Genomic DNA, 72,089 nt, shown 5'->3' on the forward strand with positions numbered 1-72,089 from the left:
GAACAGATTGCCTTGAAACAACTGAAGGCCAATAAACACATTTTTATCAAAACCACAGATAAGGGCAGTGCAATGATCATCCAAGAGAGAGACCAATACTGTATGTATGTAAAGCCACGAGACAACTGAGTAATACCAAACACTGCAAAAAATTGGATAAACCTATTTATCTAGACACTATACCTCGGGTACAGGAAATACTAACCAAAATGCACCAGGAAGGATATATTAATGCTAAACAAAAGATATACTTACAAGGGGAATCACAACCAAGGGCCACATTTTTTTATTTTCCTTCCAAAAATCCACAATAATTCCTGAGGATTGGAGAAAACCCTTGAAATACCGAGGGGAAGACGTATAGTTTCCGACTCTAATAGTGAAACTTATAGAACAGCTGAATTTATTGAACACTATGCTAATCCTATCTCATGTAAAGATCCCAGTTTTATTAAGGATACATACGATTTTTGGAAAAATAATTAAAAATATCATCAACCAACAACAAATTCAATGCTGTTTACTATTGATATCCATCCATCCATCCATCCATCCATTTTCTATACCCACTTTATCCTCTGCAGGGTCATTGAAGCTTCTTCTGGGCTAGAATAAATTGTGAATGGCTAAGAAGATATCCAGATCCTAAAAGACCGGATAACCATTTTGTCGAACTACTACAGATAAATCTAACTAGGAACGACTTTCAATTTGATGGTGAATTATACGGCACTTTTACACTAGTACCTATTCAGCCCGACTCGACGTGCCACACCTCGTCTCAACTCAACTTGCCCTTGTTTATTTTCGATACCCATATGAGAAATAGGCGGGATTGGAGCAAAGCTGCTATGACGTATTTGGTTGTGTGATCTACTGTAAGCTTCAAGCGGCAACGCTTTTTTGTTTGTTTGTCTCAGCAATATTGTAAAAGTCAGCTGGGAGCCGCGAGCAGCTATGAAGTGACAGAGCTCCTGGTGGATCTGGTCGTTCCTTATCGCCCGTCTAGATCCCTTTTAAATTCTCTCCTCAGCCACCAGGTTTATGAACATCTGCGCCTCAGAGTTGGATCATAAAACGAGTTTTGCACTGCCATTGGCTGTTGAATAAAATGAAGAAGCCACGAGTCGCTCATTCTATGATTTCCGCCTCCTGACTCAGACGTCTGACTCCAACCCCCCGACCAATCGGTGGCCTGTAGTGTGATGACGTCAGATACAGCCGACTCAGCCGCTTAGAACCTCGGCAGAGTAGATACAGAAAAAGTATCTACCAGGCACGGGTAGACCCCTAGTGGAGAAGCGCAAAACCGAGGCGAGGCAAGTCGAGTCGAGTCGGGCTGAGTAGGTACTAGTGGAAAAGCGTCATTACTTACAAATCTGAGGAACGGCAATGAGTAAAAGATTTGCACCTTCTTATGCCAATATTTTTATGGCTCACTGTGAAGTATCTGCCGTATTATCATGTCCTCTTAAGCCACTCTACTATTACAGGGCTGGGACGAGTCGGCTGCCGCTCGGTCGGCGGGCTCCGTCGTTTACTGTTGATGGATTGTAGATGCGTGGGCTGACGTGTCTGCTGGGCTGGACTGTTGGGCTGGACTGTTGTTCGAGCTTTCGCAAAAGCCGGCATCGGAAAGTGACTAGGTTGCTCAGCATGGCCAGAGAGCTGCGAGCTCGTGCCCGTCGTAGCACTGATCAGTTCTCCCGGTCTCAACTGATCAGCTCTCCCAGTCTCAGCACGATCATCAGGCTCGGATGAAGCCCGACACGCTGAGTCCTGACAACTGATTAATGTAATAACTTAAATAAAGTAACTTAAATAAAGACTACCATTGCTGAGGGTCACTGCAAAATGGACCCTTAGTAAGACTCTAACAAAGAAAAAATACTAGACACTAGATAAAAACACTGGATTATAGATACCCATTTGGATTGAGCGAGTAGCTTGAAATGCCATGGCTGTACCTACAAAGGCCTATGTCCTATGTATTTCATGCCCCACCAGATTTACGGATCTTTACCCATAAAGTCCCAACCCCTAACTCTAATATTAATAATAATAATAATAATAATAATAATAATAATAATAATAATAATGACTTGGATTTATATAGCGCCTTTCTAGGCACCCAGTGCGCTTTACAGAAATCATTATTCATTCATACACATTCTCTCCGGTGGTGGTAAGCTACATTTGTAGCCACAGCTGCCCTGGGGCAGACTGACGGAAGCGTGGCTGCCATATCGCGCCTAACGGCCCCTCCAACCACCACCAACATTCATACACATTCAAACACATTCATACGGGGCAAGGTGGGTAAGGTGTCTTGCCCAAGGACACTACGACAGTAAACTGGGACAGAGCGGGATTCGAACCGCCGACCTTCCGATTGGACGACCCGCTCTACCACCTGAGCTACTGCCACCCCTAACCCTAACCTTTCTCCATCTCGACCTCTCGTCTCCATTCTCCTCACCTTAACCTCTCCTCTTTACTGACTCTAACGTTCCCCACCTTCTCTCCTGACCTGAACCTCTCCTCTCTCCCCCTTTTCTCCTCACCTCAACCTAGAAATGCAATTTTAACACTGTTAAAGGAACCCCCCTATCCCACTTGCACTCCCCTGAAATAAAAACATGAACACACTCAAGGGAACACCATATCCCACTTGCACTCAACTGAAATAGCTCAAGATTAACACGCTCAAGGGACCCCCATATCCCATCTGCACCCACTACATAAACCAGCTCTTTCCTCATCTTGTATTATTTAATCATCTTATGAGCCAGGTCCTGCTCAAGGTTTCTTCCCTCTTAAAGGGGATTTTTCCTTGTCACTGTTTGGCTTAAGGTTTTTCTTTCACTAGGGGAGTTTTTACCTGCCAGTGTTTATGTTATGTTTATGTAATGATTGCTCGGGGATCATGTTTTGGGTTTCTGGAAAGCGCCTAGAGACCACTTATCTTTTAATACACACTGTATAAATAAAACTGAATTGAACTGAATCAAATCTCAACCTCTCATCCTCTCAAAGTGCACGCACTAGCCACAGACAAAGACCTAGGATCCTCTATAATATGATTGCGCTCATAAGGGATGCCCATAGGTTCCAAGACACCACACAGCACATGCCACTCATAACAAAGCCTCTGGAGCTGCCTCCATCAGAATCAGAATCACGTTTATTTGCCCAGGTCAGGTCAGACAAGACATGAAATTTGATTCAGTTGTTATCGCTCACTCTACAGTAAATAGGTAAATAGGTAAGAGACAAATGACAGCTCTTATTAACATATATAAAATTTTTAAAAAGTGAAAGGTGCAGCAGAATGAGGTAGATATGATTATTGGAAGGTGTATTGCATATGATTGTGTTATTAGAATTACTGTTATTATTGTTATTATTATTATTGCACAGTGATTGATTGATTTCTCTGAGACTCTATGAGTGATGAGAGTTCATCAGAGCAACAGCTTGGGGGAAGAAACTGTCTCTGTGTCTGGAGGTTTTGGTGTACAGTGCTCTGTAGCGCCTTCCAGAGGGGAGGAGTTCGAAGGTCTGTGTCCTGGGTGTGAGGGGTCTGCAGAGATGCTACCTGCCCGTTTCCTGGTCCTGGACCCGGTACAGGTCCTGGATAGATGGGAGGTTAGTCCCAATTGTCCTCTCCGCAGACCTAATTGTCCGTTGCAGTCTGTGCCTGTCTAGTTTGGTGGCCGATCAAAACCAGACAGTGATGGAAGTGCAGAGAACAGACTGTATGATGGCAGTGTAGAAGGTGGTCAGCAGCTGCTGTGGCAGGTTAAACCTCCTGAGCTGATGCAGGAAGTACAACCTCTGCTGAGCCTTCTTCCAGACAGAGTTAATGTGGGTGGTCCACTTCAGGTCCCGGGAGATTGTGGATCCCAGAAACCTGAAGGTGTCTGTGGTGGAGACAGTGCTGTTGAGGAGGGTGAAGTCCACTGTCATCTCCACAGTCTTGAGCGGTTTCAGCTCCAGATGGTTCTGACTGCACCAGTGGACCAACTGTTCCACTTCCTGTCTGTACATGGTCACCCTCCCGGATCAGGTCGATGACGGTGGTGTCGTCCGCGGAGCTTTACAGAAGAGTCCCCTGAGGTGCAGTCGTTGGTGTAGAGGAGAAAAGCAGTGGCGAGAGGACGCATCCCTGGCGGGCGCCAGTGCTGATGGTCCGGGTGCTGGATGTGATGCTCCCCAGCCTCACCTGCTGCCTCCTGTCACTCAAGAAGCTGGTGATCCACTGACAGGTGGAGGCAGGCACTGTGATGTTGGGCGCCGCCCATATGCTCATGTGAACTCTGAACTTATAAAATGTATGAACATTTTATGAATGTGTATATTCAACTTTGAAACTGCTCAGCTGAAAATCGGCTGTAATGTGCCTCCAAAAATGGCCGCCTTGCCATGAACTACAACCCCCAGCATGCCTTGCGTGGGGGGGGTGGCGCCTACAAGCGGCGCGCATCCAATCGCAATGAGGCACCGATGACGTCACCGCAGCGCGCGTAGGATCAAAACGCTGCGCTGCTCGTTCATCTCTCTCTTTTTTCCTTCATCAACCGGTGGGCCAGCACGTACTTTTGGCTCCGGGCCAAGGTCCCATCTTCCTTTCTCCCCTCAGCTGGGGGGAAGTGTAAGGCCCCCATCGGATCGGGCCGCTCCGTTGGACCTGCAGCCCGTTGAAGCCGCGGTCCGCGGAGCCGCTCCCATCAACTCTCGGTCTCAACTTTTCATCCGGAGCTCCGACTCCCGCTTCACGTGTCCCCGGTCCCTGGGAGCTGTAAAGGGGGGGGAAGCCGCTTCGAGGCTCGGCCACCGATCTAGGGTGAGACCCCGTTTCCTCTTTCCTAACTTCTCTCTCCGTCTGAGTTTCTCTTGGAAGGATTCTCCGGTCAGCCTGCCCAGATCAGACCGCGATGCATCCCGCCGCCCCGTCCGGGGCCACGCGCTCATCAGCCCGACGGTAACCCGCACGTCCCGGAAGTGGACCGGCCCCGCGCGCACCCGAGACGACGTGATAGCCTCCGGACCGGGGGGGGAGCGCCGGCTGCTGCCACGCTGCACCACCGTCCCCTTGTGATTCCAGAGTCAGGAGGAGGAGCGGGAGAGGCGGGAGAACTCTTGGATCGGACTCCGACCAAAGACCCGGCAGGAACCCCTGATCGGCACCCGGAGACCCGAGGAGGCGTGAGGTTTTGAGACCTGGGTGTATGAGTTTAACTGGGAGTGTTTCAGAGCTAAATCTGTGTTCAGAGCTGAGATTACATCAGCATCATTATCATGACTGTTGTCATTAATTTGTAGTCACTACTTTCTGCTAGTCATTCATGTTTTAAAGCGCTGTTTTCTGCCGTAGTCACGTTTAAAACACCGGGAGTAACATCCGGTCTAGATTTGCACATGGCTTAAAGAGGGTTCCGCCATCTTTAAAATACCACAGGAGCCCCGGCTTCTTTAAACACTGCAGCCACGTTTGAACTGTAGGGGTGCGTCCCAATACTCCCCCTCGCCCTCCTTTTCTTCCCTAACCCTAACTTTTGCGCGTTCCCGTGAAGGTAGTGGTGTCCCAATTCCTCTTTTCACCTAGGGGGAGGGGGCATAACGAGGGCTAGGGGCTGAGAATAGCCCCTTCAAATCGAGGGATTTCAGATGCTGACTTGGCGAGCGAGGGGGTATGAAAAAAAGAGGCTCTGCGTCGATTTGACTCGCCGACCGAAGGCAAACAGGCAGACTGGTCTCAGAGAAATAGAGAGAAATAATCCTGTGACTCGTCAGATTTGTTTTGGATGTTTCTGATATAATAGTCTTCAGAAACCACAAAGTAATCCAGCTGTTATCTGGGTAATTTACACACTTTCAGATAAAGTTGCGGAAGATCACGCCAGAATAAAGGGATTTATGGTTCCGCGTTACACCAACGCAGATCCTACGGCGGAGGTTACGCAACCTACGCCGTAGGCTCTGCGTCGATTTAACGCGGACCCAAGCTCCGGACCCGGCAGACAGAAATCTCTAAATTTCGGAGCAAATTTCTTAACAGGCGTAGCTACAACTGTTAGATTTCATCTATTAAACCAACATATTCCTAAATGATTTATTTCAGCCGGCGTGATTCTCAACAGAGCTGCGTCCCGGGAGAGAGTGTCTCTCCCGGGGCTGACGGAGCAGCCTGACCCGGCAGAGACGTCTCTTCTCGGGCTGTGAGCTGAGGCTGCTCCCCGGGGCCGGCGGCTCTTCTCATCTCCGAAAACATCGGGTCAAATTTCTTAACAGGCGTTATTTGGATAAACTGAGCCCCGGTTGGGGATCTTAAGGTTACCATTATACCTGAAAAAATATTCAAACTTAATAAAGTGCCATATTAACAGCGCTACAGCTGAAATTAAAACAGCTTTTGGCTCTCAGCTTCCTGATCAGGGAAGGGATGAAAACGAGGGGTAGGGGGAGAATTGGGACAGGCACCTGGGCCAAGTGCCCTAGATCTCAAGTGCCCTAAAATCTCCCCCTTCTTTTTTAGCGCTTAGGGAAGAAAAGAAGTGCGAGTGGAGAAAAGAAGGGCGAGTGAAGGAGAATTGGGATTGGGCCTAGATGTTCGTTCCGTATCATCTTTATTATTGCTTTGATTTCTTTTTTTCATTCCATGCATTTAACTTTCATTTCATTTTTATTGATTGTTGTTTTCCAGTTAGTTAATGGTTTTATAATACTTAAGTTCTGCCATCAGGATTTATTGGGTATTTATTTACATCTGCCTTGATACCCGTATGTAAATAAATTCTGATTGATTTTTAATGAGTGGTTTCTGTTATTTCATACAAGATTTGGTCACAGACTGATTGTTTAAGCAGAACCAGTGCTCGGATCTCACGCCTTCAACTGTTATTCTGTAAGTGATAGTAAGATTTGCTGTTCTGCAGGATAATTCAAATCATATGAGACTGATTTTCTGCTGTTAGTAGTTATCATTTTTCCCCAGATTAAGGCCCTGGGGTGGTGCCCCTACGAGAATCATTATCATTTTGGTAATTCAATTTGATAAATAGTCAACTTTATTAATTATTAATAATTCTTTAATAGAATTATCATTAGCCTTCGATAACTGATCAGCTTAGCTACCTGAGTTGCACAACAGTGAGCTGGGTGAGCTTCTGGTGGAGGATTTCAGGAGTGGGGGTAGACAGAGGTAGGGGGGTTGGCTGTGGTGAGGTGTGAATATGTTGGCAGCTGGGGGGGTGGGGGGTGATGGTGGTGTGCTGCTGGCCTGATTGTCAAACCTGCAGTAAAAACTGTTCAGCTGGTTTGCAAGCCTGAGGCTGCTGGCAGGGCATGGAGCTGTTCTTCTGAACTCGGTGATGTTCTGCAGACCTCTCCACACAGAAGAGGGGTCAGGGTTGGGAGATAGGCGACTCTGCAGTCTTTCTCCATACCGCCTCTTTGCTTTCCTGATCTCCCTCGTCAGCGTGTTCCTGGCCTGCTTGAACAGGGCTCGATCACCGCTTCTGTAGGCCTCCTCCTTGGCTCAGCACAGCTTCCTGAGGTTCGGTGTGAACCAGGGCTTGTTGTTATGTATGTGCAGAAGGTCTTAGTCTGCACACACATGTCCTCACAAAAACTGATGTAGGATGTCACAGTGTCCGTAAGTTCATGCAGGTACTAGCTGCAGCTTCAAAAACACTTCAGTCCGTGCAGTCAAAGCAGGCCTGAAGCTTCAGCTTTGACTCTTCTGTCCACTTCTTCACAGTCCTCACTTCAGGCTTAGAGGTTTTTAGTTTCTGCCTGTAGGTTGGGATCAGATGAACCAGACAGTGGTCAGAGTGAAGCTGCGCGGGGAACAGAGCGGTATGCGTCCTTAATTACTGTGTAACAATGGTCCAGAGTCGATGTGTCCCTGCTGGGGCACGTAACGACTTATTTATTATCACAAATAAAAAAATGAATGTGCCTCCTGTGGCAACCTTTTGCTGAATAATACTCGATTTAACATTCAAATAAAATATTTCTCCTTTTGCATGTGGAGAATCCTCACCACAAGTTGAGCCATCCCCACCCCAATCCTCAAATCAGCCCTTAACTCATTCAACAGCTCCAAGATGGAATCGCTAGATAGTCGATATGTTTCAACTATCTGGTTTTCATTCATTCCAAACAAATTTACACGAGTCCGAAAGACTCTCTCTCTGCGTATTTTTTGATTTTGGCGATGTCGCCTCACAATAACAGCAGCCATCGGTGCGTAATGCTGGGCAGATTAGCACCTTCCTTTCGAACGTATTAAATACAGACACAATCACAATCCCCGCAATTACTTTCAGGCTTGGTAAATCTCATTTCGTGTGGTAGATGAACCTATTTGCATTTTCCCCTCCCAGTATTTAGCGCTTTCAGGCGGGTACGCCTCATATTGATTATTCATTAGGGCAAAAGTAGTAAATGAACAGCGTGTGCTATTTTGCTCATTTGAGAGGCGCAGTCCTCTTTGCACGCTGTTAGTAGATCAGCTTGCACATTGGTTTGCAGGTGATGTCAAGTTTGCACACATTTTTACGCACGCAAACCTTTAGTAAATCAGGCCCTATGTGTATTAGTAGAAGAATGGGTAACACTTTACAATAAGGGTCCCTTAATTAACGTTAGTTAATGCATTATTAAGCATTAATTAACAGTTTAATAATAGTTAAATAACCATTATTATGTATTACTTAACATTCATTAGCATATTAGTTAATGCATTAATAAACAGTTAATGAATGCCTACTGCTCAGAGTTAATTAATACATTAGTAAGCATTAATAAACGTTACATGATGTAATTATTTATCCTTATGTATGCATTACTTAGTATTAAGTAATACATTAGTTAATACATAAGTAAAATGTTAATAATGTCCCTAGTAATCATTTACTAATGGTGTTTATTTGGAGTGAATATGCATTAAGTAACAGCTACCTAATACATCTACTAATCATTCGCTAATGGTGTACATGTTACCTGGATGGGCATTATTAAACAACTATTTAGAGTCTTAAGTAATCATTTCCTAATGGTGCTGTGTATGTTATCAGGTAGCTTACCTGACCTTATGAACGGTAACCTGACATAAACCTTAATAAATGTATAGGAGTGGCTCATAACCATTACTTAACCATTAGTAAAGGCTTGCTGGACCCTTATTGTAAAGTGTAACACATTTATCCCTTAGGTAACACATTATTAATGCTTAACTGCCTCATAAGCATTACTTAACCATAATTAACCATTAGTAAAGGCTTGCTGGACCCTTATTGTAAAGTGTAACACATTTATCCCTTAGGTAACACATTATTAATGCTTAACTGCCTCATAAGCATTACTTAACCATAATTAACCATTAGTAAATACTTTTTTGGACCCTTATTGTAAAGTGTAACACATTTATCCCTTAGGTAACACATTATTAATGCTTAATTGCCTCATAAGCATTACTTAACCATAATTAACCATTAGTAAATACTTTTCTGGACCCTTATTGTAAAGTGTAACACATTTATCCCTTAGGTAACACATTATTAATGCTTAACTGCCTCATAAGCATTAATTGACCATAGTTAACCATTAGTAAATTAAGCAATCACATATAAAGAAGTTTACACTTTTTATTTAAAAGAAAATAAAACAGATAACAGATAACAGATAACATTTGTTATACGTATACATCTTATACATATATATATATATATATATATATATATATATATATATATATATATATATATATATATATATATATATATATATATATATATATATACACACACACATCTGTGATAACAGATACGTAACAACAATTCACAGAGGAGAGCTTTGAACAAACATTATTTAGTAACATAATACAATAACACAGTATGATAGGCTGGCATAATTTCATCATCCTTCATTTTATGTATTGTAGCAGAAATGACTTCAGTGGCCTTTATAACCTCCTTGCATCTTTTAGCAAAGTCTGCCACCGTCTCCCCCTTCTCCACCTGATCATATTCTTCTGGAGCAGCTATTGCGAGCTCGGCAATCGCTGCAGTCCTCACAATAGTAAGTCTGTCTACTCCATACTTCTCGAAGGATTTGGCCATATTCTTCCCCGTCTGGAAAATGGCAAGGACTTCCTTGTACCGCTTCACCACATCACCTGGTCCTCCAACTAATATAAACACACAAGAACAAGAAGGAATGTATCATTTGAATCATGAGATTGATGAGAAGAAAAAAACAAATCATTGTATTTTACTGTTAATGTTCAATGTGCCGCGAGACACACTAATCCCATATGTGACACCTCAACACAGTGTAGAAGGATTTTCTGGCACAATCTCACCAAGGTACATGGAAACACCATGACACACACAGGGAATTATCAAGGCTAAATTGGGAGAAAAAGAGGGGAAAATGCTAAATAAAAATGGACACATTTGGGGTGAATCATTTTTGGAAATGAACATTCTTTTGGACCGTACTGGTCCTTCTGGTACATCCCTCTATCAGCGTGCAGGGCTTGAATTTAGCACTCGCCACTTGCCATTTGCGACCCAAATTCCTCAAGACGCGAGACAGATTTTTTTGCCACTTGGCTAGTTAGAAAAATGGAGATTCCCAACTTTTGTGCCATTTATAAATCAAATTGAGATTCCCAATACTGTGCGCACCATTGCACCTTTTTATTTTTTATTCTTGATGTCAACTCCGGGTGAACCGTCTGAGTCTGACTCTGAAGAATGAATAGTAAACACTCTGAAGAACAACTGGAGAAAATGGACCAATGGAATGTCTCAGTTTGACCAGCAGGGGACACACTGTATAGTTCCTTAACTGGTTTAGCTGTTGTCTTGTGGTTGTCTTAAGACAGGCTAGGTTGGTTGTTGTAGTCTTTATAAGACACTTTCGAGCTAATAATAAAAAGGCTGCTTGTTTTTAAATTCACTTGTTCGTTCTCATTTGGACATTTTTATCCAGCCCAGAATAAACACATTATTTATACAATACACCTGCTGCATTATAAAATATACAGACAGGACAGGATCAAAGTACTGCACATCACACAACAATGTCTTATGTCAATGTCTGGAACGCTTTGAAGACAGAAATGGGAGTTTTCAATGGGGAAACCCAGAGTTCTGAGGCGTCATGAACGCAGCATTGGCGCACACCAGAACTCAGGAGTTATCGCGGTGTAACCTGGGTGTAACTGCCTTGTAGGAGGAGCAGAATTTTCTGGCAGGACGGACAGTAATTTTAATAGGATAGCCACTTACCAAGCTGCACGTTTCATTTTAGGAGCACTTTAGTGGGTTTCATTTTAGTGGGTTAAAGTTAGCAAACAAGTTGAGTGAGCTGACAGAAGGCAAAAAAAACACAAACACCTCAAACTAATTGAATGGCTCCAAAAGAAAAAAATACTGAGATGGAAAGTCAAGTGCAACCGGTGCCATCACAAAATGAAGCTGAAGAAAAAGATGGTGGATCTGTGGACCGATTTGAATGGTAGGTAACTTTGGCTAACATTGTGGGATAACTTTTTTGGTCAGTATTATTATTGTTATTATTATTATTATTATTATTATTATTATTATTATTATTATTATTCGCCAGCTTGATTTCATGATGGACAACATTGCTGCATCCTCAAGAACCCTTTCAAGAATGGCAAAGCAACGGGAGGTCTGCGTGACAGCGATGGAGAGGCTGCATCATAGAGAAGGACAGAGAATTGGGGGAAGGAGCATTTCGTGGTGATAGATGAGTCACTTCAGACATAAAAGAAAGGTAACTTTTTATATTAACTGCTACAAATTGTTAGGCTGCTAATTATGTCTTAGTCTTGTGATGCCCAACGTTCAGGTCGAGACTGGACAAAACTTGAATGTCTGGGGAAGTTAGTGCAGGATTTTGTAATAGTGCTACCGCTGGTTGCAACCAGCTTCCTTGAAAAGGTAAAATAGGTAAAAGGGTTAAATAAGGGTTTTCTTTTTCCTGCTCCTTTCTGAACATGGATAAATATGCAACTGTTTGCTATTTCCTTTGGTACAATTTGAATGTTTCCATGGGCAGAACAAGTAAATGAAATTAAATGAAAATCTGTGTTAGTCTTTCATCCTCAACCAATGATTGGTTAGCTCTGCTTTGCACACACCTTACCAGAAACGTCAGCAATGTTAGCAACGAAAGGCCCACCCTAAAAGACTGTTGGTTGGTTTTGCAACACTGTTTTTTTTTTAAACTCACAAAACGTTTCCACCCAGACACCCGCTTATTTTTACAAAATTGAGGTGGAACTTCCCCAGACAATCATTTTGAAATATTAGATTTTGCAAACGAGACTAGTTATAACCACATCACCAATGTGGAAAAATTAATTAGTATATTCAAAGATTCAATATGTAAATTTTGATCAGAATTTTGAGGTAAAACATTACAAAATCGTGTGCAATTATCAGAAATATGTTTAGAAAGAAGAGTTTAAACGTTATGTCAAAGACATACATATGCGGCCTCCAGCAGGGAGCAGGGTGCGGATTTTTATTTTAAAAGTTGTACCAGCGCTCCTGCTCCATCCCGCTCCAATTTAGCTCCAGGGCCACCCATACCTGACCCACAACCAGCTTGTTTTCTAGCTGGATCTGTTTGTTATCGAAAAGTATGTAATTGATTAAATTATTATTCAAACTGTGGGAGGGAAGAGATCTGAAACAGAACTCATACTGGAATCTGACGATGCCAGGTTTGGGTTTAAGTGTACAACGCTGCTTTTTTGGACAGGTCTGTGAGCAAGGAGCAAGAAAATTCTCACCTGCTCTGTTTCCCTCACATGCTCTGGTCCACCATCCTAATGTGGAGATCTATACTGTATTTTTTAGCCTGGTATTTGGCTGTACTTTGTGTGTATAAAAAGAGTTAAAAACTGCAAGAGCGTCGATCAGCTGAGCCAGAGCACAATGGGTGGGGCACTACACAGCTGTAGCAGCATATGTGTATGTTTTATAACATCGGCAAGAAAAAAAAACATTGTTGATTGTCTTCTCAATCGCAGTGAAACGATTGGATTGCCGATCGACAGAAGCCAAGTTGAAACAGCAGCCCATCATTTATAATGTTCATGCTTATAGTGATGAAAAACAGAATGGGACAGAATCATTCCTATAGAAACTCTTAAATTTGGCTATAGTAATCATCCATTCCATGGAAATCTTGCATTTTACTTTGTCTAATCAGATTTGTCAACTTTATTCCTGCTAACATTATAAATGCATCTGACACAGGGTTAATAATCTTGTTTCTTGTTCTGTCATTTTCCCCAAAACACAGTATGGAAGGGGCAGGATGGCTGGGGGCTGGAAGCGGAGGAAGTGGGCGTTCGGGATGCTGGGGGTGCAAAGCACGCGGAGGCGGCCAGGGCGAAGACATCCAGGGAAGCCGGTGCTTCGCTTGGTGGAGAAGAGGGGGAGGAGGGAACTGGTGCCACTCATAGCTCATCATGTCAAAAGGGAGCAGACATTTCCAGGGAGGATAAACAGAGGGTAGCCTATCATACTGTGTTATTGTATTATGTTACTAAATAATGTTTGTTCAAAGATCTCCTCTGTGCGAATTGTTGTTACGTATCTGTTATCACAGATGTGTGTGTATGTATATATATATATATATATATATAAATATATGTATATATATATGTATAAGATGTATACATATAACAAATGTTATCTGTTATCTGTTTTATTTTGTTTTAAATAAAAAGTGTAAACTTTTTTATATGTGATTGCTTAATTTACTAATGGTTAACTATGGTCAAGTAATGCTTATGAGGCAGTTAAGCATTAATAATGTGTTACCTAAGGGATACATGTGTTACACTTTACAATAAGGGTCCAGAAAAGTATTTACTAATGGTTAATTATGGTTAAGTAATGCTTATGAGGCAGTTAAGCATTAATAATGTGTTATCTAAGGGATACATGTGTTACACTTTACAATAAGGGTCCAGAAAAGTATTTACTAATGGTTAATTATGGTTAAGTAATGCTTATGAGGCAGTTAAGCATTAATAATGTGTTACCTAAGGGATAAATGTGTTACACTTTACAATAAGGGTCCAGAAAAGTATTTACTAATGGTTAATTATGGTTAAGTAATGCTTATGAGGCAGTTCAGCATTAATAATGTGTTACCTAAGGGATAAATGTGTTACACTTTACAATAAGGGTCCAGCAAGCCTTTACTAATTGTTAATTATGGTTAAGTAATGCTTATGAGGCAGTTAAGCATTAATAATGTGTTACCTAAGGGATAAATGTGTTACACTTTACAATAAGGGTCCAGAATAGTATTTACTAATGGTTAATTATGGTTAAGTAATGCTTATGAGGCAGTTAAGCATTAATAATGTGTTACCTAAGGGATAAATGTGTTACACTTTACAATAAGGGTCCAGCAAGCCTTTACTAATGGTTAAGTAATGGTTATGAGCCACTCCTATACATTTATTAAGGTTTATGTCAGGTTACCGTTCATAAGGTCAGGTAAGCTACCTGATAACATACACAGCACCATTAGGAAATGATTACTTAAGACTCTAAATAGTTGTTTAATAATGCCCATCCATGTAACATGTACACCATTAGCGAATGATTAGTAGATGTATTAGGTAGCTGTTACTTAATGCATATTCACTCCAAATAAACACCATTAGTAAATGATTACTAGGGACATTATTAACGTTTTACTTATGTATTAACTAATGTATTACTTAATACTAAGTAATGCATACATAAGGATAAATAATTACATCATGTAACGTTTATTAATGCTTACTAATGTATTAATTAACTCTGAGCAGTAGGCATTCATTAACTGTTTATTAATGCATTAACTAATATGCTAATTAATGTTAAGTAATACATAATAATGGTTATTTAACTATTATTACACTGTTAATTAATGCTTAATAATGCATTAACTAACTGTTTATTAATGCATTAACTAATATGCTAATTAATTTTAAGTAATACATAATAATGGTTATTTAACTATTATTTAAACTGTTAATTAATGCTTAATAATGCATTAACTAACGTTAATTAAGGGACCCTTATTGTAAAGTGTTACCGAAGAATGTCTACCCTTAATAAAGCCTGAAACAGTTTCAAACTTTCCCACGATTGGTCTTCATCTCTGGCCTTCTGGTCTTCTCCCTCCCAGGCGATGAACTCAATGGAACGTTATGTTTTCTTCTTCCGGGAGTTTAAGATGTGTTTTAATAATGTTTTTAACTGTATTTTCTGGGTCCTCCTCCTCCTGCTCCCGGATTCCCAAAAAAAACAAGTTGTCTCTCATACTCCAGGCGTGCAGGTCGATGACAGTTTCCTTGATGGTTTTATTGTCTTTTTGGAGACGGTTCACGTCATCCATAAGGGAATTCACCATTCACCATGTTCTCCACTACCAGCTCCTGCACCTGTTGTTGGCTGAATTCCAGAGATTCATGCAGAGCCTGTAACTATTTGTGAATAAGCTCCAGAAGGGACAGACGGGAGTCAAGGCTGGACAAACGACTGTCAATAGACAACAGAATGTCAGCAGAAGTGTTTCCCGGAGGAGAGATGGCTCCAGGTGATTCCTCGTTCCTTTCTAGGTGGGCCCTTTGGTAGCTGCCGGCACAGATTTCCCCCTAACGATCTGCTTGAAACACTCGTCAATGTAATTCGTGAGTGAGTTCAAACTTTTGCTTCGGTCCAGAATGTTACATTTGGAAGGCCTAATGTTTATACATTTCTATGAATTTGATGTTAATTGTTTTAAATCAAGCTTTACTGAAGACAATGAAATGTTTAGTTAGCCATGTTGGATTCTGCCGTAGGTATCAGAATCGGTCTTGCGGTGCTACAGCTTTGCGGTGCTACCAGCCTAACCCTACCCCCAACCCTAACCTCAACCACCTGATTGTAACTCTTGTCCTAACCCCTAACCCTAGTAAAAGGCCACAACTAACTTACTTCCTCAACTCTAAGTGAAGTTCCCATATTTTTACAACCATTCTTTTGTAGTGGATAGTACAGGGCCAGGTAGGAAAGCTGCAGATGACGTGCGTTGGCCGGCGCATTGCCTTTGTTCTCTTTTAACTGCCCAGTCCTCGGATGAGGCAGGGGGTTCAATGAGATATATCTTCATTCACCTAACCCGCTGTGATGGAAAATTCAACCTTGGCTACTTGATAAAACCAAAACTGCTGAGAGCAGCAAAATAATAGCCTTGGCATAGCCAAATGTACAGACCAGGATTCTGCTCAAAAAAAATTAACACTGACCTTATAGATGTTTTTGTTTACTCGAATCGTAAGAATGAATCATCCTTTGTGCCTTAAAATCAGTATGCTTCCTCTGTTTCATTGTCACTCTGCATCGAGGCGCCTGATATATGTTGTGACCCTCTTGCATGCAATTGTTAAATTAAATCTACTGAAATCTGGATCATTTCTCAAGTCTTATTCTTGGTAACATAGACACTCAGTTTCAGTCGACTTATTCACCTAGTTGGAAAGAACACATTAAAGAGCATTTGATGGGTTTTTCTACAACACCCGCTAACCGTAACCCTAACCTAACAAAACTGATTCTTGATCTCTCCTCTTTCCTCTCTCACTCTCCACCTCCCTTTACATTACACCTCACAGCCCACACCTACATAAATTTGATGAAAGCAACACCCACCACTGGGACCCAGAAGGACATGCGCTGGCCCATGTGTTGCTGTTGGCTCTCTATTCCAAACTGTATCGGTCACTGGACTGATGCGGGGAGATGTCATTGAGATATATTTATCATGCTCTGTTCACATTTTCATCCTGGTGCTTCTGAATTTATTTCCTTGCGTGTTCAAAGGCAATTTGTTAGTCTTTGCACTGTCCTCACATCTCCACGGTCAGGTGACACTCTTTGAACATAGTTTACATCTCATTGGTACATTGGGTTGTGCTCATCATCAATCTGTTGTCTGATTTGGTATTTGACACAACCATCATTTATTGAAGCAGCACTCCGAGAAACAGCTGTGGGCCCAGTTTCATCTAAATCTACCAAATCTTTTGCCCTTATAAATCTCACCGAGAAGCTTGCTTGGGTCCATACACTGATTCTTGCAGGAAGTCTAAGCACCCAGGCAGCTACAGCTGCAATTATCATATTTTACGTAATTACTGTTCATCAAATGGTTGTAATATTCAGTAGTATAAAGGAAAGAAAACTTGAAATGATCACCTGCTTCACTTTTACTCAGTCACTTCTCAGATGTTCTCTGCATAGTCCAGTTTAAAGACATGATTGCATGTCACCATATCAGCAAATCAGTTAAATGTATTTCTTTCCCTTCTGAATGCCTCATCTCTTCTTCTCTCATGGAAATGCTGGTTTCTGTCCAACAGACTGTGTGTGTGAGTTAGTGAGAGTGAGAGAAGGAGAGAACCCTGCTGAGGACCATCTGACACACACACACACACACACACACACACACACACACACACACACACACACACACACACACACACACACACACACACACACACACACACACACACACACACACACACACACACACACACACACACACACACACACACTGCTGCAGAGAGAGGTTGTTTCCATGACAACCCATCATGATTAATTTAGCGCTGTTCTCTTCTCCATCCCGTGTCTGCTGCAGGTTTCTGTCTCAGTTTCATGACAACATTGAAAGGTCTCTGTGCTGCTGAAGTATTCATTTCATAAATGTTGTTTCAGATTAACATTTTTATGCTTTTTCATCTTCTTCTCATAGCAGGAATCAAATTCTAATTTTAACTACATTCACATTAAATATCGATCGTATATCCTCCACAGACTTGTTTGTACCTCAGAAATCTTCCTTTCATGAAGCATTTGAACACAGGAAGTGGAAGCTAATTTTAGATTTCATTTTTTTTACATAACCTGTTATCACTTCACTTGGATAAAATGTTACAATTTTTCTTTTAATCCTTCATTTCATGCCATTGTTGATATAGACAAATACAACCTTAAATGAAGAAAATTGAACATTTTTAATCATGCCACTATTTATAAAAAAAAAAATACTTTACAATAAGAATGCAATGGTAGAAGATATAATATGATACAATAATATGGCATTATTTGGTCCCTTACAGGAATCAGTTTGCAGCATAATCATTTACGCTTAAAACGCATAAAAACCAACAAACATGGACATCCACATGACACAACACTTCATATAACAATGAGTTAGAATACAGCAGTAAACCACAGAATAATAAAAAATAAAATCTATACTGGCCAGACCAGCTAATAGTAAAGTAATGATTAAAAGTACATTATGCTTCAGCTATTTAAATATTTGATGGTTAGATGATTAGATAAGATCTATTTTTAGTAAAGAGTTGTGACAGTATATCTGATATATCTTTAATAATCATACAATCACACTATCCACTGTATGTTAAACAATGAATTTTTTGGCTTTAATTTACAAATGCACAGAATGCACACTATGCACAATATGTCAATGTTTTATGTAGTCATAATATGGACAACATTATGTACCAAACCTTTAATAGTTCTCAACACTGAAAGAGAGCACATGATTTTGTTCACTGAAAGGAGTGTTGTGCTGTAAGCTTCTCCATGTTTAGATTACTGTGGTGAACTGTTATGCTAATGGAATACTTGTAAACATCTCCACTCTGCTTAATATTAAATTACATTTTCCACTCGTTGAAATTATGCCCTTCCTTCTGTTCATTTGTTTTAATTGACTCCATTGGCCCTTGTATTGTAGAGATATGCAACACATCCCTTTTAACAGATGTTACCTGTAGCTCCCTTGAGCAAGCTGACATTGAACCCCTTCTGCAACACTTCCATTTGGATCCATCACAGCTTAAGAATTATGGGCCTATTTCCAAACTCTGATTTGTGCCTACACTTTTTTAAGGTGATCTTGTTTTGATAGCAGTGGTCTTCCAGGTTGTGGAACATGTTGCCTGTATATGAATGTTCACTCAAATCTGTTGAATGCCTTAAAAAGCAGCTAAATACCCAGTTATTTAGACAGGCTTTTAAATAGACTAAGAGTTTGTTGTATATTTTCATGTTTGCTTGTTCTATATTATAGTTTGTTTGTGTTTATGAACCTTATTTTTTTTATACATTTTTCCATGTTTTTGTTAAGGCTGTTGTGAAGGAGTTTTGTAGGTTTTAGCCTGTGAAAAGTGCAGTATAAATACATGTTAACTTTTTATTCCATCATGCAGATCACAACCAGACTGACAAAAGAGCAGAGGGGACAGCTGTTATCACATGACAGTTTGTTGGCATTTATTAATGTTTTGTCTTTACTAAAAAAATGAAGCCAAAAAAGAAAAACTCAGGTAATCGATGACTGATCAGCAGCACCTGGGTGCAGCTCAGCCTCTTTGGTTTCAGTTGAATCAATAGGGGTTACTGAATGTTTCATTTTTAATTAAGTCCTACTTTCTTGCCTCAGTAATAGCATAGTGAAAGTTGTGTTTTATTTATCTGAGCTCACATATGTCCTTCAAAGCAAAGACGTTGGATTGTTCAGCTTCATTCAGACACAAACTAAGCCTCCACATCCCCGGACAATCTACATAGCTAAAACAAGACATCATAACATCACAAAAATCTCTAACAAAATCTTTAAGATTTAAATGCTGATTTTTTTTCCTTTTAATCTTCAAATTCAAGGAAACAAGAACACATTTTAATGTATTCAGTTGTGAGCTTGTTCAATCAGAAATTTTTCATGAAGACATTTTCTGCATGAGGTCACATGACTCGCCACACACACACACACACACACACACACACACACACACACACGCACACAAACCTCCTCCTGCTGTTTCACAGATCTGTTCACCAACCAGGCTGTGACATCATCTCTAATACACACCCACACACACACACACACACACCTACACACTGTCAGTGTGAGAGGATCATGTTTTCACTCGGCTGATATTTGGCATTGCATCAGAAATGAAGAACGAGGAAGGAGGCAGAGGAGGAAGATCAGAAAGGGGCTGAGAGGGAGAGACAACAGCAGATAAACAGATACACAGATTAAGGAGCAGATTAATAATCACATAATCAGGTCTATTAGGAATTTTCAGGAGAAAGCGATGGAGTCTGAAGACAATCAGCTGAGCGCGTATCTGCTGCTGCTGCTCATCACCATGGTAATGTAATTCTGCTGCTGTTACCCTTTTTCTTCATCTACTATTTATATCTGTTCATCTCTGTAGAACAGTATTCTGATCCATACTATTGCATATGGCTGTGTTCTGTTAAATATTGGTATGTTCTCTTCTGGTCAGGTCTGTTATGCTGTGATCTATTCTGTTCTGTACTGGTCGGGTCTGTACTGTACTGGTCTGTAATGTTCTGGTCTGTATGGCTCCATGGTGTTCTGGTCTGTACTGGTCAGGACTGTAATGTTCTGGTCTGTATTGCCCCATGGTGTTCTGGTCTGTACTGGTCAGGACTGTAATGTTCTGGTCTGTATTGCCCCATGGTGTTCTGGTCTGTACTGTACTGGTCAGGACTGTAATGTTCTGGTCTGTATTGCCCCATGGTGTTCTGGTCTGTACTGTACTGGTCAGGACTGTAATGTTCTGGTCTGTATTGCCCCATGGTGTTCTGGTCTGTACTGTACTGGTTGGGTATGGACTGTACTGGTATGTATTGCTCCATGGTGTTCTGGTCTGTAGTGTACTGGTTGGGTATGGACTGTACTGGTCTGTATTGCCCCATGGTGTTCTGGTCTGTAGTGTACTGGTTGGGTATGGACTGTACTGGTATGTATTGCTCCATGGTGTTCTGGTCTGTACTGTACTGGTTGGGTATGTACTGTTCTGGTCTGCATTGCACTGTGGTGTTCTGGTCTGTTCTGCACTGGTCAGGTCTGGTCTGTACTGCTCCTAGGTGTCCTGGTATGTTCTAGGTGTTCGGATCTGTACTGTACTGGTTGGGTATGTACTGTTCCGGACTGATATTTTCTGCTCTGTACTGTTCTGTTCTGTACTGGTCAGGTCTGTTATTTTCTGGTATGTTATGTGATGGTCTGTTCTGGTCTGTACTGTATTGATTGGGACTGTACTGTACTGTTCAGGGGCCTCATTTATAAAAGAGTGCGTAGGATCCACACTAAAAGTGCACTTAAACCCAAAAGCCGAAAATGGCTGGCGCAAAAAAAAATCCGGATTTATAAAACCATGCATGCACACTTGCACGCAATGTTCGCTTTATAAATCACAGTCCAGCTGAAAGGTTGCGCAGGTGCATTCGCCTCATATCCCGCCCTCTACACGCCCACTTCATACCATAAATGGGCAATGCAAAGTAGTTCATGACTGTATTTGGATATGAATGAGCCTGCTGAGCATGCGCAGCGGCTTCCTGCAGCCTGTTTCTGCTGCGCGTCAGGATGAATGAGACGTGTCGAGCCAGGCAACCGTGCCACTAAATTTCACTCCTAAAGGGACATGGATTTTTTCATATATATAATGAGTTTTACGTGCGCGCGTGAAACCTTTTAAGGCTGATTTATGGTTCCGCGTTACACCAACGCAGAGCCTACGTCATAGGTGCGCGTCGCCACGTACCCTACGGCGTAGGCGCGTTTCAGCGCTATTTTATTATAAGTCTGATATATGTTGTGATATGTGATGACATTATTAAGAGTATGACATGAATCTGGCTTCATTTCACCACCTCACAGCCTGCGTCGCCAGTTCCCCATGTCTTAAGTAAGTTCCTACGGGAGGGTCGGGGTTGCCGTAGGGATACGCAGATTTTTTGGTTAGTTTTTTCTTTTTAGATCCCAGCCTTTGCGTAGAAGGTGGCTTGCGCATCTTTCAGGCCATTTTTGTGCGCAAGCAAGCTTTATAGATGAGGCCCCTGGTCTGTACTGTACTGGTTAGGTCTGTACTGTATTGGTCGGGTCTTTCCTGCACTGGTATTTAATGTTCTGGGGCCTCATTTATAAAGCTTGCGTTCGCACAAAACAGGGCTGGAAAGATGCGCACGCCACCAAAAGAAAAACTAACGGAAAAATGTGCGTATCTTTACGCAAACTTTGATCCTAGCGGCGCACGGACATTTTGAAGATATGGGGAACTGGTGACGCAGACGGTGAGGTGGTGAAATGAAGCCAGATTCATGTCATACTTTTAATGTCATCACATATCAGATTTATAATATAATAGCGCTGATCGTGTCCCTCTGTGTTTGAAGCACAGCGTCAGTCAGGACTCGGGCCACTTCCAGGTGCGCTTGGATCGCTCTGGTGCTGCTGGTGCTGCAGCCGCGGTGCAGGACACGCCGTGCCAGGAACCTCCTCGTCACCCACCGCGACAACTGGAGAGTGACTGAGGACAGAACAAATAAGTGCCGGGCCACTCTTCTCTTGGCCTCCACCTTCAAATCACACCACTTCTTTTTTATTTCTGCCACAGATCTGTCCGTGGCACTCACAGCGTTTACAGCACAGCAACAACGTTGTTGATGTTAGTGATGCCACTATTGTGACCACCAAATAATGTTGTTTTCCTGGCCTCCACCTCATCCACAACATCTCGATCTCGGTCTCCGTGAAATTTAGTGGCACGGTGGCTCGACACATGTCTCATTCATCCTGACGCACAGCAGAAACAGCGCATGATCAGCAGGCTCTTTATAAGCAAATACAGTCAACAAGTACTTTGCATTCACCATTCATGGTAGAAAGTGGGCGTGTAGAGGGCGGGATATGAGGCGAATTCACGTGCGCAACCTTCCAGGTGGACTGTGATTTATAAAGAGAACATTGCGTGCAGATGTGCGTGCACACGGTTTTATAAATCCAGATTTTTTTGTGCGCACGCCGTTTTCGGCTTTTGAGCGAACGTACACTTTTAGTATGAATCCTACGCACTCTTTTATAAATGAGGCCCCAGAACCGGACAGGATGTCTTCCACATGGATGGAACCTTCCCCTGATTCATGGAATGTACCGGCAGGTGCACGAACCCAACCTGAGATAGCAGTGGTACAGGGCAAAGAGGAGCAGGGGAGGGATGTCAGAAATGTTCTAATGCGTTACTTGGCCAGCAGCTTATTTTCCATTGTGGTCAATTTTGCTTGTTCACGTTCATGTGGTTCCTGTTTTATTCTTAATAAAGTTCTATACTTTCTGAAAAAAGTATTCTGGTTTTTAAAGTTGAATGATACAAGGATGCACCCTAATTCAGGAGCTCAAGGGACACAGTATTGGGGAAGACTAGCGTTTGATATCCCTGTAGTAATACTTCGATAGAAGTACTTACTTCTCGTGGCTTTTGGGAATTTACGTAAACTTTATTGACATTTTACATGTCGCAAGTTTTCAAACAATATATTAACTTAAACAGGACTTCATCTATCAGGCCTCTACCTTTTAAGTGTAAACTCTGGAGCGCGGTAGCCATCTAGGATCATTGACACACAGTTGCACAGTGCATAGAGCGACACTTACCGAGAGACCTGCACAGAGCGCAGTGATTTTTGGATTGAGATTTTACATTTATGAAATCATGTATCGTCAAATCATCAAAGTGTTGTATAGCCATTTTCCCTTCAAAGAGGTAAAAAACACATTTGGCAGATATTGGCAGAGTCGAAATGGCCCAATGGAGAGTCCGCCTGGTACTATCCACACTAAAACCTTTATAAAATCTATGTCCTTTAAGCTATTCTCATGTAACTTGGTTGTAGTCAAGGAGTGGCTGAATCCAGGCAGTGGTATCTCTGCATTGCTATCATGGTGTTTTCCACTGTGCAAATTAAAAACAAATTAGACAAGGATAAAAATGTCTTTTTTTTCTTTGGCTTATCACAATTTGCTGAGGAATGTGAATATTCACAATTTTTGGAAATGAAAATGTATGCTTTGAGGTCTTAGCTATCCATTGAGACCAAGACTATGCATATTGTCCTTATAATTGTGGAGATATTATTGATTAAATTTGGATAGGCCTGTTCAGGCGAAATTCACCTCCAAAATTCCTAAGGGTTAACAGGTTAACTAAAAGCAAGTAAAAAAAGATTTAATAAACAGCTGTGTGTCCTGCTCTGAACATATTCAATTATATCTCTGAGAATGAGAAGAATCAGAACAAACAAGGAAATGACTGACATTCCTTATAATAACCAAATTAAATTAAAACAAAGTCACGGTCACTGCAGTCATGCATGCTTCCAGCTCCTTTGCCATTATTTGTCCAATGTAAATTTTTGCCCACATCTATTGTTCTTACCGACCAATATGGTTGAAATTCTCAATTCTTACCAGCCATTAGATGCCGTGAACAACTGGACGACGCTTTTGATGGTGGTGAGGAAGGGTTAGGTGCTGGGGTAGACATGCGTAGCACATGAGTAAATATACACACACAACACCAAATAGCAATGTACATTAAAAAAACACTAGCTTGGCAAGTACTGCTAATGGTAACTTGAGGCTAACACAAATAGCAGGACTTTACAAATTCTTCAAATGAAAAACTGTGGCTTGACTACTCGGTAGGTGCAGCTTATTATCTAGCTGGCTTATTGTCTCCTATACACCAACACAATATGTAACATAAAAGCCCAAAAACACTCACCGTCCTCAGTCAAATTCTCCAAAAAGGCCGTAGCCCAGTCAAGACCACTCTCTCTCACATTGCTTGCTGGTCGCTGTCCATAAATGGTCTCCATCTGCTTGAAACACTTCCAGTGTTTTCTGGAAGAGCCAGAAGGTCCTTCACTGCACGATCATCACTTTTTAACTTTTCAGCTTGTCTCTGCACTGCTGAAAAGTAATTTTTATAGCCTTGAACACACGTGGACTGAGAAAGCTTGGGATATATTTTCTCATTCCTCGTACCTCTCTCTGAATATTTTCCTTTGCCACCAGGTGTAAGACTGTCTACACCTCAGAATTAGACCACGGAACAGACATTTGTGCTGCCATTGTTCTTCGAATAAAATTAACAAGAAACTGCGAGTCGCTCTTGAAATTATGTCACATCCTAACTCAGACATCTGATTGTCCAGCCACCCGACCAATCGGTGGCATGTAGTATGATGACGTCAGATAGGCCTACAGCCCGACTCATCCCACTTAGCACCTCGGCAGAATAGATACAGAAAAAGTACCTACTCTGCACAGTTAGACCCCTAGTGAAAAAGCGCCAAACTGAGGCGAGGCAAGTTGAGTCGAGCTGAGTAGGTACTAGTGGAAAAGCACCATAACAGACAGTCGAATTGTTGCCTTAATCCGACCGGCATTGAATTTTTAAAAGCCATGTATACACTTTAGCTGGGTTGTAGTCGAACCGAACTGAAGCTCTTGAGATCGAGCTTTTAATGCGGTCCTACTAACACGCTGAAGTGCATGTTAGTTCCCCCATGACAGTGCCCACACCCTGGGTGGGGTTGGCGAAAGGGCCTTTCTGTGTGGAGTTTGCATGTTCTCCCCGTGTTCCCTTGGGTAGCAATGTGAGCTACCCTCACAAAAACATGCACACAGTCCTGGGCTATACATGCCCCCTCTGGCCAGCCGTGGCGCGAGATGGGGTGGGGAGGATCTGGCCGGAATAACGTGATCCTTCCACGCGCTACGTCCGGCCAGAGAATCCTCACTCTGCCTGGTGAAAAGGTCCGTCACTCCTCAGGATAAGAAGGATAGAAGAACCATAATCAAGCCTTAAACGTGCTGAGTCGACCCTGGATCTGACGTCATCACACTACACGCCACCGATTGGTCGGGGGCGGGGCCATCAGATGTTTGAATCAGGAAGCGGGAGTCAGCGCAAGAGTAGCTCGCGGCTTCCTCATTTTATCCGACAGGCAATGGATCCAACTCTGAGGTGCAAATGTTCATAAACCTGGTGGCTGAGGAGATAATTAAAAAGGGATCTAGGGGACTTCCGGTTATGGCGCGCTGCTGAGCGGACGTGTGGCAGAGAGCTCCCATGTAAAATCCGTATAATAAAAATCAGAAAGCCTCCAGGACGTACTCCAGACGCAAGAAACAGCTGAAATGCCCGGGCGACCGCAAACTAAAACTTCGAACCCCACTAAATCATCAGGTGGCTCCGGTAGCCCATCGAAGCTAACTAGCTCCGCTGCTAGCAACGAGAACACAAGTAGCTCCGGTCAAATTCTGGACGCTATTCACACAATGAAAGAAGACTTCGTGTCCAGGTTTGATGGGCTATTGGGCGCTATTCAGGGAGTGCAAGGGGAGTTAAAGGCATTGACTGGCCGAATGACTGAAGCAGAAGACAGAATTAGCACGAACAAGGACGATGTAGCATCTCTGAAAACACAGTCAACTAACATGAAAGCAGCTATGAAAGAACTAGCGCTGAAGGTGGATGACTTAGAGAATCGAGCACGCCGCTCGAATATGCGTCTGGTGGGTCTTCCCGAGTCAACAGAAGGACCCGATATGCGTGCTTATTTGGAAAAGTGGATTCCTGAAGTGCTTGGTGAAGACAACTTTCCAGGACCATTGTTGATAGAGCGGGCGCACCGAGTCGGCAGGATTATCAACAGAGCCGGGAATCAACAAACCCCAGCGCGACCCAGAGTGGTGGTCATGAAATTCCTGAACTTCGCTGATAAGGTACGAGTGATGAGAGCAGCGAGGAGCAAAGGAAGGATCCTTGCCGGCGATGAGAGCGTCATGTTTTTCCCCGACATGTCTGTGGAGCTGCTTAAGCGCAGAAAGGTGTTTGATGCTGCAAAGAGAGAGCTGGCTTCTCTCCCTATCCGTGACCTGCGCTACGGAATAATTCATCCAGCCACCCTCCTGGTGACCATCAGGGGAAAACGTCACACTTTTGACACAGCACCTGATGCGGAGGCTTTTGTGAGAAAATTGAAGTCTGACGGAAACGAGGACACGCCGGGCGCTGATTGATTTGTTTAACGCGGTCACAATACAGGTAACTGCTTTTTTTTCGTTTTTTTTTTCTGGACTGTTTTAACAATGCGGCTGCATTGCGCGCAGCCTGAGCTTTTCCTGGACTGTTAAGACTGTTAAGTCGAGTCTATTGTTTTTGCTGTAAAGTGGCTATATCTGATTTGCAATATATATTAAGATTATTTTGAACATTTTGCATGGGGCTCTGTTGCGATTGCTGAGCATGTTGTTCCTCATCACGCCGTCGTGGGTGGACCAGCCCAGCTCCATAGTCAGGCCCGGTTCAGGGGTCTATTGGAAGTGTGACTTTTGGGAGGGGGGTGTGTATTTCGTTTGGGGAAATACACCCTGTTGTGTTCACGTTTTAAGGCACGTATTCTCTTTTTTCTTAGTTAAGTTTTCTTTTCTTTATGTTATATACTCATGTCCATCCCATACATACATTATAGTTACATGTCATGTCATCTGAACTTCAGTTTACTTCTTGGAATGTGAGAGGCTTAAATAAACTCGTCAAGCTTAAACAAGTATTCAGTAGGATTAGACAACTAAAAGCTAAGATAGTCTTTCTGCAGGAGACTCATTTATCACCTGAGGATGTGGTGAAATTGAGGAGGAGATGGTCAGGTCGAGTGTTTTCAGCTTCATTCAGTTCACACTCACGTGGGGTGGCCACTCTGATACATACTTCGTTACCTTTTCATCTTATCAAGGTTGATGAAGATAGATTTGGGAGATACCTTATTATCCAGTGTGAAATTCTCTCAGTTAGGTTAAACCTTGTCAACTTATATGGACCCAATGATGACAATCCTTCTTTTTTCAGAAACCTATTTTTGTCTTTAGCTGATTTGCCGGGTAGTTTCATCATAGGCGGTGATTTTAATTGCACTCTCCAGCCAAAGCTTGATAGATCCACAGGAATAGATAACACCCATGCCCAGACGAGAAAGGAATTATTACAGTATATTAAAGAATTTAATTTAACTGACATATGGAGAAAAATCTATCCTAATCAGTCGACCTTTTCATGTTATTCTGCCACCTGCCAAACATTCTCCAGAATCGACTACTTTTTGATTTCTGCCTCTTTGGCGCCCACAATCTCGAGGAGCTGGTATGACAGTATTATAATTTCAGACCATGCATCGTTTTCATTTTGTCTAAATATGCCTCAGACGCTGAATTTCTCCACGGGGTGGCGCCTTCAATCATTTTGGCTGAGGGAACCAGAATTTGTGGAGTTTATTAGGGCACAAATTGATGATTACTTTAAAAATAACACATCCCAAACATCAGCTGCTATACGGTGGGAAGCATTCAAAGCCTTCCTGAGAGGACAGATGATAAGTTTTACAAGCTTTAAACATAAATCTTGGAGGTTGGAGATGGAACAGCTAGAGAAAAAGATTAAAGAAACTGAATCAAAACACTTCTTAAACCCTTCCCAACAGTCATTTAAAGATCTTAATGAACTTAGAGCTAAATACAATTTGCTATCTGTCAACAAAGCAACTAAAAGTCTGCTGAAATTGAAACAATCCTATTATGAGCAGGGGGAGAAGGCCAGTAAACTCTTAGCTTGGCGTGTTAAACAATTTGAAACTGAAAGAACAATAAATACGATTCGGTTGGATGATAGCTCGGAGACTAGTGACCTTAAAGAAATTAACAACGCTTTTAAAGGTTTCTATGAGACCTTATACAAAACGGATCTCTCAACCCCAGCTTTACAAAAACAAAACGAATTTTTAGATTCATTGAACATCAGACCCCTTGAGAACAACTTCTTGGCTGATCTAAACCTTGGCATAACCATTGAGGAACTGTCTGCAGCCACTAGGAATATGAAAGGGGGAAAGACTCCAGGACCCGATGGGATCCCCATCGAAATTTATAAATTATTTCCAGAAACATTACTGCCACCTCTACTTGAAATGTATAAGGAGTCCTTAGGCAACGGGTCTCTCCCCCCCTCTCTAAATATGGCAGTGATTACACTTCTGTTAAAACCGGGTAAAACGTCTACACTTTGTACATCATATAGACCAATATCACTTCTTAATAACGACCTCAAAATTCTTTGCAAAATATTAGCTAGACGGTTAGATACACTTCTTCCTCAAATGGTGCACCAGGATCAAAACGGCTTTGTTCAGGGACGACAGGGATTTCATAATATACGACGAGTGCTTAACATTGTGTTTGAAAAGTCAGGCTGTGCGGACGCTGCTATCTTGTCATTGGATGCCGAGAAGGCCTTTGACAGAGTGGAGTGGCACTTCCTGTTCGAGGTACTACAAAGATTTGGTATAAAAGGGGAATTTCTCAGTTGGATTAGACTACTTTACGTTAACCCTCAAGCTGTAGTTTTAACAAATGGACTGTCTTCAGCACCTTTTAAGTTGTACAGGGGCACAAGACAAGGTTGTCCCTTGTCTCCTCTGTTATTTACCTTGGCTATTGAGCCACTTGCCATGGCAATTCGAAATCATACTGCTTTTACCGGCATAAGGATAGGAGACATGGAACATCGTATAGCCCTATATGCTGATGACGTAATCTTGTTTTGCTCTAATTTGAAACAGACACTACCAACTTTACTAGACATATCTAACTACTTTGGCACTTTTGCAGGATACAAAATAAATTACTCCAAATCTGTAATATTATTCATGGATGAAAAGGATCGACTAAACCCTCCAATTCGTACTCCTTTCACGGTTTCACACAATGGTTTCACATACCTGGGTGTTAATGTTGCTCCCACCACCGACAAAATTGTTCCTAATAACTACAATACTTTAACAGATAAGATCACCCAACTTATAAATAGATGGAATCATTTGCCCATTTCAATGATCGGGCGAATAAATGTATTAAAGATGTCAATTTTACCTAAATTTATGTATCTGTTCCAATCTATCCCACTCGCTCCTCCATCCTCACTCTTTAATTCACTTAGAAAGCTTTTTTCTAACTTTGTTTGGAACAATAAGCGCCCCAGGCTTAAGCTCTCGCTACTGTACTTGCCATATGAGAGAGGTGGTTTACAATTACCAAATCTTGAGTGGTACTACTGGGCTGCTCAAATCAGGGCAGGGATGTTTTATTTTGAGAGAAACCACCCCCCAGCCTGGGTTTCAATAGAAGCACATTCAATTAACATTCCTTTAAACTTATATGTATATTCTGCCAAAAAAAAAGAACTACTCAAACATACTAAAAATCCTTTCCTCAGAAATACAGTACTAATCTGGCATAATGCTCTTGCATATCTGGGAGAAACAACTAAACTGTCTCAATTTTCTCCAATTTTTGGTAATCACGAATTCCAGCCTGGTAGAGCAGATCTAGGTTTTAAAATCTGGGCTTCCCAGGGTATAGCCAAGATAGCTGACCTCTATAATGAAAACGCAATTCTCATGTCATTTGAGGAGCTCAAATCGAAATATGGGATTCCTGCAAAACATTTTTTTAAATATCTTCAACTTAGAAGCTTTATCCTTTCCAAACAGAGTAATAATTTGAATCTTCCTCCCCTATCCACACTAGAGGACTACTCTTTGAGGTTTTTACATTCTAGAGGGCAGGTTTCCTTATTTTATAAGCTTTTTGTAAGCAAGTCTAAAGAGTCATCACAACGCTTGTTTAAAGCATGGAGAATAGACTTGCAGGGAAATTTAACAGAGGAGGAATGGTCCAAAGCATGTTCTCTAGCTCAGACTCAATCCATAAACACAAACTCCAAACTGCTGCAATACAAATGGCTAAGCCGTCTATACATAACACCAGCTAAGCTTCACCACTTTAATTCAAACATACCTGATACCTGCTTCAAATGCAAGGACCTAAAAGGTACCTTATTTCACTGTATGTGGGATTGTCCACAGATACTTTCTTTTTGGAGGAAAGTTTTGGACCTGGCTAGCCGAATCACAGGTGAAGAGATACCTCTCAGTCCTAAAATGTGTCTACTAAATCTCTATCCAGAGGACTTCACTACCTCCAAAAAAATTAGATCTCTTCTGAATATTTGTTTTCTAGAAGCCAAACGTTGTATAGCTTGCTCGTGGAAATCAGATACACCCTGTGCCACTTCCCAGTGGTTGAAGGGAATGACTTTTTGGTTAGCTTTGGAGAGGATAAGCTACACAATAAAGAACAGACTTGACAAGTTTTTGGAAATTTGGTCCACATTCTATAACTTCCTTCAGAATAACAATATAGAAGTTGACGGATGGAAGGGTGATAAAATGGATTAAGGCTGAGTTTTTTTTTGTTTTTTTTTTTTTTTTTTTTTTTCTCCTTTGATTTAATCTAATTTGATTTAATAAAGTAATGATTAATTTATTTTATTTAATAATTGTATCGATTTCATTCTGCTTTCTTCCTTTAAACAATGTAATTAGTCAATGTAATCCTACGGACTGTATACTGTGTCACGAACAACTGGATTCTACACTTATCACTATTCATTACAGAGCTGTTTTTTTTTTTTTTTTTCTTCCTTATTATGTGCCTTGTTGTCTTGTTCTGTATTGTCTGTTATATGAACAAAATTCTTAATAAATACATGTTTAAAAAAAAAAAAAAAAGGGATCTAGATGGGCAATAAGGAACGACCAGATCTACCAGGCCCTCGGTCACTCGTGGCTCCCAGCTGATTTCTCAGCAGCGCCGACACAAACAAAAAAAAAGCTTGAAACTTCTTTCACTCTCATTTTTTAACTTTATATCAAACACAAGTCACAGACCCAGCAGCACTTATATCATCTCCTCCTTGTTCTACATCTTTAGTGTTGTTGTCTTCTTCGTTTAGATCACACAATCAAATACGTCACTGCACCTTCGCTCCAACCAGCCTACTTCTCATCTGGGTGTTTAAAAATAAACGAGGACGAGGCGAGTGGAGTTGAGTGGAGGCGAGACGAGGCGCGACGAGTCGAGTTGCGCTGAGTAGGTACTAGTTTAAAAGCGCCAATATCCTACTTTGTCTATGTTGACGTGGTTGAAGTCACTCGAGATAGCAATGAATGCACCCAGGTGTGATCAACAAACCCCTCCCATGACCCGCCAGTTCTGTTTACATTAGACCTGACCTGCAGATAAGCGTCAGCCAATGTAAAACGAGCACATGACATGCTAGATCTGCATGTTAAATGTGGGGTATTCCCCAATGTTACACTGACATCATGTCAGCAAGTTATTTATGTAGGTAACATTTAAAGGAGCCGTCTGTAAGAAATGGCCAAAACTGGTACTGCAGTCACTTTCAAAATATTGTTGAGCGGCGTGTACCCTCCCCCTCCTCCCCCCGACCAGAGGTTGCCAGGTAGGCTGCAGAATGCAGCAGGAACGTAGGCTGCCATGGCTGCAATAATTAGAGCCGAGCTGGCAACCCGGATGCCGAAACAATACTGACTTCGTGATTGGGAGATAGGTGGAGGGTGGAGCTTCAGAAACAATACTGACTTGGTGATTGGGAGATAGGTGGAGGATGGAGCTTCAGGCCAAAACAAAAAATGACAACATAAACATCAGTTGAGGGCTGCAACTCCTCTTTTTAAACTGGAATATTCTGGCTTGAGTGCTGTTGTCAGTGACATAAGTATTTGAAATGAACATGATTTTTAAATGTCTGTTGACATATCGGGGTCATTTTATGATTCGTTTTATTATTGCTCTTACATACAGCTCCTTTAACATCAACATTTTTCCCAACAAGTACAATCACTACAGCAACTTCTGGTTAAAAGTTACAGACCTTCTCAAGGCACAAGACTTTTAAATTTGGTGATGCCACAATGCATAGCATTCTAAATCTAAATACTCTTTCAAACAATTCATAATTAAATTCAATTCAATTTTATTTATATAGCGTCTATTACAACAGAAGTTGTCTCTAAGCCCTTTCCAGAGACCCAAAACATGACCCCGAGCAATTATTTCATGAACATAACAAACAGTGGCAGGTAAAAAACTCCCCTAGTGGTGAGAAAAACCTTAACCCAAACAGTGGCAAGAAAAACTCCCCTTTAGGAGGGAACAATCCTTTTTAGTTTGGTTTTAGTTTAGTTTCACCTTTTTTTTAAATCCTGTTTTAGATATCTCCTTGCATCAACACACCTGATTCAAATTAACAGTCGTCACCAGCATGTCAACAAGGTTTGGACAGCTCTGTTGTTGACATAGCTTCTTGTATCATGGTGTGCTGAAGTAGGGACACATCTAAAAGATGCAGGACTGGGGCCCTCGAGGTCTGGAGTCCGAGACCCCTGCTCTAGGAACTACGAGTAAACTTGCACTCTGAGAACGGAGAGCTCTGTTAGGAACATACGGTACTATCAGGTCTTGCAAATATCGCAGAGCTAAGCTGTTTTGGGATTTATACGCAAGTAATAACATTTTGAATTGGATTCTGAATTTTACGGGTAACCAATGGAGCAAAGCCAACACTGGAGAAACGTGGTCTCTCTTGCTGATCAGCTGGAGCCTATTCACTAAATTACTTGGAAATTTGCTATTTACACATTGCAGTAATCTAGTCTAGAAGTTACAAACGCATGAATTTGTTTTTCCGCATCACTCTGCAAGAGGATTTTCCAAATTTTTGTGATATTACGGAGATGGAAAAATGCTACTTTACAAACCTGATTAACATACGGTTTAAACGACAAATCCTTATCGAAAACAACACCAAGGCTTCTCACAGCTGCACTGGAAGCCATCCCAACACCATCTAATCCCTTTCTAATGCTTTGGACCTAAAATAATAACCTGGTTATTAATTTAACTTCTGAGCCAGTGTGCATCACTTTTTTCTCAAGTCAATTTCGAGTAACCTATCTTTTTAACATTTTGTTTGTACTTTGATTACTTTTTAGATCTCCATTGTTTTTTTCCCGGAGTTGCCTGCGTAAGCAGAATTTTATGTTAACCAGTTATTTACTCCTGCTTTGTAGGGATTTTCTGTTGTTACTTTTTTCATATGAGTTTTCATCCCTTGCTTCAGTGCAGCACTTTTTGCTCGCAGCAATAAATAAAAGGATTGTATTTTTTTGAAACTCAAGGATTCTGTCAATTCTGTCTCTGTGAGTGGATCCAGCCCACCGTAGATCCTAACAATTTATTTAGATAAATACTTTTTCATTTGGCTGTGTGATAATCAATCTTCTCTGGATGTCTGGAATCACTATTACATGTCCCCCAGACTCATCCTTTTAACTCTGGTTCTCTCTCTGATCCTCTGGTCTTTACTCTGACTATCTGCTCCTCTGTCCAACTCTTTGGACCTCCCTCCGACTGGTCCTTATTCTGACATTTTCCTCCTTATTCTTGCTCTCTGGACCTTAGCCTGACACTCCCATCCTTACTGTGACTCTACAGGTTGGTCCTTCACCACCTGAGGAAGGCTGGCAGGTGTACAGCTCTGCTCAGGACTCTGACGGTCGATGTGTTTGTACAGTGGTTGCCCCTCAGCAGACCATCTGCTCCAGGGATGCTCGGACCAAACAGCTGCGACAGCTGCTAGAAAAGGTACAAAGAACCCTCCCCCACCCCATTAAAACCCCTAATGCACCATCAACACTCATTCCTAGGTTGTTATGAGGATCCCTGTTATTAGCACTTGTTATTTGATATATTATTAATAACACTGATTTGTTATGAAAGTTATTGCTATCACTTATGATAACTTGTTTTTAACTAAAACTAGCTAATTAATTGTAATTAATTAGTAGGTTATTACCACTGGGCTTTACTTATGTTCATTGTGTCAACTGGTTTCTGTGCATGTTATCATTAGCACTGGTTATCAGAATCAACTTTTTTTAAACAGGTCTGTGCAAACAAGGAATTTGATTTGGCACTTTGTCAAACTCTACTTTACCAAACTCAAGACAGAACCAATATTTACAGAAAGTATTTACTGAAAGGCCCTGTGATGGACGGGCGACCTGTCCACGGTGTATCCCTGCTTCTTGCCTGAAATTAGCTGGGATAGGCTCCAGTAGACCCCTGCAAAGGATAAAGTGGGTATAGAAAATGGATGGATCGATGGATTTACTGAAAGTTCAGCAGAGCAATGGTCTGAGAAAAAAAACTGTCTCTGTAACGCCTATTTTAGTGCACAGTGTTTTGTAGCTCTTACTAGAGAGAAGACATTTGTTCTAGACACGTTTTTTGCCGCTTTCCTGATCCTGGACCTCCTGAGTGAAGGGAAGGTCAGCCCCTATTAATTTTTCTGCAGACCTTACAATCCATTGCAGTCTGTACCTGACCTGTATGTTGGTTGATCCAAACCAGACAGTGATGGAAGAGCACAGACCAGATTGGATGGTGGCAAAGTAGAAGGTGATCACTACTTCCTGGGGTAGGATAAACTTTCTGAGCTGTCTCAGGAAGTACAACCTCTTCGCAGGAAATTTTGGATCTCAGAAACCTGAAAGTGTCCACAGGAGGAACTGTATTGTTGAGGATGCTGAGGGGAAGGAGTCATAGGGATTTCCTGGGATTTCCATGGGGATTTCCTGCTCAAGTCCACTGAACATTTCCAGTTTTGAGAGGGCTCAGCTCCACTGGACCATCTGTTCCACTTCCTGTCTGTATGCAGACTCATTACTGTCCTGGATTAGTCCAATTACTGTGATGTCATTTGCATACTTCAGGAGGTTTCACAAAAAGATGCCCTGAGGAGCAATCATTGGTATAGAAGGTGAAGAGCAGTGGGGAGAGGACAAATCCCAGGGGGACGTCAGGGCTGATAGCTTGAGTGCTGGAGGTAAAACTCCCTAACCTGCTCTGCTTCCTCCTGTCTGTCAGGAAGCTGCTAAACCATTGACAGGTGGACTGCAGTGAGTTGGGTGAGCCTTCAATGGAGAATTTCAGGGATGATGGGGTTGAACACTGAGCTGAAATCCACAAACAGAATCTTGGCATACATCGCTGGGGAGTCAAGATGATGCAGGATGTAAATGTAAGCCCACTTTAACTGCATCATCCACTGACCCTTGTTGCCTGGTAAGGAAATTTCAGGAGGTCCAGCAGGGACTCTGTGATGTCCTTCAGGTGGCTCAACACCAGTCTCTCGAAAGACTACATGACCACAGGCCCCAGAGCAAGGGGCCTGTGGTCATTTAGAGATGGCTTGGAGACCAGCGTGAAGGTAGGTTTGCAATGGGGCTTACAGGCAGAAAGGAGACACACTATCTGATCCAGGAGCCCTCCTGATCTGCCTCTAGAAGAGCCAGCATTATTTAGAAGCCACACATTCTCTAAAATGAAATTCACCATATTTGTATGGCAGTGTCACAAATATGGTAGGGATGGTAACTGGTTCTCTGGGTATAGTAGCTGGTTGTCATTTTTTGGAATATCCTCAATTCAATTCAAGATATCCTTGATAATATCCCACCCAAGCCATTCCTTCTGTTAACCGGTGTTGGCTGATTTGTCACACACCTCCTTGATTTTAGGATCTAGTATTTGTACATGTGATATGTCTGCTTGCAAGATGGGCAAACCAGAGGTGCAGAGAGATGAACTGACAAGGATACATGAGGCCATTATTGATGATCGTTCACGCTCACCTGCCCAGGACAGGGCATCGGGCACAATGTCCATGCTGCCCTGTCTTTATCAGACATCAAGGGGTGAATTGTTGTAGCATCAGTGTCCATCTTATCAACCTGGAAATGGTCTTGGGGAATGGTATGGACAATACTATCTTGAGTATGCTGGGTCAAAACTGCTTCCACACCCACATGACTGGCATCTGTTTGGACTTGAACATTTTTCTGTCCATTCCCACTCTACTCCCTTCTGTTTTAGGTGGTGTAATGGAACGGCAAGGTCAGCAAAGTGGGGTATAAATTTGTGGTACCACCCCACCAGGTGTTAGAGGTCTTTGATGTTTTAGGGGATTGAGTAGTTGGTCACTGCCAAGGTCTTTTCTTTTACGTCTCTATGACTCTTCCTCTGATATTGTGTCCATGGAACATTAGCTGGTTTTGAATTGAGTGGCATTTTTTTCATATTCAACTTGAGGTTACACTCTTAATTTAGGAATGTAGATCTTCTAAATTATGCTCTTCAGTGGGATCAGGCTTTTTCACCGACACTACCAAGGATACCCATGCCCCATGATATTGTCCTCCACCATCTGCCTCACATGATCCCCTATAATGCTCTTCTTCAGTAGAGTCAGTAGAGACACCCTGTAGGCCTTGACTCAAACTGGGATCTAGTGGGATCCACTACAGCCCAAAAAAATCTTAAAAAAAAAAAAAGGACAGTAGACAACATTGCCAGGAGTTTAGCTTCGGTGAGTTGCCTCGGTGACAAAAGTTCTCAGCTTGTTTGACAAAGCTCAGAACATAAGTGGTGTCATGTGATTCCCCAAAAGTAGGAAATTCTATGTGCACAGGAGGGTTGGCACCAAGAGTGGGAGTAGCAGACATATTACCAGAACAAGGTAGGAGCTCACTGATATTTGATGGAGGATAGTAGAAAAAGGTATGACTAGAAGGAATGCTGCCACACTTTACTTTACTAAGCTCCCTTTGCTACTGTATGTTTCGGCCCTCCTCCTTAAATAATCTACTACCCCTTGTTCCAGCTGTCTCATAGAATTCTTCAAAAGAAGTTAAAAACTCTCAAATGTATTATCTACATAATCTCTGAGACTTTGTTCTCTATTGATGGAGCTATTTTTCAAGGCTCTAAAATCCTCCTCCAGACCATCCACTTGTTTTTCTAAATCAGCAAAAGTCTCTTAATTCTTTTTTTAAAACATTCTGTTTATTGTATTTTTACATATTCAAAACAAGTATTTCAGTAGCTCAATGTGGACATGTTTTTCAACCCAAGCTCCTCTCCCGTTCCCTCTCCCCATTTCCCATTACTGGTATGCATATATCTACAGAAATATACTTAAATACAAATTACAGTTCACTCTTCCATTTAAGAGCTATGCATTTACTGGCTATTGTCAAAGCTATTCTTATGAATCTGAATTTGTTGACCCTTGCAGCTAGCATTGCGTGTCCACTAATGAAATTAACCTTGGTTTGGAATGGATGGAATATTTGTTTTAGCTGTCTTGGATATTCAATTCAATTTTATTTACGTAGCGTCTATTACAACAGAAGTTGTCTCTAGGCGCCTTCCAGAGACCCAGAACATGACCTCTGAGCAATTATTACATAAATATAAACAATGGCAGGAGGAAAGAAACCTTGAGCAAGACCTGGCTCGTAAGGGGGTACCCACCTGCCTTTGGCAGGTGGACAGAGCAGGAAAAGAGAGATCAGGCAGAGAGAATGAAGAACAGAGTGAGGAGAGACTAGAGCGTCTAACTCACTGAGCCTCACCTCCAATACCATGAATACACTTCACACACTTACCATCTTCACTAAACAAGGCAGAAGAATAACTAAACATTTCCCACACTGAGCAGTAAGAGGGAGAAACGGTGGGAGAAGAGGAGGCCATGCTAAGAGGCTAACAGACAGAAAGTGTACCGGTGCTTGGTGACAATGAAAGTTACAAGAGGGAAAAGGTGCAAGTGCTCAAATGATAACAAATGTTTACCAGATATAGTATTATATTAGTAGAAAACAAGCTAAGTTTAGATTTTAAAAGATTTGAATAATCAGAGACTGACACCGTGCGTTTGGCTACAGACTGTGCAAACAAGAAACAGGAAGTGTCACAACACGTTACCAACTAAAGATCTGAAAGATGCCCTGTCCAACCTGTTTATATAGTCATCTCTGTAATACACCCACTAACCATGTATATGTCATATGTTCATGGAACTCTTAGTTCTCCAGTTAACGGATAATTAATACTAATATATCTTGTCTTTTGTACCTTTGACAATATATCTGTCTCTCCTCTCTTTGTTCTTCATCTTCCCTTTCCGATCTCTCTCTTTACCTGCTCTATCTGGCTCTACCCAAGACTGCCATCCAAAGCTCCACCTTCTATCTAGATAGTTATTAATGATTACTTACTGATGGTTATTATATGCCACTGGTTATTAGTAGCACAATGTTAAAGAGACATAGGGGTGGCAGTAAGATATCCAGCATGATGCCATAAATGGTGTTGTTATATCATGTCCAGGTGCAGAACATGAGCCAGTCCATCGAGGTTCTGGACCAGCGGACTCAGAGAGATCTGCAGTTTGTCGAGAAAATGGAGGTTCAGCTAAAAGGTCTGGAAAACAAATTCAAACAAGTGGAGGATGGACATGAGAGCAGTATTGCGAGGCAGTTCAAGGTATCCCTTACAGCACGATGTCATGTGCACGATCAGCCGATCAATGGCCTCGCTTTCTGTAAACCATCAGATGTGATACATTAGAATATTTGGAAATCTTTGGTTGTTGATGTTTTAGACAAACATTTTCAATATTGTTCCTGTTTATGTCTCATCACAGCACCAGTGGTGATGGACAACCAAAATGTCAAACAGCTGAACATCATACCTCTGTCATGCTCATGCAAAGATTATGTCTAGACATGGATAACATGATTTTTACTATCTTTGCTGTCTGTCAGTCCATCAAAGCCAAGATGGAGGAGTTACGCCCACTCATTCCAGTTCTGGAGGCCTACAAGGCAGATGCTATACTGGTTCGACAGTTTAAAGAGGAGGCAGCCAATGTGACCGAGCTACTGGGATCCCTACAGGAACAACTGGGAAGTCTTGACTACCAGGAGCTGCACGGCCGGGTGATGAACCTGGAGGATCGCCTGAGAGCCTGCATGCAGAGGCTTGGTGTGTAAACTTCCAGAGTTAAAGAAAAATCAAGAAAAAAAGTTTATTGTGTTATTGTATGAGCTTGATTTCTGACCAAATGATACCTGACCACGCAGTCATGTTTGAATATACTGACAGATAAGTTCAGGTCCAAATGCCAAGAATCCAAGAAAAAGGTTAGAGGGTTAAGAGCTCCACTATATAACTTGCAACAAGGAAGAAACATAGTAAGCATCACTGCAGAAAAAGAGAACTCCCAGATATCATAAACACCTATAAAAGGAACAAAAAATGCTATTGCAGACTTCTTTTCAAAGGCTTCAAGGAAGCAGGGCCCGCTGGGCAGGTCTCCCTGTTAACCAGACTCCCCAATAACCAGTTCCCACTGTCAATCAGTCCTCCCGGTCAACCAGTCCCCACCATGAACAAAACTTCGTGCCTCAAGCCCTACAATACGGTTTGACGTACATGCACGAAAATCGGTACACACCTGTATCATGCCGCAACTTAAAGAAAAGTCTCTTGGCGCCATTGCTGAAACCGAACAGGAAGTCGGCCATTTTGAATTAATCGTGTAATTTTGGCACAATTTATGCCATTTCTTCGGCCGTTTCTTTGCCCGCACCGTAACGTGCACCCAGGTGTGTTATACATCAAAATGTGCGTCTCCATCCTGCGACACTGCGCATTACTTTTTTCAGTCAAAAGCCTTACCGTGGCGACGATAGACGCCAAAAAGCGCACCCCCCCTTCATCCGATTGGTCCATATTTGATAGTCCCTACTTTCTGCCATAACTTGGTTTGAGTCCTTGACCTTCATTGGCCTGAATTAGCCCCGCCCCTTCTTCTGATTGGTCAATATTTGATAGTCCCTATTTTCTGCTATAACCTTTGAATGGTTTTACATAGAGAGTCGTGGGTGGTGTCATCTGGCTCGGTTTTGAGTCCTTCACCTTAATTGGTGCAAATTAGCCCCGCCCCTTCTTCTGATTGGTCGATATCTGATAGTTCCTACTTTCTGCCATAACCTTTGAATGGTTTGATATAGAGAGTCGTGGGTGGTGTCATCCGCTATATGTCCAGTCCTGAAGACATCTACATGCAAGTCATAGAAGCGCTTCCACTGCACCACGCCTGGATGTGCACAAGGGTGCGAGGGCCCGTTCATCGCTGCTTGCAGCTTTAATTATTATTATTTTTCTACAACAAAACAAGCTTTGTTCACAGCTTAGCTATACTCCAAAACTCAACAAATTTTGAGATTTTTGTGATTTAAAGACCTCATATCTGAACAAACTCCTCCATATTTGGGGTGTTTCATCCAAGGGCTTTGCTGTAGTTAAATTGCAAAGATTTTGAGTTTTCTTCACCCGTCACCCGTGACGTTGTGGTGAAATTTGAAAATTTGGCATCAAAATTCAACTCAATCTTACTCTGCATTGCCCCAGAGGCATCAAATGTTTTGTGTATGAGTCCAGCTCTGAATAGGTCCATATGGTCATATTAGGTCATACTCATAGCGCCTCCTAGTGGCAATGGGAAGTGACTCGCTCATTTCGATGAGGCTGTTCTGACATGTTGGTCAAAGATATGTCAAACCTGGTCAAATCCATGCTTAAGAGGTTGATGAAGCAAATCAAAATTGAGTTTTCATCAGAGGACCTTCCCATAGTAATGTAGTGAATTTCATTGAGTCGCTTTAAAAATCACCCACTTGTCTTTCAGAGGAGAGATTCAAGGATCAGATCCCTTTCACAAAGGGCAAATTTACACACACTCTAATATAGGGTCTAATAAGAACTAATAAGAACACACATTTTTTTTATTAGTAGGGTTATTTCTGATTATTTAAAACATATTAATAAATGATAGTGCTTAAGCTTCAACACACCCAACTACAAACACTATATTATGAAAATTGGGAAATATAATACAGGAATTTGATGTATTTGCAGCAGTTGATCCACCTCACAGTTAAGAAAGACAAAATGGTGGTGATGATCATACTAATTACATCAGTTAATCTGCTTAATGATAAATTACCTCATAACAACATGGAAGTTTTAAGGACACTGACAAAATGTTTAAAATTATTTAAAAAAATGTAATATCGTTGATCAAAGTTATTTTATCGAAGAACATGTGAAGAAAAATGAGGAAATGTGAAAAGCATTTTAATATTGGGTCCTTTAATCCCTTTTTGCATTCACTATAGTTAGCAGAACAGTATTAGGGACATGCCAAAGTTAGGTACTTCCCTGAAATGAATTTTTGCAATACATTGAAACTTGTGATGTCTGGGCTGTGTATCAGTATTCTATGGTTTCTTTGACATACTTGAAACCAAATAATTCTATGTCCCTGGTTTCAGCTTGTGGGAAGCTGACTGGAATCTCTGAGCCAATCACCATCAAGACCTCTGGATCCAGATTTGGTTCCTGGATGACTGACCCGCTGGCTCCAGCTGGAGACAACAGAGTGAGTGTAGCAAACAAAATAACTAAGCATCAAGTCTAATTCTGTGGAGACTACATGGCTAAACCCTTGTTTATCCTACAAACAAGCAGTTTTGGGTCTTTGGGCAGTTTGGGGATAGATTTTAACCATGTCTTTGCAACAATGGATGCAAATACATTTTGTAGTTTCTAAAAATCAAAGGTCAGAACCCTTCTTCTGTTACCAAGTGTGATCCTGATCAAACAGCTGTTGTTGAAATTGAGAGCAGAACCTGCTGACAGGCTGGAGTTCAGAAACAAAATTCATCAAACACTAATTTATGCTAAACAGGATATGTAGGAGCCTCTAGAATAGTATTCATCCTGTAAGTGACTGGCTGCTCTGATCATGGTATTTAAGTTCAGAGTGTAGTTCCAGACATATCTGAGGACTGAGCAGTCTGGATCAGAAATTGGTTGGCTAGTCCTGATGGATGTGTAACTTCTAATATAAATATGTCCAGTTGTTTTACCACTGCTTTCCACCCCTGTAGCTAGAGGAGTTGAGATAAAAAAAACTAATAGGATCATGAATGAAATAATTTTCTTTATGTGATTTCAGATTAATAATGATTATTAAAATTAGTTGGATTTTCGTCTTTAGACACCTTCAAGGAGTGTTTAAATCATTATCACGAATGAATCATTTTATCATGACTGCAGCCTCATTACTAATCTGCAGAGAAATTTGCACGAGTTGACCACACTTCCTTGGTTTTGTCGTCATTCCAGTTTCCCATTATCTCTTTTTTACAACTTTGTCCCTGAATTGGATGCTTTGATTAATTGTGGTGATTGTGAAATGTGGTATGATATGGTTATTTAAGTTACTGCACTGTCTGGTCAAATCAATCTGGATGCCCTTCCGTGATTCAAACTCATTTTTAAAGAATAGAATTACAGTTAATTAAACCAGGGAGCTAATGGGTCACATATAGGTGCTGTGGGCATTCAGACGGATCAACTTAATGATGATTAAACCCACTCATTAACCTGATTTATAACAATGATCTTACAGTAGTCTTCCCGGTGTCTTCTCCTGCAGGTGTGGTACATGGATGGCTACCATAACAACCGTTTTGTCAGAGAGTATCAGTCGACGTACGACTTCATGACCACAGATAACTTCACCTCCCACCGTCTGCCTCACCCCTGGTCTGGTACTGGTCAGGTGGTTTATAATGGATCCATTTACTACAACAAATTCCAGAGTCACACCATCATCAAGTTCGACTTCAGCACGTCGCTCATCAGCCGCTCCAGACAACTTGACTTTGCTGGTTACAACAATATGTATCATTACTCCTGGGGGGGGCACTCTGACATCGACCTGATGGTGGACGAAGGTGGGCTTTGGGCCGTCTATGCTACCAATCAAAATGCTGGAAACATTGTCCTAAGCCAGTTAAACCCAAACACTCTGCAGATCATCCGCAGCTGGACCACCAACCACCCGAAACGAAGCGCCGGCGAGGCCTTCATGATCTGTGGGACCTTGTATGTCACCAATGGCTACTCAGGTGGAACCAAAGTGTACTACGCCTACTCCACCAACTCCTCCACCTATGAATACATTGATATTCCGCTCACCAATAAATACAGTCACCTGTCCATGCTGGACTATAACCCTAGAGACAGAGCGCTCTATGCCTGGAACAACGGCCACCAGGTCCTCTATAATGTCACACTTTATCACATAATCCAGTAACACTAATCAATCAGTGTAAGTACCCAGAAGGTATTTAATGTGCTACAACTCCCTTCTAGTACTGTCACATCGTACACTAATTTAAATTATGTGCAAGTACTGTCTTACATTCTCCTTTTGCAGAGAAAAAATGTATCAGGTTAATTTGTGTTTCCAGGACAGAGAGGGCCAAATAAGCTCTTTAGCTGAAACTGTTAGTAACACATCTGAAGAAATTCTACCTTCAGTTCAAGGCTGGGTGTATGGACTAGTGTATGGTGGTGTTAAAAAATTCCCTTTTACCAAAATCGCGATTTTTTTTCGCAAGTTGAGTAACGGCTCGGACTCCGTCAACACTGCAATGTAGCAGCACAATTTTCCCCAAAACTCTTCATGAAGCAGGTGCAGTTTATTTAGTCACTAGTCACAAATGGTTGGCTAAGTGATGTCAGATCTTGTACACAGCTGAATTTTTTCAGCCTCTTTAATTAATTAGTGTGTGAAGTGTGTTTGACTCTATGAGCGGACACACACTTGTTACAACCACAGCATCATAAATGATAAGAAAATGTCCTGGACCAGGGATGGACAACTCCAGTCCTAGAAGGCCACCATCCAGCATGTTTTAGATGTTTTCCTGTCTCATCACACCCTGATACAAGTGGCAGTGTCATTAACAGAGTGGCGCAACGTTGATGATAGGTTGCTGATAACCATTCATTTTAATCAGGAAGCAGGCAAACATCTAAAACATCAACAACAGACATCAAGGACCAGAATTGTTATCAATTTGCTCGACACATGGCACAAATGCTGTGACTTTTGCATTGATAAAAAGTATTGGATCTTGTTTCAGAAAGGCTGACTTCATCCAGACTCAGTTCTTCTGTATTAAATTTTATAGAGAAGAATGTACTTCACTTATTCCAAAAGTCACAGTCATCTTTTGTTAATCATGTTTTGTGTAAGACAAAAAACAAAACATTGTGTCCACTCAACTGATCCAGCCCCTTTTCCAACAACTGTGCTCTCCTTAACACACAGCAACATGTGATCTTTGATTGGACATTCCTGATTACTGTAAAGTTCAAAGCATCATTGACCTCCTAGCAGATGGCCATGTGCATGCTGGACTGCATCTGACATCCTCATGTTGGGATGGTTTGATGAGCACAGTAGGACAGGGGGCCGTACCCCTAGGCGTTGATCTCAGCTCCTGTTCCAGTTGGCCTGGCTGACATTTCAGTCACTGATCAGCTTGTTTACTGAACAAGATTCAGAATCAAGTTGAGCTACCCGACCAGAAACTACTGATTCTTTGTTTTGCAGGTGGAGGTAGCTAACAGAGCCAGTGTGATTCAAGTTAAAGAGCTGTCAGACCCCTCTCTGTACTGGAACATGCTCCAAGAGCTGGACTGTTAACTTACATCCCATCTGACTGGTTTTATTGGATGACTGTTGTGTCGTACTTTAGCTTGAGTCGTACAGAATGTGGAATGTGAGCGAAAAAGCACCGCTGAGCCAGCCACTGCCGTTCACCGGGCACTGCCATTGGTTCACCGGTCGCATTAACGAGCCACGTCTACCGGCCGCGTTCACCACCATTCTCATTAGCTCAGAAGCGTTCCAGAAGCAACACCCCACTCTGCTTCACGGCAAATGCTTCAAATCTCTTTTGACACTCAACTGCTGCTAGATGGCAATAATTTCTGCAAAGCAGATGGAGCTAAAAGTAAATCAGTCATTAAAACAGTAGCCTAAGTACCCTAACCCCATAAAAATGTGGTAGATTTTCAAAATAAGACACTTTGAGTGGGTGCCAACATAAACATGTGTATGGACATTACATTCACCTGTGGAGGCTTTGGATAAACAATTTTACTTCAGATACTGAGTTTAGAAGTCAAAGTCTCATTTCGTTTAGTCTGCTCAGGCTTTTTACTTGTTAAATTATTGAATGAAACAGACATGGAAATGTGTTTAAATGAGTAGGCAGCTGTGCAATTATCACATGATATCAAAACCTTCAGGCAATCTCATGAAACCGGCCAACAAGGCAGTGCTTGGAAATGCTCCTTGTGGGATTTTAGTTGTGAAACTAGACCACGCACTTTCCGCTCCCTGTGCGATCCCGGCTTTAGACCACTTTTTATTTTTATGTAAAATAATGAAATGTTTAACACAAATGCATGTGAAAGCTAAACATGTTAAAATTTCTCACAGTAATAACAGACAAAATGTCTGAATGATGGTCGACACTGTAGAATGCTGTACTTTTTATGACTTGATGGTTTTTCAATGTGGATGATTTTTAATTCCTATATAAAGCAAACTTAATGCTCACATGTGGATAAAATAATCATGTATTTTCTTAGTGTTACCTATCGAAGCAATATAAGTGTTTGTCTCTTTTCAGTAGTCAGGTTTAAAATGCGTGTTGATAGCAGGAGCTAGAATCCTAGCTAGAATGTGGTGTTAACACAGGTTAATGTGTGGGATGTTCAGTTTACTGAGCTTCTGCATCATTAACATACAAGATCTTTGGAGCATCGGTTACCTTGTGCTCATGCTCTATGCTCGCACCAACATGTGAGAACAGTAATGTTTGACAGCCTTTTAGACTGCTCTTATGTTCAGGAGTCTTTAAAAGTTCCCATACTCTGCTTTTCCTGACTTTCAAATCATTCAAAATTGTCTTAAACTCTCATATGTACAGTTTTCAGGCCCGACAGTCAATTTTAAGAGGTACACAATTGATTAAGCAGTAAACATTTTTTTTTTCCTTTCACAAACATTAATTTTGTTTGCAGAATGGACCTCTAAACTCAAATCACAGATTGATCCATCTGTCCCACCTCCTCTTAGATTAAATTTAGTTCAAAACAAACATCCTCCAGTTGTCCCTATCACTGTAGCAACATTACTGGCAGTAAAATGCCTGATTGGTTTAGGAAGAGGACCAACAGCAGAGTGAGTGGGGGAGGACTAAAAGCTCCTACACTGCACAATTTTTGCAGTCTTTTAAGTTCATAACATTTGTAAGACTTGGATCGGCTTCATCTTGCTCAGATGTCCAGAACGGTGGGATCAGACTGTACGATGATTTCTTCTTGTGCCAAGTTACTACCTGATGTGGTGGGATGTAGTTGTGTCATCAGCGTTCTGAGCAGGAACGTAAAAGTTACAATGAACCACTCTGCAGTAGCTTTAGTGTGTCAAAAGTGGTTTCAAAATAATCAGCGAAGGAAACTTTTTACCAGTCGTGATTCAGGGCAAGAAACCAACTTTAGATGTCCCTGTCATGTGACCCAGACGACAGATTATGTCATTACGAACATTATGTGTGTGTGAGTGAAATAGGAAGAAAAAGAGACATTGATCCAGGCATAATTAAACTGCAGAGCTGAGCAGTCTAATAGTGGGATTAAAGATCTGAGGAAGCTCTGTTCTACACTGAAGGTGGATCAGTCTGGGCTGGGAGAGCTGCTCAAAGCCTCCACCGCCAGATGCAGTGGCTCATAGGGTTTGTCCATGATGTGTAAGATAACTTTATTTTCTTCATAGTGTTGACTTCTGCTTCTGCAACTCCACCAAATTTGATTCTTTCTCATTGTCTCATGAGGCTTAGTTTCTTTATGTCACCTTTTTTAAAGAATGGTGATGGGTCCCATAAATGTCATTTCAAGTTGCATTTTAAGTGGCTAGTCAGTAGATGGAGTTGAAGGTTTTCAGACTCAGTCTTTGGTTTGAAAGTAAGTAAAGCCTTTATTGTCATTGTACATCAAGTATACAATGAGATTGGGAATGCTCTCCATTTGGTGCATTGGCATAAGATAATTTTTTTTAAAGTAAAAAAAAAAATTGAATAGCAGGATAAAAAACAACATACAATTTAAATAAGGTAAAAAGAGCATATACAATTTGTGTGGGGAATATTGCGCATGGTTTCTCAGGATATGCAAATGAATAAATTGATTTGTCATAAAGTGACCCATTCAATTGCTCGAAGAAGGTAACAATTAAAAAATGTTCAAATTTCTTATTCAATGCATTTTGTATTCAGAGCATTGATTGCGATGGGAAAGAAACTATACCTGAGTATTTTTTTTTTTGGTCTTGTGGTACCAGTAGCATCGACCAGAGGGCAACAGATTGAACTGTTGTGACAGGGGTAGAATGGCTCTCTGACAAATGTCATCATCCAGGCAGGGGAGAGAGCAGCCAGTGTTCTTTTGGACGGTGTTGATCACTCTCTGCAGCGCTCTCCTGTTCGCTGCAGTGCATCCAGCATACCGCGCTGTTATGCAGTACCCCAGGATGGTCTCTGTGGTGGCTCTGTATAAGGTCACCAGCACCTAAAAGTCCAGGAGAGGTCGTCAGAGTTGAACGCCCATACTGCATTTACGGAAGTCCAGTATGATTTCTTTTGTTTTTGTTGTGTTCAGTGTCAAGTGGTTGTCTGACAACCATACTGACAGTCCTCATCTCTGTAGGTTAATACATCTCCTCCTGAGATGAAGCCAACAATGGTGGTATCATCAGCAAATTTGATGATGGAGTTGGGGGGTGGGATGATGTGCAGTCATGTGTGTGCACGGAGTACAGTAAGGGACTCGGTACTCAACCTGGTGGGAAGCCCGTGCTGAGTGTTATGATAGGGAAGTGGTGTAGGCTAGATCTCACAGATGAGGGCAGTCTGTGAGAAAGTGTTTTATCCCCCTGTAAATGGATGTGGACAGTACAAGGAGGGAGAGTTTGTCGATCAGAATGTCCGGGATAATGGTGTTAAAGGCTGAACTGTAGTCGATGAATAACATCCTCTCATAGTTACCCTGGTGGTCCAGGTGGCTCAGAACCATGTGAAGAGCTGTTTATTGTTGGCTTTGTCTCGAACACAACAAAACCCATCAAATTAAAAGCATCAAAATATAAAAAAAAGCAAAACAATTTAACAGTCTCATCCAAAAATAAAACACACAGCAAAACAATGTGTTCGAGAGGGAACAGGAGGAAGCAGAACGCTTATTTAGTCCTGTCCCTTCCTCACAATATCATATCATATATGCCATATAAAAATTTTAAAATTAAATACAACACAAACAACCTATCGCTATGGCGATGGCATCCTCACTGGGTCTGTTTGCTCTGTACGCAAACTTGTGAGGGGCTAGTGTGGAAGGTAGTTGGGCTTTGATGTGCTGCGAAGGACCAGAGTGACTGTGGTTGTCTCATCACTCACATTGTACGATGTGAGACAGCTGATTTGGCTGACTGTTCTCTCTTCTCTGAGATGCAATCGTGCAGTGGTAAGGAATCTTGACAGGGTGCTCAACAGAGGGTTTAGGCTACAGGATCTCACAGACCCAGAGTTTTAGTCACTATCAGCGCTTCTGGACTCTGTTATGGACCGATCAATATGAACAGGGATCAATATTGCAGAATATGGAACATTTAAGGAGCAACAGCAGTATTACTGGAAGGGTTTTATTTCAAGTCTGCATGCTGTGTTTTACTGAGGATCAGTCCAGTTGTGTTCAGTGTGACTCAAATCGATGTGATTTCTGCAGATGCAGATGATGAACTTGTTAGTGTTCTGTTAACAGAAATGTGCTGTGTTTGAAGCTTTTGTTTTATCACCATCCTTTTTAAGGTGTAGTCCAATGGTAACTTAGCATAAAGCCAAGTAAAAGCAACCACACAAGTATTGTACCTACTGGACCTTCCACCATATTGTAGATTCCGTTTATTACTACTTATTACTTTTTTGTTGTGGGTTTGTCTCTGCGACGCTCTTTTTCTGCCGACTGTAGCCGGCAGTGCTGAACTTCTGATCACATACAGTATGCTGTTGCCCACACGGACGTGACATATACTGAGTGAGGTGTGTATCAGGGTAAGACATACATGTGCAAAACTATAAACCAGGTTTTACACTGGAGTCATGTTCATGTCTGCACCTTCACACACTTTTTACACATCCCACTGTGCCAACATGGGAACAGTACATGCACTTTTGGCACTTTTCCACTAGTACATACTCGGCTCTACTCATCTCAGCTCCACTCATCTCAACTCGGCCTGGTTTCTTTTCCATAACAATTCAGCACCTGGAGCAGAAGTAGGCGGGGTTGGAGCGAAGCTGCTGTGATGTATTTGATTGTGTGATCTAAACGAAGACAACACCAAAAAAAAAAAAAAAAAAAACAACACTAAAGATGTAGAACATGGAGTAGATGGTAGATGTGCTGCTTGGAGTGTGGCTTGTGTTTGATATCAAGTAAAAAAAAACTTTAAAATTTTTTTTAAGTTCGTCTCGGGGCTGCTCCGTTGGTAGCCGTGAGCAGCTATGAAGTGACAGAGCTCCTGGTCCTTATCGCCCGTCTAGATCCCTTTTTAATTCTCTCCTCAGCCACAAGGTTTATGAACATCTGCACCTCAGATCACCAAACAGACTTTTGCTGCCATTGACTGTCGAATAAAATGAACAAGAAGCCGCGAGTCGCTCTTTCGCTGATGTCCACATCCTGACTCAGACGTCTGACTCCCAACCCCCGACCAATCGGTTGCGTGTAGTGCGATGACGTCAGATACAGCCCGACTCAGCCGCTAAGAACCTCGGCAGAGTAGTTACAGAAAAAGTATCTACTCGGCACTCCCCTGGTGGGAAAGCGCCAAACCGAGGCAAGGCGAGTCGGGTCCAGCTGAGTAGGTACTAGTGGAAAAGCGCCATTTCACACATGGACCATACAGTTTCCACTTACACATGCAATTTATGTGAATAATGACAAATGACAGTGTTAATGCCAGATGTATAAACCTCAAACCCTTGTGTGACTTCTGGCAAGAATGAAATCTACTTTTTTCCCCCTGGGTAGTGCACCGTGATCTCAGTAGGAAATATTTCTGCAAGTGACTGCATGTAAGCTGTTTTATCATTCTTTCTTTGGGCCTACCATCATAACCATACAATTTTATCCTCATCAATAAACAAGAGAGCAGAAATGAGTGAACATTCTCATGAGCACGATGACGATTACAGAGTGATGATCTTCTTTGGATCCTGAATGATAGTTTGTAAATTGCTGTGAAAGATGATTTTAAAAGTCTGCATGCATGCTAGAGTTGCTATTTCTTGTGCTTTGCTTCCATTCAATCTCATTTACAAAGTGATGGGTTGGTTCAGTTACATTTTCTTTTGGGATTGTGTTGGGGAACGATCGCCACATTAAAATACTTGGTCCTTAGTTTACCACTGTTTTTCATGTTCAGTGTGTTCCTTATTTGCTTCGGAGGCTCATGATCTTTAAATTAGGGAATCCATGTTGAATAAAATTTTAGACCACAGGTTGTCTCCTTTTGATTTTGTACTATACTGAATCTGTACTGTAACACCAGGAATTCAGGGTAAACCTGGCGGACAGGAACCTCTACCTCTCCTCGGCCCCTTCAGCCGGTGTGTTTCCACTACACTGTAGCGCCAAATACGACTGAAGAAAATAGCCTCGCCAACCACCAGGTGGCCGTAAATCCCATTTTTTGCAGTTTGCAAACGGCCAGCAGAAAAATGAAAAGAAGAAACATGTAAACAATGGATGCTACTTGCTCTTTTTGATTTTTTGCTTTGATTTGTTTTAGTACATGTAAAAAAAAAAAACAACACTTCAGGAGAAGTTTAAGAAAATAAAACAACAAAACAAGGAATTTCATCCTTTAACACTTGATATCTTAATTTAAATGTGCAAAAAAGGAGTAGGAAGAAGTGTAACCTTATTTAATCCTATCCCCATTTTTAATGAAACATACACTTCGGTCGTAGTGATTGAGATGAAAAGAAACCCCCTGTCAGACCTCTATATTGGTGAAATAGGACAGCAAGACTTGAACCAACTCATCGGTCCATCCATCGTTTTTTTCATTTAATCTCCAACTTCATCAAATGTACTCGTAGCAAAATGTCTCTGGTCAAAAAGCTTAAATGATGTGTGGTCACATGATTTAAGTTTACACGAGAGAGCTGAACGTAATTTCCTGCTTTTAGAACACCCAACCAGCAGAGACCACCCACCATGTAGCCCCTCTAGGCCAACACATGGTCAAAGTTCCGGGGGCCGTCCTCGGGACCGGGCCGACCGGCGAGACAGTTCTGGGGTTGCCCTCGGGACGTAGCAGGCGGGTCGGAGGGTTGGTTTTGGGACGTAGCAGGTGGGTCAGGGGGTCGGTCTCGGGACGTAGCAGGCGGGTCATACAGAACCTGAGGAGCCCGGCTTCGGGGCACACAGAACCCAAGGAGACGGCTTCGGGGGACCAAGAACCCGAGGGGCCGGCTTCAGGGGACCAAGGATCCGAGGGGCAGGCTTCGGGGGACTAAGGATCCTCGGCGCTGGCTGGGGGGGACACCGGGTCCTCGGCACTGGCTGGGGGGGACACCGGGTCCGCGGCACTGGCTGGGGGGGACACCGGGTCCTCGGCTCTGGCTGAGGGGGACACCGGGTCCTCTGCACCGGCTGAGGGGGGTCCGGGACCATCACAGGAGCAGGAACCAAGGCTGATGCGTCCGGGACCACCACCGAAACAGGAACAGAGGCTGAGGCGTCCAGGACCACCGCCGGAACAGGAGACAATGCGCCCGGGACTACCGCCGGAACAGGAACCAGCTGGGGCTGGCCCCGACGTCGTCTCCCCTGGGCATGAACACACCTGGGCCCCCCTCGAGCCAGGCGTGTTCCCTGAAGGGAGACTCCTCCTCCTCCTCGACCCGGTGCATGTTCTTCTCCGCCTCCCGGCAGACGAACTCAAAGAGGGTGAGGTACTTTCCCAGTGGGTCCATACTTAGATTTATTTGCAAAAGCAAAGGCAAAACCAAAAACGCTCCTGGCAGGATCAAAAGGCAGACCAAAAACATGAATCCGAAAACTAGATAAGGAGAACATGGAGGGTGGAAACAGTATGGAGCAGCAAGGAGCAGGGGAGAGACAAGACTAGATATACACAGAGGATAACGAGACACAGGTGCAGACAATCAGGCCAGATGGGAAACAGGAGGGTCAAGACAGAACTGAAACTGGGGGAAATGTCAAATCCTGACAGGTTTCCACCTGAGGGCACCATGGAACCGTTACCTGGAGGGTGGATCTGCACACCTGGAGACAATCTAAGATCACCTGAAGCAATATATCAGGAGCTGGCTGCCAGGCCCTCATCGCTTTAGTGTTTAACTTTGTAGTAATACCTGATGTAGTACTGGTATCACACCACTAACGGTGCCACTGGACCAGTTCTAGGCTCTAAGGAGTGGGCTTTATGTAGAAGAGACCGGCAATTTACTGAATATAAACACACATATAAACACAGGACAAAAAAATATATAAATCCTTGCAGGTTCTCTACAATGAGGTAAGTATAAATGGAAAAAAAAGTATTTCACTCTTTCTTGTTCTTTTGTTCACCTAGTTTACTTTAGTTAAGCTAATCTAATTTAATTAGACCAGTCTTTTTTACTAGGTTGTACCTATTTTAGGTTTCCTATTTTTCTTCCTTTACAGGTAAGAAAACACCTTAATCACAGAAAAATAAAAATGGACCACAGTTATTCAAATGACATTTAGAGATTTTATCTCAAAGAAAGTTCCAGTCCGAATGTGTTTGGTTCAATGAAAAGTTCTCAGTTCTGTTCACTTAAGTTCAAACCAGTTCCTGATATCCCGCCCACTGTGGCAAGGAGTTACCACACCCAGGAAATGATCTCGCATTGCGATGAATTGAAGGTCTGGGTCTGGCTCGCCATCTTGAATACCGCCCGCACACGGCAGACCAATCCTCGCTCTGACCGAGCTTTCAAATGTGCAAAAAAAACTGACCTGTGTAACAGGCCACAAATACAATAAAATTATTTTTAAATCTGAAAATTACACAAATACTTTAGTCTCTGAGTTGTAACGTTACTGCTAAAGTGTTTTTTCCAACTCAAAATGGCAGTGGAGTGGCGTCTTTTATCTCATGGCTCCGTCTTCCGTACGAATTAAGTTATGGTTTTCAGCTATTTTATTGCCTTTTTGGGTTAATTAATCACTGCTCACTTTCTCCGGCTTCTCCCTCGGGTCTCTGCTGCAGCTAGCTGCATCTGTGTCACTGGTCCCTTAAAAGGGCAGCGATGTCAATTTCTGTCAGCAGAACCTTGAATATTAAATAATTGTAGGATTAACATTTTTAATTAACTCTGATTCATTTATATAAATTAGTCACTTTTAAGTTTCAAGCTTATTTATGCAGCCGTTATTCAACTATTTAGTCTTATATCATATTTTACCATGGGTTACACTAAGCCCTCTGTGTCTCTTGTGGTTTTCAAACATCTTGTTTCAGTATTTGTTGACCTCTTGTGCCTACACCAGGAACTCCTTTGGAATTCCTTTGAACTTCCGTGAAAACCCTATCATGTGGAAACCTCACCTGAGCAGATTCTTGCAAACCTTCATCAAAGAAACTAAAACCTTTGGATGCTTCATACCCATGGCTGACAGACTTCATCCTCCGGAGATCATCCTTATGGTGTGTTGAAGCATTATGACACCGTTGCTGACGTGAAGCCCCAGCTTCCACCCCCTGCAGGGCCCACGCCTTTGAAATTGGCCTCACCACAGACTTGAACCACGGGAATACCATATGACGAAGTTCCTGACTGACTGATATGTTAATACCAACTCATTTGGCCACAGATCACATCTGACTGTAAATACCCTTTAATTGCTTTTTGTCTCTCCCCTTTGGCTTGTTGATTCCTGCCTTTTGTGCTTTGAACTTACTGTATAAAAAGTCATGATTTCAGCCATTCGTGGTCGGCACACCAACTCAGACACGATCTGTGTAGGTCTGCTCACCGCCGGCTTACTGAATAAAACTCACTACACCACAGCGGACTTCTGAACTGGATTTTATATTATTCTTCAATAATTTTGGTGCCGTGACCCGGATGACAATAGACCTTCGATGGCCAACAATACACCAGTGACTTCTATCCAAATTATTCACAGGTAAGGGGTCCTTTTAAAAAATCCCAAATTATTGTTGCTGGATTGTTGTGGTAAGTCTGTGAATTGGAGTGCCAGAGAATGGTTGACGTCATCCTGAAATTTTAGGTAAGTTTGCTGTGTGTGGTTGTAAGCAGGGGTTATTGAGAAGGTTACTTTGTAGAGATGTTTAGGAATGCTTGCAGTTTCATAACACTTGAATTTGATTGTGTTTTGAGAGTGTTTTGCTTCTCCTGCCTTAGAATTGACTCGCTCTTCTAAAAATATTTAATATCTCAGATAACATTAAAGAGAGAATGGCCAGAGTGCCATGTTGATCTGGGTACCAAGAGGAATAGTCCAGTGAGGGACTTATAGCATATTCAGGACATGAGGTCCATATAAGTGTTAGGAACACTGAGAAATTTGTGGGAAATAGACATATATGTAGAGGAACTGGTTTTAATAAGTGGGGATGTTTTGCTCTCCCAAATACTTGGAGATATATTTCATTCAGTAGGGATCTGACTCGCTTTCCTTACACCAACAGGAATGATTTGTATCCTCTGAAGTAGACTGTTGATCGGAAGAATTAGCAAGTGATTTGTGGGTAAAAGTAAGTGTAATTGAGGGTTTTTTTGGGAGGGATCTTACAGAAAGAAAAATTGGAAGTTTTTTTCAGTAGAGAGTCAGAGAAAAAGTTGACTGGTCTTATTAAGTACATATACGATAATTACGGTACCGATAGTATTAAATGTATTACTTAGTTAGTATTAAATATGATCAAAATAACTAAAGCACTTCAACTCCCTCAGACTTTGGAGGGATGAAAGTAGACGCCGTAATGCAAAATCCCAAATAGCTTCGCTTACAGATCAAAATAAAAAGCTAATGGCTCAATTAGAAGAGTGTAAAAACACAATGAAGACAAAGATGGTATTGAACCTGTTAACTGGGTCCCCCACAATCATTAAAACAAACAAAAACAATCGCGCCACAACTATTTACCCTGTGAAAGAATTGGAAGAACTTAAAAACACAACGCAGACAAAAATGAAATTAGAGAAGCAGTTAAATGATAAAATCAAAAACCTTTATCCGGTAAAAACAGATTAAAGAATCCAGTGATGATAACACTTCTGTTGACGACTGGATTTTACAACATCCAAGATCTGAGGAGAATATCCAAAAGAATACAAAGTACTTGATGTGTGTAAAATTCCCTGTAATACCACAGCTGTTGCCAAAATCACACCAGAGCAAGATCAGACCTTTTACAGTATTATTGCCTAAGCAGTTATGCAATTTGTGATCATTTCTGGATTGTTGAAAGCGCCGCCCTGCCCTCCTCCAGCTCTGCCCAAGTAGCTGAATTATATGCACTGATGAGAGCCTGTCAACTAACAAAAGGTAAAACTGTTACAATCTATACAGATTCCAGATATGCTTTTGGTTATGTACATAACTTTGGTATAGTGTGGGTGAACCAAGGATTCATCACATCCTCTGGGACACCCGTTAAACATGGTAAATTGATTGGTGAACTGTTAGAAGCATGTCAACTACCTTCATCTATTGCTGTTGTTAAATGTGAAGCCCATACCAAATCCAAAGATCCTGTTTCACAAGGCAATGCTTCGGCTGACCATGCAGCAAAAGAAGCTGCCAAATTTGGCTTACCTGTCCTTGTAAAGCTCTGCCCTTCTATAACCGCTAATGACCTGGCTTCTCCTAATGATGTAGCCCTCTTACAAGAAACTGCTGATGTGAAGGAGCATAGATTGTGGCTTTCCCATGGTTGTAAAAATGTAAATAATTTGTGGGTCAGCAACGATGGCCGCCTTGTGACACCCACATCCTTGTACCCGTGGCTAGCATGCATGTCACATAGTTTGTCACATGTGAGCAAAGGGGGAATGTGTCAGATAGTGTTGAAAGACTGGTATGCTCCAGGATTTACATCCTATGCAAGATATTGCGAACATTGTCAGCACATCCCCCCCCACGGGGACCTTTTGAAGCTCTACAAATAGACTTTATTCATATGCCAAAATGTGAGGGATATGAAAATGTTCTTGTATGTGTAGATATTTTTTTTAAACTGGACTTAAATGGACAATGTTGTTGCCTTTGGCCCTAATGTCAATGAGGTCAACACCCATTAGGAAGCACAAACTCACACCTCATGAAATGATTACGGGTAAACCTATGACTATACCAAGCAATTCAGTTCTATGTATGAAGAAGATGGACCTACATGCCATGGATGAATCCATGATATAATTTTGCTCTGCTCTAACCTCTGCCGTTCAGTCAATCCACAGAAAAGTAAAAGCTGCCCAGTCTCCTCCTAGTGGCAAACCATGCCATAACCTCCTACCTGGGGACTGGGTCTGTGTCAGAGAGTTCCGACGGAAAAATGCCCTGAAACCTCGCTGGTCCAAACCTCAACAAGTCCTGCTCACCACCAACACTTCAGTCAACTGTGAGGGGCGTCTAACCTGGATCCACGCATCCCACTGCAAGCAAACAACTCCTCCACCATGCACCAGAAACCAGCCGATTCCCTCTTCTTCCTGTGGATCCTCATCCTCACCACCGTCGGAGCCATTGAAAGGAGCAACGCAGGCTACGAAAGCCAAGAAGTAGACGCACTCCAACACCCAAGGCATCCACAACTGGCAGAGGAGCAGAGGAGCAGAGGAGCAGCGCAGGCCCCAGAGGCCCAGAAGCAGACGCACTCCAACACCCAAGGCATCCACAACTGGCAGAGGAGCAGAGGAGCAGCGCAGGCCCCAGAGGCCCGGAAGCATACGCATTGTACACGCCAAGACACTCACATCTGTCACAGGAACAAGACAGAGAACCCTACAAATACCATAAACGAGACCTATTTGTCTACCAAGAGAGAAGGACTCCTAATACATATGAAACACAACCCTCAACAAACACATACATCCAACTAGTAAAAATGGTTGCTGATAATAGCCCACACCCTCATAACTGCTATGTGTGTGGGTTCATTCCACACAGCACAAAAGAAGGACTCCCACTAATGACTCTGCCCATTACTTCATGTGACACCTGTTACACTTCAATTCCTCTTATGAGCACTGCACCTGTCACAAACCCCAACAAACGAGACAATTATACTGTGATAAACCATGGCCCCAAAGACATTAAAGCTGTGTGTTGAAGGCAAATGAACCATTCACCTAGGAACATCAAAATGTGACTCCACATAATTTCCTTCTGAAAAACCGTTTGTTAAGCCTAAAACAAACCAAAATCTATTGTCCGATTCTATTGAGGATTATAGCTACCTTGCTATAATGGTTAATCACTGTTCTATGCCTCTACCAAAAGGTGTTTACTGGGTTTGTGGCATGAAGGCTTATGAATACCTACCAAAAGGTTGGTTTGGAGTATGTGGTCTGGGCCATGTAGTACCAGCCATGAGAATCCTTACTGTACCACCAAAGGTTCGCATTGTTAAAAGAGAATTTTACACACACACACACAAACACCATGGAAAAGATTTTTTAGTGCTCTCATTCCAAATTACGGAGTCATGGCAGCTTTGGACCAGATAAGAGACTTATCCAATGCAGTTGAAGACTTCAAACACCACTGCAAAGGGCATGTCTATGCTCTCACAAGGAATGACTGCTGTAAGGATGATGGCCTTACAAAATCGTGCTGCATTGGACTACTTACTAGACTCTCAAGGGGGAACTTGTGCTGTCATTAAAACTGAATGTTGTACATTTATACCTGACCACAATGCTACCATCCAAGAAATAACGGATCACTTGAAAGATATTGCCAAAACATTACATACCCCTGTCACCACTGGTTTGTTTGACTGGTTTAAAGAACAGTTAGGACACATTGGTTACTTGATTTTTGAATTTGCTCTGCTTGGGTTTGGATTCCTAACTGTTATTTGGCTTCTGGTCACATGTCTAAGGTTCACTTGCAAAATATGTATCACTCAAACTACCACTAAAATTATGTACTCCACTGTAACTCAACCTGTTCCATCAGTGGAGGAGGAAAATTTAGACTTCCTGTTCAAAATTGAGATTGACTGTAATTAAATGACACCCAACAAAAAAAAAAAAAAAAAAAAAAATTGTGAGTAAGGCTCGACCAGATCCATCAGGAGCTCTGTCACTTCATAGCTGCTCGCGGCTCCAGCTGACTTTTCAGCAGCTGAGACAAACATAAAATATTTTCTCCTTTCTTCTCTTATTAGATTAAAGAAGGACTGCAATAAAAAATAAAATAGAGAAATCAAAGTAGCATGTATAGGTACTTCAGTTAAGTACTCAGGCTCCTCCAGACAAAAGGCCTATTGAGACAATGCATTCCTTTCTAATGGCTTGACAACAGTCCTTGGCTCTACTGTATTTACTGAGCTCAAATAATCTGAATAGATCCGTTTTTACAACTTTACAAAACAACTACTATATTTTAACGGAATATAGAAAAAAAATCCGCTCTGTTTTTCTGAATGAAGGAGTAAATTATCTCAGAATTCCGAGAAAAGTTTTAATGAAAAAAAATTATTCTTCTGAATTAACGAGATACCTCACAACTTGCAAGAAGCTGTCATTCACTTGAGAGCTCGATTTCATGGAAGCAAACATCCACTCCGGCACTCTAATAAGACATTTGCAGAGAAGGAATCTCTGCAGACCTCATGTGATCACTATCACATCTCGGTTGATGATGCTGAATTCACGACATTCATTCAGCAACTGCGTCGGAAGGTAGCCAGCGGGCTGGAATTTCCATCTATCATGGAAATATTAGACATTTGTGCATCTTGTTTTGTGCACCTGTTTTGTAAGTCATGAAAACAACAAAGGTATAGCCTGTTTCTATACTCAGCCTAATTGTGTTGTTCATTAGCCGTATAGGCCATAACTAAAAACCTAAATTTTTATGTTAAATGTACATGCGAATTTTCATGCCCAGGAGCTGAATCAGCTCATTAGTCATGATTCTCACGTGAGATCACGTGAGAATCATGCGTGAGTGGCGTCACATGAAACTCCAACCATCTGTACATGCAAGTCATACAAGCGCTTCCACTGCAGCACGCCTGAACATGCACAAGGGTACAAGGGCCCGTTCATCGCTTCTTGCACAATTTTTAGGGCTCGAGCACCTTCAGTGCGAAGGCCCTATTGTATCTGTAGGAATTCTTTTTCTTTTTTCTTCTGACGAAAGGAGGGCCTTTTTGCCACCCTAAACATGCCCAAAAAGTCACCAAATTTTGCATGCAAGTCAGGCCTGGCGAAAAATTTGATATTTAATGGTTTACATTAATGGGCGTGGCAAAATGGCTCAACAGCGCCCCCTAGAAAACTTTGTGCCTCAAGCCCCACAATACGGTTTGACGTACATGCACGAAAATCGCTACACACCTGTATCAGTACACAACTTAAAGAAAAGTCTCTTGGCGACATGGCCGAAACCGAACAGGAAGTCAGCCATTTTGAATTAATCGTATCACTTTGGCGCAATTTATGCCATTCCTTCGGCAGTTAATAAGGCCCGAACCGTAACGTGCACCCAGGTGTGTTGTACATCAAAATGTGCGTCTCCATCCTGGGACAACACGCATTACTTTTCTCTTTCAAAAGCGTTACCGTGGCGATGCTAGACGCCAAAAAGCGCGCCCACCCTTCATCTGGTTGGTTCAGACAGAAAAAACTTTGCGCCTCAAGCCCCACAATACGGTTTGACGTACATGAACGAAAATCGTTACACACCTGTATCATGTTGCAACTTAAAGAAAAGTCTCTTGGCGCCATGGCCGAAACCGAACAGGAAGTCGGCCATTTTGAACATTCTGAATTAATCGGTAATTTTGGAGCAATATGAGCCATTCCTTCGAGAATTAATACGGCCCGAACCATAACGTGCACCCAGGTGTGTTATACATCAAAATGTGCGTCTCCATCCTGCGACTACGTGCATTACTTTTCTCTTTCAAAAGTGTTACAGTGGCGACGCTAGACGCCAAAAAGCGCGCCCCCATTCATCTGATTGGTCCATATTTGATAGTTCCCCAAAAGTCACCATATTTTGCATGCAAGGCAGGCCTGGCGATAAATTTGATATTTCATGGTTTGCATTAATGGGCGTGGCCTAACGGCTCAACAGCGCCCTCTAGAATACTTTTCTCTGCCATAACTTTTGAAAGGTTTGACATAAAGAGTCGTGGGTGGTGTCATGGGACTTGGTATTGAGTCCTTGACCATAATTGGTGAAAATTAGCCCCGCCCCTTCTTCTGATTGGTTGTCCCGATTTTATGCTATAACTTTTGAATGGTTTGACATAGAGAGTCGTGGGTGGTGTCATAAGATTCTGTATTGAGTCCTTGACCTTCATTGGCCTGAATTAGCCCCGCCCCTTCTTCTGATTGGTTGTCCCTTTTTTCTGCTATATCTTTTGAATGGTTTGACATAGGAAGTCGTGGGTGGTGTAATTTCTGATATGCTTATGGGGGGCGGTGGCCGTGAGTGCGAGGGCCCGTTCATCGCTGCTTGCAGCTTTAATTATTATTGTTTTAGTTTTCAATGTTTACCCCTATCCATGTTTGTGAGTGTCCTCTACACAATAATTCCTATGTACTTTCACAAATGTACAAATGGCAAATACATCTTATCTATCTATCTATGTGCCCTTCTCCTCAAAATGATCAGACATCTAAAACTCTGAGAAAATACTTAAACGGTTGATGAAGCCACACAGAAATAAGGGGTACATTTTAATGGAAAATGGTAGCAAAGTGAGTCTTGAAGGTGACTATACACTGCCGATTAAATATATTTTAAATTATTGAGTTTTTTTATATTATTAATATGTCCCCATGAGAATGTAGACACCATAAGCTTGAACACCTCAGAATATAAAAAAAATATGATGAAAATTAGTTAGGAATTTGATGTATTTGTGGCAGGTAACACAACTCTTAGTTAAGAAATACAAAATGGTGTGGGTGATGTTACTAATTACATCAGTTGATCTGTGAAATGATCAATTTCCCATAACCTCAGGGTGGATGGCAGTTCCAGGGACACTGACAAAATGTTTAAAATTATTACGAAAATTGAATAAAGTTGATTAAAGTTACTAGTTTTATTGAAAAAATGTGAAGGAAAATGAGGACATAAAAAAAGTTTTTAATGTTGTGTCCTTTAACCACTGTTTGCATTCACTGAAGTTAGCGGACCAGCATGTTGGAAATTGCCAAAATTAGACTTCATCAATTAGCTCAACATGTCAAGTCACTGTACCACACGATAAGAATTTGTTTTCACATTTAACATGGTTTGGACCACATATAACCGTCACATAAAGGCCCTGGAGCGCTTCCATATTGGTTGCCTCCAGCGTATCCTTGGCCTCACCTGGCGTGATCATGTGCTTCGTACTAAAATACTTGCCAAGACCAACTGCAGGAGCATTGAGGCCATGATCACTCAGCACCAACTGCGCTGGCTCGGACATGTCATCCGCATGTCCGAAGACAGACTGCCTCGCAGAATACTGTATGGCCAGCTACACAAAATAAGAAGTGGCCTGCTGGAGATGCTGCAATGGGGAGACACACCACAGCAGATTCAGTTTGGACTGTTCTGTCCCAATCTTCAGCGGGCCAGGTTAAAAAGTCAATAGGATAATATCAGGCCTGTGGGCCTAATTTGCCCATGTCTGTTCTAACTTACGACCACCTTCAACCCATGACAAGCCACTCAGAAAACAGAAGGCAGAATCTGGGGGTTGGGACAGCCAGGACTGGTTTTGTTAACTCCTGGAAGTAACATCCAGCGTGGTACAGCCTAAACAGGCTAAGCTCTGGCTCCATATTGATAAAGTGGCTGTGAACACCTCAGGAAACCTTACTGATTACTTGAATGCAGGGAACAGTAGGAGAACAATTAGAAGTAAAATGCTTGTGCTTGCCAAGAGTAGACAGTTCAACAATAAGAACAAGAAGCTTGTGCTACATTGAAATAAATGCAATGGATTGTAAATGTATTTTCATTGACGTAGAATTTATTCAACATATTTTTCAAAACATAACTAAATGCAGAGCTTTTCTGCCACATAATAATCAGAGCTTAGCTTTGACTAAACTAAATTAAAGCTTCCCACATAACTTGAACAAAAAGGCAAGTTTATTTCTATAGCACAATTCAACAACAAGGTGATTCAAAGTGCTTTACAAAGACATTAAAACATAAATAAAAAGCATGATTTAAAATTTAAACCAAAAAGAAAGAAATATTAACAATATATTAAATAAGTAGTTAAAATATGGCATCAAAATATTTATGAATAAAAGTAAACGTAAAGGCATTGAAGATCAAGGCTATTACTGTGAAAGTAAATTACACTGTAGATCGTTAGCAGTCTGAAAATGAAGCTCGCACCCATTATATAGTTCAGATGCACAATTAGATCTTGTTTCCCAACCATAAAAGCTAAAGCTTTATATCTGCAAACACACATGTTCCAAAAGTCCTCCAGTTTCAAAGTATAAAGCAAAAACTACCTGTATCTAAATGTCCCTTATGGCACACCTGTTCTTGGTAGGTTCAGCACCAGCGGTTATGGTAGAGGTGCTGGAGTGTTGGGGTTAGTGTTAAGGTTAGGAGATGTCACCGGAGTTGATTCAGTTTCTTTCTTGATCCTGGAGCAAACCTGTTCTTGGCAGGTACCATCGCAGCAGCACCAGTAATGACGTAGTTGACGTGGGTGTCCAGCAGAAGTCTCTGGAGCTGTATTAGTTTCCTCCACTCTCATTTGCTCTTCCATGGTTTGGGTTGAAGCCTGCTGTGCTAGCTTCGCTGTCACACCAAATGTGATTATGTCCAGATGAGTTGTCTGGTTAGCTTTTTCGCCTGTTGCCTTTGAAACTTTTTCTTTGAGGTGGAGAACCTCGATGTCACTGAGGATGCAGCCCTTCAGCTGTTGCACCTCAGAATATTTCTGATGGAGAGATTTGCTGTCATTATCCCACTTATGTCGAGTTGTTTGTCTGCTTTGTTCTTTTATCCATGTTAGCTTCTCTATTGGTGTCTTATCTTTTGGTAACAATGCAGTCTTAACAAATTGATTGATGACATTCAATCTTTTCTCTAAGTTGTTACTCATCTCCTGGCCCCTGCGTTTCATCTGATTGATCTCCTTACGTTCCATTCTGGTGTCCTTCCAGATCTTTCGCAGATTATCTTTTTTGTCATTCTCAAAACCATCTTCCTCTACTGATGATGTGAGCAATGTTGCATGTTTCTTCATCTGAAAAATGTCCCAGCCTTCATTTTCTGGTAAAGAACCTATGCTCTCAGATGCCACGTATCTTTTCGTTTCAGAATGATCCTGATCTTCCTGGGAATTCAGCTCAAGATCAACATGGTGTATTTTGAAGACGTTAACAGACTGGGGAACATCTGTGTCAAATTTAAACATGCCAAACTGATTAATTTCCTCTTTGTTTAGATGGTAATCATACTGTTCAGTTTGTACTTCCTTGTTGTACGATGACTCCATGTATACTGTCTGTGTGATGGTTTCTGACCGAAGACATTTCATCTTGATGTGGAGCTCACTCTTTAAGATCTGCAGCTCATCACTTTGGTTTTTTATATCGTTCTCTGTTTGTTCTAACGTGTCTTTTTGTTTCTGGATGTCAGATCTCATGTTTTCCAGCTCTTGTTTCTCTGTGTTCATGGAATCTCTCAGCATTTGGAGATCCTGTCTTTCATTGTTCATTTGTTCCTTCAGTTTCTCCACATCTTGTTTTCCAGAGTCAAACATTAGCTTCCATTGACTTTCCATGTTTTCTCTCTGTGTAATGGTTTCTGAAAGAAGACCTTTGAGAACTTCCTTCTGCCTCTCAAATGTCTCAGAGATCCCAGTCATGCTTTCCTTCTGTTCATTGAAGCCGAGAAGCTTTAGTTCCAATCCAGTAGACAAGTTTAGTACATCTTCACTATTTAGTTGTAATCTGTCCATTTTCTGTTTAACGTCCTCATCCATTCGTTCTTTGAGGCGTAGAAGTTTAAGTTTCAGATTTTCTGTTGACTTTTCTTTATTCAAGATTTGCTCTTCTCTCATTTTCAGCTGTGACCATTCTCCGTCCAGTCTTTGCCGCTCATTGGAAAGCATTTCTCTGTCTTTGTCATTGTCCATCTTTATTTGATTGAGCACTTCTTGTTCTTTACAGATCATGGCAGCATCAGCTTCAACCTTTTCTTTTGTTCGGTTTGTAGACCTTATCAGAGCCTCCAAGTCTTCTGGTTCTGCTTGGATTTGTTTCCTGCCCAATTCTACTTCTTGTGTTTGTCTTTGCAAGTCTTCGTTCTTTCTCTCTATTTCTTTTTGGTCGAGGTTCCTTCTTTCCATGTCATCCTTGAGTCTTTGGCTTTGAGAATGGACATGGGAGCTTAAGTTTCCCAGTTTGGATTTTTCTTGATTTATCTCATCAAACAGCTCGTCGGCAGCTTTCCTCTTTATTTGGAGCTCACTCTTTGAGATTTCCAGTTCATCACTTTGGTTTTTTATGTCGTTTTCTGTTTGTTCTAACATGTCTTTTTGTTTCTGGATGTCATATCTCATGTTCTCCAGCTCTTGTTGCTCTGTGTTCATGGACTCTCTCAGCATTTGGAGATCCTGTCTTTCCTTGTTCATTTGTTCCTTCAATTTCTCCACATCTTGTTTTCCAGAGTCAAACATTAGCTTCCATTGACTTTCCATGTTGTCTCTCTGTGTGATGGTTTCTGACAGGAGACGTTTGAGAACTTCCTTTTGCCTCTCAAATGTCTCAGAGAATCCAGTCATGTTTTCCTTCTGTTCATTGAAGCCCAGAAGCTTCAGTTCCAATACAGCAGACAAGTTTAGTACATCTTCACTGTTTTGTTGTAATTTGTCCATTTTCTGTTTAATGTCCTCATCCAATCGTTCTTTGAGGTGTAGAAGTTTAAGTCTCAGACTTTCTGTTGACATCTCTGTATTCAAGATTTGTTCTTCTCTTATTTTCAGCTGTGACCATTCTCCCTCCAGTCTTTGCCGCTCATTGGAAAGCATTTCTCTGTCTTTGTCATTGTCCATCTTTATCTGATTGAGCACTTCTTGTTCTTTACAGATCATGGCAGCATCAGCTTCAACCTTTTCTTTCATTCGGTTTGTAGACCTCATCAGAACCTCCAAATCTTCTGGTTCTGACGGGATTTGTTTCCTGCCCAATTCTACTTCTTGTGTTTGTCTTTGCAAGTCTTCGTTCTTTTTATCTATTTCCTTTTGGACAAGGTTCCTTTTTTCCAGGTCATCTTCAAGTCTTTGTCCTTGGGATTGGTCATGGGAGCTCAAGTCTCCCAGTTTGGATTTTTCTTGATTTATCTCATCAAACAGGTCGTTTGCAGCTTTCCTCTTTATTTGGAGCTCACTCTTTGAGATTTCCAGTTCATCACTTTGGTTTTTTATGTCGTTTTCTGTTTGTTCTAACATGTCTTTTTGTTTCTGGATGTCATATCTCATGTTCTCCAGCTCTTGTTGCTCTGTGTTCATGGACTCTCTCAGCATTTGGAGATCCTGTCTTTCATTGTTCATTTGTTCCTTCAGTTTCTCCACATCTTGTTTTCCAGAGTCAACCATTTGCTTCCATTGACTTTCCATGTCTTCTCTTTGTATGATGGTTTCTGACAGGAGACGTTTGAGAACTTCCTTTTGCCTCTCAAATGTTTCAGATATTTCAGTCATGTTTTCCTTCTGTTCATTGAAGCCGAGAAGCTTCAGTTCCAATACAGCAGACAAGTCTAGTACATCTTTACTGTTTTGTTGCAATCTGTCCATTTTCTGTTTAACGTCCTCATCCATTCGTTCTTTGAGGCATAGAAGTTTAAGTCTCAGATTTTCTGTTGACTTCTCTGTATTCAAGATTTGCTCTTCTCTCATTTTCAGCTGTGACCATTCTACCTCCAATCTTTGCCGCTCATTGGAAAGCATTTCTCTGTCTTTGTCATTGTCCATCTTTATTTGATTGAGCACTTCTTGTTCTTTACAGATCATGCCAGCATCAGCTTCGACCTTTTCTTTCATTAGGTTTGTAGACCTCATCAGAACATCCAAGTCTTCTCGTTCTGCTTGGAGTTGATTCCTGCCCAATTTTAGTTCTTGTGTTTGTCTTTGCAAGTCTTCGTTCTTTCTCTCTATTTCCTTTTGGACAAGGTTCCTTCTTTCCATGTCATCCTCAAGTCTTTGTCTATGGGATTGGACATGGGAGCTCAAGTCTACCAATTTGCATTTTTCTTGATTTATCTCATCAAACAGATCGTTGACAGCTTTCATCTTGATTTGGAGCTCACTCTTTGAGATCTCCAGTTCATCAATTTGGTTTTTTATGTCGTTTTCTGCTTGTTCTAACATGTCTTTTTGTTTCTGGACATCAGATCTCATGTTTTCCGGCTCTTGTTTCTCTGTGTTCATGGTGTCTTTCAGCGTTTCGAGATACTGTCTTTCCTTCTTCATTTGTTCCTTCAGTTTCTCCACATCTTGTTTTCCAGAGTCAACCATTAGCTTCCATTGACTTTCCATGTCTTCTCTTTGTGTGATGGTTTCTGACAGGATACGTTTGAGAACTTCCTTCTGCCTCTCAAATGTCTCCGAGAATCCAGTCATGCTTTCCTTCTGTTCATTGAAGCCGAGAAGCTTCAGTTCCAATACAGCAGACAAGTCTAGTACATCTTCACTGTTTTGTTGTAATTTGTCCATCTTCTGTTTAATGTCCTCATCCATTCGTTCTTTGAGGTGTAGGAGTTTAAGTCTCAGACTTTCTGTTGACTTCTCTGTATTCAAGATTTGCTCTTCTCTCATTTTCAGCTGTGACCATTCTCCCTCCAGTCTTTGCCGCTCATTGGAAAGCATTTCTCTGTCTTTGTCATTGTCATTCTTTATTTGATTGAGCACTTCTTGTTCTTTACAGATCATGCCAGCATCAGCTTCAACCTTTTCTTTTGTTCGGTTTGTAGACCTTATCAGAGCCTCCAAGTCTTCTGGTTCTGCTTGGATTTGTTTCCTGCCCAATTTTAGTTCTTGTGTTTGTCTTTGCAAGTCTTCGTTCTTTCTCTCTATTTCCTTTTGGTCAAGGTTCCTTCTTTCCATGTCATCCTCAAGTCTTTGTCTTTGGGATTGGGCATGGGAGCTCAAGTCTCTAAGTTTGGATTTTTCTTGATTTATCTCATCAAACAGATCGTTTGCAGCTTTCATCTTTATTTGGAGCTCACTCTTTGAGATTTCCAGCTCATCACTTTGGTTTTTTATGTCGTTTTCTGTTTGTTCTAACAAGTCTTTTTGTTTCTGGATGTCAGATCTCATGTTCTCCAGCTCTTGTTTCTCTGTGTTCATGGTGTCTTTCAGCATTTGGAGATCCTGTCTTTCCTTCTTCATTTGTTCCTTCAGTTTCTCCACATCTTGTTTTCCAGAATCAACCATTAGCTTCCATTGACTTTCCATGTCTTCTCTCTGTGTGATGGTTTCTGACAGGAAACGTTTTAGAACTTCCCTCTGCCTCTCAAATGTTTCAGAGATTCCAGTCATGCTTTCCTTCTGTTCATTGAAGCCGAGAAGCTTCAGTTCCAATACAGCAGACAAGTTTAGTACATGTTCACTGTTTTGTTGCAATCTGTCCATCTTCTGTTTAATGTCCTCATCCATTCGTTCTTTGAGGCGTAGAAGTTTAAGTTTCAGATTTTCTGTTGACTTCTCTGTATTCAAGATTTGCTTTTCTCTCATTTTCAGCTGCGACCATTCTCCTTCCAGTCTTTGCCGTTCATTGGAAATCATTTCTCTGTCTTTGTCATTGTCCATCTTTATTTGATTGAGCACTTCTTGTTCTTTACAGATCATGGCAGCATCAGCTTCAACCTTTTCTTTCGTTCGGTTTGTAGACCTTATAAGAGCCTCCAAGTCTTCTCGTTCTGCTTGGATTTGTTTCCTGCCCAATTCTATTTCTTGTGTTTGTCTTTGCAAGTCTTGGTTCTTTCTCTCTATTTCCTTTTGGACAAGGTTCCTTCTTTCCATGTCATCCTCAAGTCTTTGTCTTTGCGATTGGACATGGAACCTGAAGTCTCCCAGGTTGGATTTTTCTTGATTTATCTCATCAAACAGGTCGTTTGCAGCTTTCATCTTGATTTGGAGCTCACTCTTTGAGATCTCCAACTCGCCACTTTGGTTTTTTATGTCGTTTTCTGCTATTTCTAACATGTCTTTTTGTTTCTGGATGTCAGATCTCATATTCTCCAGCTCGTGTTTCTCTGTGTTCATGGTGTCTTTCAGCGTTTGGAGATCCTGTCTTTCCTTGTTCATTTGTTCCTTCAGTTTCTCCACATCTTGTTTTCCAGAGTCAACCATTAGCTTCCATTGACTTTCCATGTTTTCTCTCTGTGTGATGGTTTCTGACAGGAGACGTTTTAGAACTTCCCCCTGCCTTTCAAATGTCTCAGAGATTCCAGTCATGCTTTCCTTCTGTTCATTGAAGCCGAGCAGCTTCAGTTCCAATACAGCAGACAAGTTTTGTATATCTTTACTGTTTTGTTGTAATCTTTCCATTTTCTGTTTAATGTCCATATCCATTCGTTCTTTGAGGTGTAGGAGTTTAAGTCTCAGATTTTCTGTTGACACCTCTGTATTCAAGATTTGCTCTTCTCTCATTTTCAGCTGTGACCATTCTCCCTCCAGTCTTTGCCGCTCATTGGAAAGCATTTCTCTGTCTTTGTCATTGTCCATCTTTATTTGATTGAGCACTTCTTGTTCCTTACAGATCATTCCAGCATCAGCTTCGACCTTTTCTTTCATTTCGTTTGTCGACCTTATCAGAACCTCCAAGTCTTCTCGTTCTGCTTGGATTTGTTTCCTGCCCAATTCTATTTCTTGTGTTTGTCTTTGCAAGTCTTGGTTCTTTCTCTCTATTTCCTTTTGGACAAGGTTCCTTCTTTCCATGTCATCCTCAAGTCTTTGTCTTTGCGATTGGACATGGAACCTGAAGTCTCCCAGGTTGGATTTTTCTTGATTTATCTCATCAAACAGGTCGTTTGCAGCTTTCATCTTGATTTGGAGCTCACTCTTTGAGATCTCCAACTCGCCACTTTGGTTTTTTATGTCGTTTTCTGCTATTTCTAACATGTCTTTTTGTTTCTGGATGTCAGATCTCATATTCTCCAGCTCGTGTTTCTCTGTGTTCATGGTGTCTTTCAGCGTTTGGAGATCCTGTCTTTCCTTGTTCATTTGTTCCTTCAGTTTCTCCACATCTTGTTTTCCAGAGTCAACCATTAGCTTCCATTGACTTTCCATGTTTTCTCTCTGTGTGATGGTTTCTGACAGGAGACGTTTTAGAACTTCCCCCTGCCTTTCAAATGTCTCAGAGATTCCAGTCATGCTTTCCTTCTGTTCATTGAAGCCGAGCAGCTTCAGTTCCAATACAGCAGACAAGTTTTGTACATCTTTACTGTTTTGTTGTAATCTTTCCATTTTCTGTTTAATGTCCATATCCATTCGTTCTTTGAGGTGTAGGAGTTTAAGTCTCAGATTTTCTGTTGACACCTCTGTATTCAAGATTTGCTCTTCTCTCATTTTCAGCTGTGACCATTCTCCCTCCAGTCTTTGCCGCTCATTGGAAAGCATTTCTCTGTCTTTGTCATTGTCCATCTTTATTTGATTGAGCACTTCTTGTTCCTTACAGATCATTCCAGCATCAGCTTCGACCTTTTCTTTCATTTCGTTTGTCGACCTTATCAGAACCTCCAAGTCTTCTCGTTCTGCTTGGATTTGTTTCCTGCCCAATTCTATTTCTTGTGTTTGTCTTTGCAAGTCTTGGTTCTTTCTCTCTATTTCCTTTTGGACAAGGTTCCTTCTTTCCATGTCATCCTCAAGTCTTTGTCTTTGCGATTGGACATGGAACCTGAAGTCTCCCAGGTTGGATTTTTCTTGATTTATCTCATCAAACAGGTCGTTTGCAGCTTTCATCTTGATTTGGAGCTCACTCTTTGAGATCTCCAGCTCGTCACTTTGGTTTTTTATGTCGTTTTCTGTTTGTTCTAACATGTCTTTTTGTTTCTGGATTTCAGATCTCATGTTCTCCAGCTCTTGTTTCTCTGTGTTCATGGTGTCTTTCAGCGTTTGGAGATCCTGTCTTTCATTGTTCATTTGTTCCTTTAGCTTCTCCACATCTTGTTTTCCAGAGTCAACCATTAGCTTCCATTGACTTTCTATGTCTTTTCTCTTTGTGATGGTTTCTGACAGGAGACGTTTGAGAACTTCCTTCTGCCTCTCAAATGTCTCTGAGAATCCAGTCATGCTTTCCTTCTGTTCATTGAAGCCGAGAAGCTTCAGTTCCAATACAGCAGACAGGTTTAGTACATTTTCACTGTTTTGTTGTAATCTGTCCATTTTCTGTTTAATGTCCATATCCATTTGTTCTTTGAGGTGTAGGAGTTTAAGTCTCAGATTTTCTGTTGACATCTCTGTATTCAAGATTTGCTCTTCTCTCATTTTCAGCTGTGACCATTCTCCTTCCAATCTTTGCCGCTCATTGGAAAGCATTTCTCTGTCTTTGTCATTGTCCATATTTATTTGATTGAGCACTTCTTGTTCCTTACAGATCATTCCAGCATCAGCTTCGACCTTTTCTTTCATTTCGTTTGTCGACCTTATCAGAACCTCCAAGTCTTCTCGTTCTGCTTGGATTTGTTTCCTGCCCAATTCTAGTTCTTGTGTTTGTCTTTGCAAGTCTTCGTTCTTTCTCTCTATTTCCTTTTGGACAAGGTTCCTTCTTTCCATGTCATCCTCAAGTCTTTGTCTTTGCGATTGGACATGGGAGCTCAAGTCTCCCAGTTTGGATTTTTCTTGATTTATCTCATCAAACAGGTCATTTGCAGCTTTCCTCTTTATTTGGAGCTCACTCTTTGAGATTTCCAGTTCATCACTTTGGTTTTTTATGTCATTTTCTGTTTGTTCTAACATGTCTTTTTGTTTCTGGATGTCAGATCTCATGTTTTCCAGCTCTTGTTTCTCT

The 72,089-nt window shown here is 41.6% G+C and overlaps 3 protein-coding genes and 1 long non-coding RNA gene across 4 annotated transcripts in view; 2 read left to right on the forward strand and 2 right to left on the reverse strand.

The window, feature by feature from the left end:
• The first annotated feature begins 11,383 nt into the window (after positions 1 to 11,383).
• On the forward strand, positions 11,384 to 13,391 carry LOC133451172 (uncharacterized). Its single transcript, XR_009783151.1, has 3 exons — positions 11,384 to 11,532; positions 11,641 to 11,814; positions 13,354 to 13,391. It is a non-coding gene; the product is annotated as an uncharacterized LOC133451172 (long non-coding RNA).
• A 6,569-nt stretch (positions 13,392 to 19,960) lies between these two features.
• On the forward strand, positions 19,961 to 51,331 carry olfm1a (olfactomedin 1a). The gene is made up of 6 exons (XM_061729596.1): positions 19,961 to 20,290; positions 34,432 to 34,581; positions 39,172 to 39,327; positions 39,609 to 39,828; positions 42,183 to 42,289; positions 43,352 to 51,331. The coding sequence occupies exons 1-6, from the start codon at positions 20,234 to 20,236 to the stop codon at positions 44,012 to 44,014; spliced, it is 1,353 nt and encodes a 450-aa protein (XP_061585580.1). The 5' UTR covers positions 19,961 to 20,233; the 3' UTR covers positions 44,015 to 51,331.
• Positions 51,332 to 62,981: 11,650 nt separating this feature from the next.
• Positions 62,982 to 68,960, reverse strand: LOC133450749 (trichohyalin-like). The gene has a single exon (XM_061729598.1). It carries the CDS (start codon positions 68,924 to 68,926, stop codon positions 63,632 to 63,634), a length of 5,295 nt encoding a protein of 1,764 aa, XP_061585582.1. The 5' UTR covers positions 68,927 to 68,960; the 3' UTR covers positions 62,982 to 63,631.
• The window catches only part of LOC133451308 (kinesin-like protein KIF20B), a 4,385-nt gene continuing 1,235 nt past the window's right edge, over positions 68,940 to 72,089 (reverse strand). The window contains exons 1-2 of the mRNA XM_061730274.1: positions 69,019 to 72,089; positions 68,940 to 68,944 (exon numbers count right to left, since the gene is read on the reverse strand). The exon at positions 69,019 to 72,089 is cut by the window's right edge and continues 1,235 nt beyond it. Of these exons, the coding sequence (XP_061586258.1) occupies positions 68,940 to 68,944; positions 69,019 to 72,089 (3,076 nt within the window). The remainder of the gene's footprint in view (positions 68,945 to 69,018) is intronic.

This window comes from Cololabis saira, chromosome 9 (assembly GCF_033807715.1).
Source record: "Cololabis saira isolate AMF1-May2022 chromosome 9, fColSai1.1, whole genome shotgun sequence".
Classification (NCBI taxonomy): Eukaryota; Metazoa; Chordata; class Actinopteri; order Beloniformes; family Belonidae; genus Cololabis; species Cololabis saira.

What these genes read in the sequence shown, in the direction of transcription:
- olfm1a (XM_061729596.1), top strand. Translation starts at nt 20,234, where the DNA reads ATGGAGTCTGAAGACAATCAGCTGAGCGCGTATCTGCTGCTGCTGCTC. An exon ending in TGCTGCTGCTCATCACCATG is followed by an intron (nt 20,291 to 34,431) that starts GTAATGTAATTC and finishes GTGACTCTACAG; the next exon opens with GTTGGTCCTTCACCACCTGA. An exon ending in TGCGACAGCTGCTAGAAAAG is followed by an intron (nt 34,582 to 39,171) that starts GTACAAAGAACC and finishes TATCATGTCCAG; the next exon opens with GTGCAGAACATGAGCCAGTC.
- LOC133450749 (XM_061729598.1), bottom strand. Translation starts at nt 68,926, where the DNA reads ATGATCTGTAAAGAACAAGAAGTGCTCAATCAAATAAAGATGGACAAT.